This window comes from Poecile atricapillus, chromosome Z (assembly GCF_030490865.1).
Source record: "Poecile atricapillus isolate bPoeAtr1 chromosome Z, bPoeAtr1.hap1, whole genome shotgun sequence".
NCBI lineage: Eukaryota > Metazoa > Chordata > Aves > Passeriformes > Paridae > Poecile > Poecile atricapillus.
The window spans coordinates 92,895,572-92,949,474 of NC_081289.1; the positions used below are offsets into that span (position 1 = coordinate 92,895,572).

The 53,903-nt window shown below is 37.4% G+C and overlaps 1 protein-coding gene across 3 annotated transcripts; it reads left to right on the top strand.

The window, feature by feature from the left end:
* The first annotated feature begins 952 nt into the window (after positions 1 to 952).
* Positions 953 to 46,301, top strand: PTBP3 (polypyrimidine tract binding protein 3). Of its 3 annotated transcripts, none has more exons than XM_058826096.1 (15): positions 953 to 1,215; positions 4,895 to 4,986; positions 15,868 to 15,939; positions 18,480 to 18,643; positions 19,503 to 19,649; positions 22,757 to 22,921; positions 26,381 to 26,491; positions 28,692 to 28,866; positions 31,754 to 31,831; positions 32,469 to 32,599; positions 35,189 to 35,222; positions 35,854 to 35,946; positions 36,478 to 36,694; positions 37,737 to 37,814; positions 38,503 to 46,301. In XM_058826096.1, exons 3-15 carry the CDS (start codon positions 15,915 to 15,917, stop codon positions 38,633 to 38,635), a joined length of 1,551 nt encoding a protein of 516 aa, XP_058682079.1. In that variant the 5' UTR covers positions 953 to 1,215; positions 4,895 to 4,986; positions 15,868 to 15,914; the 3' UTR covers positions 38,636 to 46,301. The 3 variants fall into 3 exon arrangements, with proteins under 3 accessions (XP_058682079.1, XP_058682081.1, XP_058682080.1); XM_058826097.1 differs by lacking the exon at positions 953 to 1,215 and adding an exon at positions 1,289 to 1,370; XM_058826098.1 differs by lacking the exon at positions 38,503 to 46,301 and having other exon boundaries at positions 37,737 to 37,818.
* Positions 46,302 to 53,903: the final 7,602 nt, after the last annotated feature.

The following is a 53,903-nucleotide window of genomic DNA, read 5'->3' on the forward strand; positions in this document are numbered from 1 at the left end:
CAGCATCCAGCTCAGGGCTGGTACCTGAATTCTGTCTGGTGGTGCTGGGTGAGGGGCTGGCATTCTCCCTCTGTCCTGCCTGCCCCAGGTCCTCTGTGGGATCCAAAGGGCAGGAGGACACATCCCTTGTGGGGCCGTCAAGTGATGGCAAAGTCCTCCTTGCCCTGTGGCTGCTGCCCTGAACCTGGGAGCGCTACAGGCTGGGGGAGGAGTGGATGGACAATGGACAATGTCATCTTGGCGTGTACTAGCAATAGTATGGCCAAGAGGACCAGGACAGGGACCATCCCCCTGTACTTGGCACTGGTGAGACTGTGCCTCAGGTCCTGCTTTCAGTTCTGGGCAGGAAAGAAACTGGGGTTCTGGAGAGAACACAGAGAAGGAAAATGTAACTGAGGAAAGGTTTGGAGCACAAGTCTGATAAAGAGCAACTGAGGGAGCTGGGGCTGTTTAGCCTGGAAAAAAGGAGGCTCAGGAGAGACTTTATCGCTCTCTACCACTCCCTGAAAGGAGGCTGTAGCCAGGGGGGAGTCGGCCTCTTCTTCCAGGCAACCAGAGACACAAGAGGAAACGGCCTCAAGCTGTGCCAAGGGGAGGACACGAGGAGGAATTTTTTCACAGAAGTGGGAATTAAAGTTTGGAATGGGCTGCCCAGGGAAGCAGTAGAGTCACCGTCCCTGGAGGTGTTTAATGAAGGACTGGATGAAGTGCCACGGTCTAGTAGACACGGCGTTGAGTCACAGGCTGGACTCTTTTCCAGACTAAGCGATGCTGAGCGATCGATGCCGAGTTCCCGTGCACCGGGACGGGCGGCCGAGCCCACAGCACGGCACGGCACGACCGCGCCCCACAGCGGCGGCACCGCCGCACTGCGCAGGCGCCGCGGACGGAGCGGCGGGGGCGCGGGCCCTCGGTGCGCCTGCGCCGCGCTCCGCTCCGGGGCGGCCCCGCCCGCGGGCGCTCCCGCCCGCCCCGCCGGGCCGTGCACGGGGGTCCCGCTCCGCCGCCGCGCCGGGCCTCGCTGAGGGGCGGGCGGCGGCCACTGGCCGCGGGGAGCCCCTCGAGAGTTCCACCTGGTGCCGCCTGGAGCGGGGCGGTGACCAGCACATCCCGACTCCTTCTTCCTCGGAGCAGCGGGGGTGGAGAGATAGGGGCTGGGGGAGGTCCTCTCCGCCCCCGTCGGAGGGAGCGGAGCGGAGCGGAGCGAGGGGAAAGGTGGGTGTCGGAGAGGGGCCGGGTTTCGGAGGGGCCGGGCTTGGGGTGGGGATATTCCCGAGGGCTGCTCCGCCAGGTACTTGTGGAAGGAGGAAGCCGGCGGCCGTCGCCGACCTGGAGCTGAGGGGCCGGGCGCTGCCGCGGGGAACTTTGTGGTACTCGGGGTGTGCGGGTTCTCGCTTCCGTTCCCTTCCTCTTTCTTTTTCTCTCTTATTCTCCCCGCGCGGCCGGAGTCGCGTTTTCCCCACCGCCGTAGCCGGGGCCGGTTTCCCGCCCCGCGGGGGCCGTGGCCCCGCGCCCGGCTGCGGGCCGGGATGCACCGGGAAGCGCCGCTCCGCGGGGCTGGGCGCGCTCCCTTCCCTCCGCGGGGCGGGGGTGGCGGCCGCCGCTCGGGGCCTGCGCTTGCCCGGTTTTTAAACGTTACCAGTTACCAGTTTACCTGTTACCAGTTTACCGGTTACCAGTATTAAGGTGGTAAAAAAAATCCTTTGGCGTAGAATTTTGGGTCGCGGTAAGTTTTTGGGTATTTGCGGTTTCATGTGGTAGCTGAAGTTTAGTCCCCCAAATCTGAGGTGTGCTTGTCTCTAGCAGAAAAAACGTGGAGCCGCTGCTGTTTGCCTTGTTGCTGGTGCGTGGTGGAAGTGTGTATGTGAAAGCGAACTGATTGACATCTATTCTGCAGGGTTAATCAATAATCAGAATGGTTATTCATGTAATGCATTTTTGTAGACCTTACTGAAAGCCTTAACTGCACAACAGATTGTTACAGGGATGAAATTTCTACATCACTGTCGTCCCCAGGAGATAATATTTTTAACAAGTCTGAAGTATCGTGCTCCCATTGTTGGGGTATTGTGATGGTAGCTGACTGTCATATGTCTTGATAAAGTTTCGCAATTTGAAACTAAGTAATAAACCCAAGTTCATTATGTGTACTGCCAACTTCCCTCACTACTTTTTAAGTAAAAAGGTGATTGCTGATATTTTTCCTTTACCTATTGATGTTTCAAAATCCAAAGTCTGGGAAGCTTGGCCATGGTGGGAAATTCAGCTGTCCCAGGAAACTAACCATGCCTAATGTTTATTTTTTCACTATAACCGTATGCAGAGGTGAAAATATAAATGTTCACTGAAGTCACCACTCCAATTTCATTCAAAGACGTAGATGTTATACTAATTTAAACTTGCATCCTGCCTCTCAGTGATGTGTAAAACCTTTGCTGTTCTTAAAAGCTAGGTATTCTGTTTCAGAAGTTAAGAAGGCTTCTTTTTTGCCTTGCGATTCAAAAAACCTCCTGATGTCTTTTAACACACTGTTGTAATAGAAGCCTTTATAGGGAGATATGTTGATGAGAACAGTCTTGTATAAATGCTGATTAATCAAACGGCAAATAGTCTTAAGAAGTATCTTTCTGAAGAATTTAATTTTAAAAGCGTACAGAGTAATTCTGCTATGATCAACGTTTTTTCACACTTGCTTTAAAACTACATGTTGCAAAATTTCAAGAGAAAGTTATAGTTCTCACTGGAGTGACAATCTTTTTTTTTTCATTTGTCAAATGTGCTTATGGAGGAACTTGTAATTTTGTTTTGCCTTTGTTCTATTTGAGAATACAGTTCTTTTTTTTTTTTTTTTCTTAAGTTGTGGAATTGCTGTCTAATGTGGGTGTAGGATTCTGAAGCTGTGATACAACTAGTATATAAATCTCTTTTCCCAAGTTGTTTTTTTTTTTTTTTTTTTTTTTAATTTTCATAAAGGTTTTATAATTTCAGTTGAGAAAGGATGGAAAAAGAGTTATCTGTCAGTTGGGGTACTGCTCTGAAGTACTAATAAAGATAACTTAATGTTGACATTGTTTCTGGTTTGGGTAGAAATGAGGGAGGTAAAACATATGTAATTCTTAAACTGAACAAATCTAACATTGTAAAATAGAACCTCCCTAATAAGCTATCTTTCAAGCGAGTGAAACAAAGATCATAGACATATTAGAGATGAATCTACTGAGTGTTTTTAAAGAAATTTTCTGAAGCAGAGCCTTTACATGTTTCTGTGAAGATACAGGTGGTTGGTGATAACTGCAAGTTTGAGTATGCTCTGAGATTCTAAGTGCTGTCTGTGGCACTTCAGGAAGACCTGGGGGTTTTGGGTGAATTGGGGGTGTTCTTTTTTTGTTAGAAGATGCTAAACACCTTCTGAGAATTGAATGTCATTATTTGGTCTCCAAACTGTTCGTTGAAAATTCAAGCTGCTAAGATAGGTGTTGGTTAAAACTGCCCTAATAGACCTAAAGTTAAACAACATTTTTCATAAGTCCTCTTGTGACTTTTTATTTTCAAGGGCATTTAATAAAAAAAAAAAAAAAAAAAAAAAAAAAGAAAAGAAAAAAAATTACACTTCCTTGCTGCTTTGATACAGAAGTGGAGGCATCAATTTATTTCTGTGGAATGCTGAGGCTAATTTAGATCCAAACCTTATATTTAATGAGGGTGAGAATATGTAAAAGTAAACACAGAGAAATAATTTTTATTTGGATCAGAAAATTTCTGTAGGAAGCTGTGAGAATTTCATTTTTATGGCAAAGAAATTGGCACTCTATTCAAGCTTATTATGTTAGCAGGAAAATGTGACTAAAGTTAAAGTGATGAAATTCAAAGAAACCAGAATGGTGTGAACTGTAATTTTTTGCTGGTTATCAAAAGCAGACCAGATATGTACCTAAACCTATGGGTGTTTATAGTTGAGGTTAGTGGGTCCTTGTGTTGCTTGGTTAGCAAGAGGAAAACTCAGGAACAACACTAAACACAGCAGCTGTATTTTATTTTCAAATTAAATTCAGTCGTTCTTGTACCAGATTAAATCTTCAGGTAACAAGACTTCGAAATTCAGGAAGATAATGCTCAAGCTTTTAAAGAGTCATTAACCACTTCCTTATTATTATCCACAGATTTCTGGCTCAGAAGCCTTTTTAAATTTTTTTATTATTATTTATATTCTACAGAGAATTACCCAGTTTACCTTTTCCTGTCCTTGCTTCATAAATACCTGTTTTTAACCCACTTTGAGTTATGTGCTTGTGGAAAACATGTAGTCTAGCCTAGTACGAATGAAGTTCACTCCCCAGTCTTCTTTACTACTACTATCTGATATAATCAGAAATAGAAATCATCTATCACAATCAGAAACATGAAAATAGAGAAATAGAAATAAATCTCCTAGTTTCCCTAGCAGCTGTCAAATTGCTCTTCATTTGATTTAATCTTTAGTCAAGAAAATTAATCTGCTTTGTGTACCCTGTCTGGGGAGATAAGCAGTTGATTTGGGTTCTATCAGGGAGTATTTATCAGGTTTTCTGCTGAACTAATCCTGTGTTAAGTGATAAGCAGAAGTATGTGTTTGTCAACTTCTAAAGGATATTGTGATTAAATGAAATCTTGTACCAAAATATGAGGATGAGAGTTAGTTATATTATAAAATTATGCCTGCAGCTGCTGTTTCAAGGTACAGTTCTTAATTCTTTTGCACCCGTTAACTGTTGCATGTAATTGCACTCTTGCTTTTGGTTTTCCTGCTTTTGACCATTGTATATATTTTGTACTTTTAGTTTCATTTGGTGCTGTATATTTTTAACTAAAGAGTATATTTAAGAGACCTTTTTTCCTTTTTCTTTTCTCATTTCAGCATGTGAAAATTGTGCCTATTTCTTCAGGTCTGTGGACGTGAGTTTTACACTGGAGTTAGAGGCAGCATTTTTGACACACTTTGCAGAGTGGGTAGGTGAAAAAAGATTTTGACTGTTCCTGTTGATACCACTCTTCCTTGCTCTTGCTGTTTCCCTCTTGGCTGAAGTTGTTCAAACTCAGGTCTGCTGCCAAAAGAGCAGCACCATCCTCAACAGTGCATTTCTGCACCTCCCTCATAGTGTAGCAACTGTCATATGTGAAATGCATGGTAAAATGAATTATTCTGGTACCGTGCTGCCTTGCAGTTGTTAGTCACTGCAGTGAGAGCTGTGAAAACAGAATGGTGAGGAATGACATGACTACCTTTGCTCACTGCAGCCATAGATCAGCTTAAAATGACCAGGAAACCACACCCGAACTTCTTGTGAAAGCCAGTGGAATGAATGCTCATATGATTCAATAAACCAACCATTATCTCTGCAATTAACTTTCTTAATCACACTGAACTACTAGTAATTAAACTTGGTGCCATTCTTATTCATTAAAAGACATGGTGTATTACAATAGCATTTGAAGTCATGGAGAAGATAAATCATTCTTTCTGCACAGTGAGTAGCAGAAGCAAAGGAATCGGAATTGTGTTTGCATGTGTGTACTGTGAAAGTGTGCATGCTTCACACAAGCGCACAAGTGTGTGGTGGGCTCAGTGCTCTCTCTAGGATCTTAACATTTAAACGAGGCAATACTGTTGTCTTGGAAGGGGGATTGCATTAATCACGGGAATAAGGATGATCCAAAACCAGTTCACATATGGGCAGAAATCAAATCTTAACATGTTGTCTGCTTTGGGTGGGACCAGACTGTATGGCAGAACTGGGGAATGGTAACCTTTTCCTTGTCTGTAGGTTGCATGGTAGCTAAAACTGAAGTACATGAGAAGGATGTAACAAAATTTTTGAGTATTTCTCCAGCTTTTGATCCAGCTTACTAGGTAGTTCCTAGACTGCACTACTTCAGAAAAGACAATGAATATTTTTAAAGCAAGAATTCAAGGCACATTTTTGCACATGTCCAGAGTGATAACATACTTCAAGGGCTGCATTTGAATGTGAAAATTATGCTTCAACACTTTGAGATACAGACTCCTATCTTAAAGGTCTTTTCCAACCTAACTGATTCTATGATTCTCTATGTCTTCAGGCTTTTAACCATAGTGTTTTCTAGGCTAAAAACAAATATTGTTTGGTAGTCAGTATGAAATGCATGATGGTGCAGTGATCCCAAAGACCACTAAAAATGAAAAGAATACATCATCCAAGTATTTTATTGACTTGTAACATTAGGAGGTGACGTAGTTCAGTTAATAAATTACATGTAATCCCTCTTGGTATTTTTAGGCCTTTATCTTCCTGATTGTGCTCAGCTTAATTAGGATTTTGTTTCTCTACTTTTTTTTTCCATTTCTGTAGGTTTTTTGCTGGTTCACTTCCTCATTTTATTACACATGATACTGAATTAATTTTCTTACTCTTTTGATTTGTCAGTTCATCTGTTTCTATTTTCTAGTCTCTAATTTGTCTTTCTTGCTTCACGTATACAGACAAACTGTTTGTTCTGGTCTTATGTTATCAGGAAAACTACTCTACCCATGTCTATTCCTTCCCCTTCATCTCAGTTATCTGTCCTTTCCCAAAACAATCAATGTTGAAGTAATTCGGTGCACAGTTTATGACCTTGGATATGGTGGAAGCTGTAGTGCAAAACTTAGTTTCTGTGGAGAAAACTTCTAAAACTCAAAAGCAGGTGATATGCTCGTTTTTCATTTGATTTCTGTCAGTGCTAGAAACTTTTTCTGTGTAATAAGACCTGGTAGAGAAGCTGAGCTGTCTTAATTGTCATTAGCTTGAAATTCTGTCATAGAAGATTTTCTTTCTATATCATTTTCTTCTACTGTGTACAAATCTGCTCATAAATATGCTATGGTTTTCTAAAATGTATGTAAGTACAATTAGGTGCTTTAAAAGTGTGACAGTAACTTGAAAATAATTCTTCATTGCTGAATCTTTCCTGCAATGTTCCATAACATACTGTCTGTAGGGAAATCAGTTTGCTCATGCTAATTTTTGTCTTGCATCACATAAAATAAGTTTCAACTGTATGAGTATATATTTATATGTATGTACAGTAATGAGACTTCTATGTAGATAAAAAGGTCACCCTGTCTATACTGTTCCTTTGTAGCTTCTGCTCTATGTAACTTGTTTTTGGTATGGTTGCTCTCTGTAGGGCTGAGGGTTGAACGATAAATGCAGTCTTTGGTGCAGAATCCTTAAGTAACAACTTTATAATGCATTAGAAATATTTTTTTGAACTTTATTTTGGACATATAGGATTTATCTATTTTGTGTAGAAAATTGGTATTTTTAGTGCATGTCTGTAACAAGTGTAGCATAGCGTGTTGTGAAGGATGTTATGTTCTCTCAGAGAAGCTATTTATCATGTTACTGATTGCCATTTCAGTGTGTACCTTAAAATACAAGGAGAGAAACTCAGAACACACACCAAAAGCAATGTCTCAGCAGGATCCAGGGTTCTAAAACAAATCCAAAGACTAGATTTGAACTGTCCTGGACTGAAAAGTGTTGGTCATTCAATTTTCAACCAAACAGTCAAGTTTAAAACTGTAGACTTTCCAAAGGTGGTAACTTGTTTAATAACCATATTTTGTAAAGCACAGAGAATTAACAGGGTACATGGATTTAATTATTGATAAAATTCAGGAGTTGTATTCTTCTCAAAGTCATGTTTCTTGCATAGCTGGTTGTATGTTTTACTGTTAAATCACTTCACAATATATTCAATCAGGGAAAAGTAATTTTTTTTTACCAACTAACTGGTGCGTTCCATTGAGAGGTGGAAGAAATGAAGACGATTGGAGAATATATCACTGTGAAGTAAAACTGAAGGGAAAAGTTCATGTTGTGTGACTTATGTCATATTTAGGTGAAGGAATGAGCAAGGAGAAGAACTTGTCCAAGTATACAGAAAAGATGAACCATTCATTTCCACAAAAGATGCATATTTTCTGGATATGGGGGAGAGCGTAAACAAAAATAGGGGTTTATTGATGCTGTGCTATCTCCTGAGTCTGCCAAAAGGCTAAGATTATGACTTTTCCCCTCATTTATGCGACTAGTGTATTAATATGGAAGCTTTCATCTAAATCATGATCTTTACAGGGGCTAGTTTATTACTAATTTTTCCAAAAGATGAAGTGGAGGTGGGCCTGAGAAACACAGACCACTGCATGAGAGAATTTCTTAGCGTGAGAAACTGATAAGAAACTTTGCTAAGGAAGTGGAGAGGAAACCAAATACTCATGAGACGGAAAGGACAAAAACTGGGGTTCATAGGTATGACTGTATTTTCCTTACATACAACACTACTCTCATAGGAAGCATTAAGGAATAAATGAAAATTCAACTTGTAAATAGAAATATTAAATCTGTTGTTGATCTTGGGGCAAATCTTTCACCTGCTAGAACAAGAGTTTATTCAGCTCATAGGTGATACACATCATCAAAAACACTTTTATTACTTTCCAACCTCTCTACTTTAGGTGTGAAATTTTGAGAGCTTTTAGTCCTAGATTTAAACGATTGTATGTGCATGTGAATTTTCCTTTTTTAAAAAAAATTAAAATTCTTCTCTTTTGGATGAGATCTTTAATTGTGAAGCAGAAAATTCAATAGTCAAAAATCATACAGTCAAGAACATGTGTCTTTAGAGTGTCACAGTTAAGTTGAGACTGGAAAGATTTTTTTTTAAACTATTTGTAAGGCTTTGAAAATTGGTAAGTTAGTAAAGCAGTTTCATGCTTTTAAGTTAAATGATTGATCACTTAAGAGTCATAACTTTTTGGTATCTTCCTATGAATCTGTGATGCTTTTTGAACACACAGGAAGTGAGATTCCTCCCCCCCAGTATTATTTTCTCAAACTGATCTGAGTATATTTAGTTCTGCAAAACAGTAGGAATCAAAGTAACAAAAGTAGATGTCTTGTATCTTACAAGGTAGAGCAGCTGATAAACACTGTATCCTGGAATTTTTCTGTTTTCAGAAGGAACTAGAGTAAAAAATGAATGCCAAAAGGGATGCTTCAGATAGCAGCTTGGCAGAAATTTTGATTGGTATTGTAATTCAGCTAGTTGTTTTCTTTCTCTTTCTTCATGCTGTGCAAGTTAAACTATTTCCTTTACAAGAGGAAAGAAAATAATCCACAGTTCATCACATTTTTACTTTTATCACAGTGTTTTTCTTTCTTCCTTTAACCTCTTTTACCTTTCCATAATTTGCTAACATCTTTCAGTCTTTTTTTCTTTTTTCTTTCTTTTTTCAAAATTTTTTATATGTGTCATTATATAGTGTAAGTGTTGATACAGATCTCTTAGCAATTGATTTAAATGGAAGAATCTCTTTTATAGCCTTTCACACACACTAGTTCTTTTGTTAAAACCCCTCCTAGATTTTGTTGTTACAATATTGTTCGGCATTAGTGTCATGGTGTTGTTCTGTTTCTTTCAGCTTTACTTTCTGGATTTTAATCTTAAAAAAAAACCAAAAAAACAGATTGTCCAGTTATGGTACTTTATACGGCAGGCCAAAACACTTTCCTTCTAGCCAAATTCAAGAGAGACAGCTTACTGTTGGTTTATTTGGGATCCTGGATGTTTAGAGCATGACTTGTGCGTGGTAAAGTATAAAACGATGCAAAGCCCTGCACAGTGTGGCATTGTATAGATACATTTGTGATTTTTAAGTATAAATCCCTTAAATTCGAAGCCAAGCATCTTCATCTACACAGTACTTCATTCTGTATAGTGTTTATTTAAAAAAGATATATAAGTAAAAGACTGTGTTAAGTCCTGAGGAAAACCTAATCTTCACATATTTAAGGCTTAAGCTAGCTAGGAAGCATAGATATCAATCTTTGTTTTCAGAAAAGTTTGTATCTATGCTATTGGAAATTATATCACATATGATGATATCACAAAGGAAAGCAGTCGTCTTTGATGACAGTTTCAAAGAAAGCTCTGTCTCTTGTGTTATGATGCCTGCTGGATCTCTGGAATATTCAAAGTGGTATACGCCTTACTGTCCTTTTGGATGAGCTTAAAGCCTTCACACTGAGTAGAGGCATTTCTGTCTTTAAGAATGAAAATTTTATATTCATTACAAAACTAATTGTCACTCTTACAGCTCTTGATAATCACATGCTCAAGGTTGCTTTTGCATATTTTGCATCTTTCAAAAGGAAAATGTTATTTCCCTATGTTCTTGCCCTGTATCTAGCAAAAATGCAAAGTATGTGATGTTTTTCTCTTGAGCATTTTAATTACTGTTACATAACTCTTTGAAAGTGTGCTGTTACCAGTTACTTGTTACCAGTAAGGGAGGGAGCTTCAGTAGTTGACAGCAGATGCAGTGGAGCAAGCTGTGTTGCTGGCAGAGCCAGTGAGCATTCAAGCCTACAGAAGCGCAGCTATCAGTGCAAAGACAGTGCTTCTAGGGTGACTGGTCATCAGCAGCTTGAGCCTGTGTTTGGGGGAGTGTCTTCATAGCAGAGGAAAGGAGGCTAGCTATGTGATTTATTGAGTTACGATCATTGCCTATCATTTCCTTCTTCTTCAACTTACTGAAATGGTAGGCTTTATCTATGTGAGGTCAGTTTATTTTTAATACAAGTACATGGTTTTGAAATTTCCCGTAGTTTGGCTTCACTTTCTTTGAAATCTTTATTTTTGGCGCCAACAGCATTGTACTTCACATTAAATCCCCATTTTGGAAGTAGGGGCTGCAACCCCTTTGCAAACATGAAAGAGGAAGAAGGAGTAAAGGAATATAGCAATTATCTAGAGACGTGCAGCAGATGCAGAAGATAATGGAAATTTTCACTCTTCTCATGACCCTTAGCTTTTGTTTTCACAGTCAGATTCCATAAAAATTAATAAAGTATGCAGTAGAAAAGTTAGTTTAAATATAACAATCATTAGTCACTGGTATAGCTTGAAATTGCCATGTTTTGAAATTTGCCCTTTTGGGGCAAATTTCAAGTAATTAGTTTGTTTTGCTGTGTAGAATCCTGTGGAAAAATGTGTAGTTTTAATTTATGTGCATGGAGAGAGGTCCTTTTTGAAAGAATTATTTCTCCTTAAAATTGCCCATGATCTTTTTTCATAATGAAACCTATGATAATATTCTTCCTTATTCTTCCAGCATAGGAAGATGACTAGCTAAATTCTAGGAAAATCATCAATACAAATATATGTTTCTCTGGAACGATCTCATTTCTAATTAATTAAACTGTACTGAGGAATTTGTGATTTCTAGAAAAAAAAGGAAGAAAACAGTGCAGTTGAAAGCTGAGGGGGGAGTAATAAGGGTCTTACTTACAGGATTTTTTTAAAAATTAAGAGATTGTTTATAGGATTCTGTGATTCCAGAAGTAATGCTTCACCTGCCATAGTTTTTACACATGGACATGTACTAAAGAAGGATTTTGCAGTAGTAGACTTACCCTTCTGTTTCCAACTATAGGTGATTCACAAAGGTTTTAGAAACCTTTGTGACTGAGTTGCTGACTTTCAGTTACTTTCAGATAATGCATTCATGTGCTATGGATGCAGTGGGTTTTATCCTGGAATTGCAGAATCATTAGCATAAATTATATCAGAATTTTAAATACCGTAGAAGAGCTGGAGTAGTTTCAGGACAGGCACCTGTTGCTGTAGTTATGTAATATGCTGCATTTATTCAGGGAAATTGATCTGGTAGGTTCATTAACCTGTCACTGAGTGCCACACTTTGTGGTGGCCTCTTATTGGACTGTTCATTCAGTGCTATAGATGTTAACCTGTTTTTAAAGAAAAGTCCAGGATCAAGCTAAGCTTTCTAAGTAACTGGTTTCTAGTTCTTACTCGTTAATACAAGGAAAGAATAAACTTAATCAAGCGGTAGCTGTTCCATTGCTCTTGCTTTACCCATCACCAAGTAATAATCCCCAAAAAATGCAAAAATGCTGCCTTGAATTAGGAGAGGTGGAAAGTCTTATGGCATAAAAAAAGGAGTCTTAAGATGTTAGGAGATGATTAATGTGTTTGGAATGAATGCAGGAATAGAGGAAGATGTTGCAGCCTTGGTTTGGTGGCTGTCCTTGCTTTGAACAATTCCATGTACCTTCTTTACCACAGTCTGAAAGAAGGAATATTCACTATGTAATTGGTACAATCCTGGCACACAGAAGGCAGGTGCTACTTTCTGTCAGATAGGCTTTGTGCTGGAAGAAGTGTTTTTATCAGGGAAGGGTTAGGCAGCATGATTACTTGGTCTGCCTCCCTGTTCGCTTTCACTGTGTGGCCTCACAGGGAACTGGTGCGAGCAGCTTGCTGAGGTTAAGCAGCTGTCTTAACCCACACAGCTGTGCTGTGAAAACTGAAATGGGTGTGATGGCACAAGGGCAGTGTGAGCTTCTGTCTCAAAGTGCTTGTCAAGCGTCTATGAACTGTGGAGAAGGAAGGATGTCAAGGTATCTTTATAAGCAGGATTTGGCTGCTCTTTTGACTGTTTTTCAGCTGGACTTAAATAGTGGATAACTAAGAAGTAACCAGTGGGAAACTTGAATACAGAGAGAGATTAGGGGCAAGGTGGGACTCTCTAGCCTCCTTAGAAAGATTCATTCAGAATCCTGTAAGACATTATCTAGGGCACATTACCCTCTTGTGTGGACTTTTGCAGTACTAAGGGCCTTGCAAACTCAAAGGCCTTGCAAACCTGTTTACAAGAGCAGCCTGTATCAGATCTTTGTCACCACATTAAATACTTGCAAAGTTGCAAAGTATTTAAAATTATCTCTTTCACCTCTATGTGGGGAAGAAAGTGATTGAACAAAAGGTCTATCGACAGATTTGTGAAAACACTGAAGAAGTAAATGTTGTCTTTTTCATTAATCCAGAATATCTCAAACATACACATTTTGTTCTTCAACTTACACAACTGCCATGGTGTCAATTTATCTTTGCAGTCTTCTAGAATGTTTTTGCATTTGCTTTGTTTCTGCTTTCAGTCAGTGACTGAGAAGGCTTATTATTTATAAGCTGCCTAAATAAGGAGAAGATGAAAAGCACCTTTTTAGTGTTCTTGTATTTGTGAAATACTTTGGTTAGCCACCTGCAAAAACAGTGGCATTCCTAGCAGTTTTCATATACTACATCCTTCCAAGGGGCGTGCTATAGTTAATAAATGTGCTGTAATTGTATCTGTGTGTATATAACCTAGTATTGATACAAAAAGTTAAAAATTGCAGTAATGTTTCATTGGAGCATTCAGATAATAACAAAAAATATGACTGAAATCTTCAGGTAAGATTTTAAATTGTTCTATAAGAAACTAAGTTTTGTAGTCAGGGCTTTAGAGTTAGCAAGCCTAGGCCAGGCCAATTATTCTATAGTGTCTTGAGTTAATGTTTGTTTTGTTCTGTTTTTAATGCAAACATAGTTAAAAGTGTGTTGATTTAAAAATACTCCTTGAATTAGGTTGAAGATATGAAGACAGTTTGAAATTATGATGGTTCCCTGTATTGTAAGAATCCCAAAGCTTTGTTGATCTTTTATTAAACCAAGTTAAGCAGTTGTATGGGTGATGAGCTCGGGGTTTAAAGAGTTGCTTTGTGTTTTGACTGCTGCAGTGGGCTAATAGTTGTCAGTGTAACAGCAAAATCTAGGAAACTGTTTTAGGATACAGTGACTGGATGATGTATCAGTTTTAAGTACAGGTCCATGTCATGGTAATTTTGGTTTAATTTTTCTCCTGTTGAAGCTGGTTTGGTTCACCATCGTGAAGCAGCAGCTCATTTTGTGCTGAAGTGAGCTACAGCTTCTGTTTTAGAGATACAGGCCAGTTGCACAGAGTTGTGACACAGGTCAATGCAGCCATCTGAATTGTGTTTCTCTATGTGTGTACTAAAAATGGAAGAGGTTGGAAAATGTTTTCATCTGAAAATGTCTGAGTTTTTTCTTTTTTATTTTAATACCAGTGTATATTAAATTTAATAGGAAATTGTAAGAATACATGTTGGACATGGTAATATACCACATTTTTTTCACAGCCTTCTGGAAATAAGCAGAGATTTCTTCTGTTGAATAAATGCTAGTTTAAAAACCAAATGAAAGCCTCTACAACAGGAGTTACATCAGTAACAGTTTTTCTACAGTAAATGATAGGAAGGTTTGGTGTAATAAAGGATCATTAATACCTTCTACTACATCTGCACATACAGCTTTTGTTCAATTAACATTTTACAATCAAATTATGCTCTTTAGGTGAAGTACCTGTGTGCTGATTTACTCAATGTACTGCTAATAGGTGAAAATTAATATCAGTATTGCGTGTTAATTACCTTCTAGTATCTGTGCAAGTACAGTGTGGTATGCATGACATCTAGTAACCATTTAAATGACATTTCTTTAAAATTCAGGGTTTATATTTTTTAGTTCTTGTAATGTGAAAATGATTTTGCTGTTTGCCACAATTAGATGTTGTATTTAAATATACTGTTAAGATGCAGTTTCATGGTTAAAAATAAGTCTACTGTTGCCAGAGAGGAATGAACACACTCATGTTTTCTTCCATCCCACACTAACACCTGTGCTCTTTCATGAGCATCTAAATTTGGCTGAAAAGGTTTTTAAGCACCCTAGCCCTAGTCAGAGTCTTCTGTTGTGAATGACTTTCCCACACTAGGGAAGCAGCAGGAACACATGATTAACAAGGATGAAGAGAACCTAATTGCTCCTTTAAGCACAGACCCCACATAAGCCAGTACTCCCAGCAGTGTTTTTGCAGCCAATGCGAGCCAGCATGATGACTTATCCTTACCCCTTCTTTGCAGTGGATCCTGCCACTTCTCAGCCACTCTTTCAGCTGAATAACTAATCTAACTCAGTTTAGAATGCTGGCAGGCTGGAGAATTGATTAATCTCATAGGAAAACTCTTGGGCACTAGGCTTGATGCAAGATAAACAGTTCATGTGCATGTGGGAATATTGGACCAAGGAAAATGGGAAGTTCTCTTTCCACTAAAGTAATGAGAAGCTGTTTGGATCAACTTATTCCATCTTGTAGAATCACTCCCTTAGTCTCTATTTTTCATTAAAATGATTTTATGGCAAGAGTGTGGTGAAAGTTTCAGGAAACTTACCTGCCTTTTGGCGGTGTTGTGGTACCTTGTTTCTTGTCGGTGTTTTGAAGCTGATACTTGGTTGGAGTATTACAGCAGTCTTGATGAGAAAACAGACGTAACTGGAGCTAGATGCTGATTTTTTGAATGAAGGACCTTTAATACACAAACTCTTTTCAGTAGTTAGAGCCTCAGATTGTTAACACTCCTAAAGCAAATACTTTGATCTTTCTCCTAAGAATTTGATAGTAAGTCATATGTATTTTAAAAAAAAGTACTGAAAACCAGTTTGTTTTTTTTTTAAATTTGCCATGGGTACGTTTAAATATGTCTCAAATTAGTTTTGCTTGAGGTCCCTTGTGTCCTGTTGTAAATGCAGACTTTACCTGTGTGGCTGTGCATTGTGAAAGTAATGTTGTATTGCAGACCCAGAGCCTGCAGCCAGCTCATTTAGTTTCTTAAGCATTTGTTATTCTTGTTTTTTTAAAAAGTGAACTATAGTGGGATAGACTTAAATATGAAGTGTAACACAGCTGAATTTGCTAATTTGTTGAGACATGGGGAAAAGTTATGTTGTTGGCATTTTTTTCCCGGAAAAATAAGTTCCTGGAAATTGTGGGTAATGTATATATGAAGGGGATGTTCTTGGGAAGAATAAGTAAAGGGAGTTGTTGCACTTTCATATTACCTTCCTCTGTAACAGCTTTTACTAGTAATCTTGTCTTTTATTTCTTAGTGTCGTCCTGACAAGCTTCTCCTGGTGTCACTAACAGACCTTTTACCATGAGCAATTCTACTCCAACTACAGGTACACATTAAAAAAAAAAAATCAAAGTTCTTCAAGTGTTCTTTTTGTGTTGTTTTTTTCCCCCCTTTGTTATGTGTGTGTGTATTGAGGAAGATGCAGTAAGTGTATGTTTGCCTGTAGTTTTAGATCAGGCAATAAGTTGAAAGTGAGAGAAAGCTGGCTACTGCTTTCATTAGTAATACTTCCAGCATTAGGTGTACATGGAGTGTTAATGACCAGTGGTTGCATGAATTAAATTTATGTCAAATAAATTAACTAAATCATGACATGGACAATTGCCTGTCAGCACTGGTTTCCAAATAGTTTATTTTATATCAGGGCAAAGGACAGAACACATCATCTTTTGGTAAGTGTCTAAGACTTGCTATATTTTCAGTGGCGAAGAAGGAAGAGTGTGAGGAGCTAACTTGAAGATTTTGATCTTTGTCCTACACATGTCAGGTTGCTGATATGTATATACAATATACTGCTGGTGATTAATTCAATGTGATGTCCAAATGTTTCTGCTTGGCTTGAAATAGCATTATCTTATAGATCAGCAGTGTAAGAGCTGAAATATATATTACTAATTAACACTGCAATGACTGATCCTTCGCAGTGGATCCAAGGTGTCTAAATGCTATAGAGGTTTTTGGGATATATTAATAGCATTAATAATCATATAAATCTAAAATTTAATATACTTGCTATTGAAATGCATCATTTTACCTAATACAGCTGCTTCAGCTGCATCAGTTTCTTGTTATGTTTGGGGTTTTGGGATTTTTTTTGGTCTGGTGGGTAACATATCTAAAATGTGTACTTCTCTACCTCAGGCTACTCAGGGAATACATTTGTACCAGTCATGAATTGCGATTGTAATGAACTTCCCTTTGTATATCAGGAACCAATTTTCACTTTGTTCATAAGGCTTCTTTTGGTCTGTCTGAAAACATTTTTACTTCTACGCAATTGAGGGTACAATACAGGAAGGTGATCACCTTTGGCATGCTTTTAAGAATTGTTGAATCAATTTTGAAATTTAGATGCTGGAAGATACAGATGGTTATCACTCTGCATCAAAATTAGTATCAAACCACAGCTGAAGAAAGAAGTATGGTTTAAAAAACTATGAAGTTTTATATTTGAGATGTAGCTAAAGTTTTGCAAGAAAAGAAGCACTTCAATAGTTTGCCACTTAGCTCCATTTTGTCACCTCTGACAATGTGTCAGAACCCAGAAGATACTGCTTCTTCAAGAGTCTTTCATATTAAATGAAAGGCAAAATTCATAGTAGGCTTCATTTCCTGCTTTCTTTATTCAAGCATTCCTTGTCTTAGTATAAGTGAGGGACATCTTGTCCGTTTTGAACCTGAAAAGTAACAAAATAGGTTGTTAGAGCTTACTAGTAATATGTCCTGTTGTGGCTTGGTACCAATATGTATTTAATATGTTCATGTTTGTCTTAAAGTTCACATTTTTCAGAATGCATACGGAGTACATGAAGCCATGAAAAATTTCTTGATGGAAAAATCAATGCATAACAGAACTCTCAGTTTTGCAAGTGGGAGAATTGTTAAGTATGGTATGGTTGGGGCTTTGATCATCCAGCTTGAAATTATGCAGGCTTTTAGTAAAAAGACCCTCTGTAAACATCCTTATGCTGAATAACTTGCTTGAACCAGTTCTCAGACTGTATAAGAAACCTATACCAAAATCTGAAACTTCTTACAAAACTCATACAGAAATTTCTTCCCAATCTTTTGTGTTTCTCCTTGGAAGGCTGGATGCAACACATTAGGTATTAAAGCTATCTCTCTTGCCTCCATTGCAACTGCTTCTAGAACAATATGCTTGTTCCAGATGTGGTGTTCTGCTTAAAAGTACTCAAGGATATTGAGTAATATTCTTTAAATGCAGTCATTGGTCACTTACCAGTCACTTACAGGATCCAAATAGGCATATGTTAAAAAAAAAAACCAAGACATTCTGGCAGTGTATCAGCATGGGAGACTTAAGAGTTTGTATGGATTTCATGCTGTCTTTTTCAAAGACTTTTTAAAACTTAAAATCATTTGGAACACGAGGCTTTTGTTAATAAAGTAAAAACAAACCCCAAACCTTGAGTTAGCAACTCAATCACAGAAAGATAAGTTGGTAATAAAAGGAAAATTAATGTATTACCTCCCAATTATGACTTTCCCCTCTTCTGTGCACCTAGCATTTTGTAAATATCTTATGTAGGCATTTGGGGAGAAGTTACTGGCCTCCAAAACAACAGAAAACCAAAACCAAATCTCCAGAAAATAAACAAACAAGTCCAAAGCAGAGCCAAACATATCCTACCCTTCCCTTGCTATCAAGATTTGGAATAGTTGATGATGCCTTCTTACACTGTGCCTTTGTTAGATGTGAAATATCATTTCTTAAGGTTCAAAGAACTATACTTAAGTCAATGTCGTTGCTGAGGCATCAGTTTCTCTCCTTTATGTTCTGATATTTACACTGTGCAATGGGTTTGTCTTGTTTGCTTGTCTGTCTCCCTCCCTAAAATATTTTAGATAATGAAAAGAAGAAGAGTAAAGGAAACAAATCGCCATGTTCCCCTTCACGTGTCCTTCATATTCGTCAAATTCCAAGTGGTGTTACTGGAGCAGAAGTTGTTTCATTAGGTCTCCCTTTTGGCAAAGTAACCAATCTCTTGATGCTACGAGGAAAAGGACAAGTATGTAGTTTTCAATGTTTCAATAACAAGAGCAAGACTGAAGATGTGGTTCATGTTTTGATCATTTTGATCTTGTGCTTGAGTGAAATGATTGCAACATTGTCTAAATATTTCATTGAAAGCAGAAGATTTTCATATTTTTAAATGCGAGAGGATGTTTTGAAAGTTATTTTAAAATTTTAATTTGCTTTTGGATTAAAAAATGAACTAGAAATTTGTTAATAATATTGATAACTGTAATTTCCACTTTAAATGAGAACATATAGATGATGAATCACTGCATTGTCACTGTTGATGACATATGTCTTCAAAGACCCTGCCTGCTTAAGTTACTAACATGCATGCTAATTTTTTGACATCTGTTTAATCCTATTAGATGTGGAAGAGTAGTTTGTATCATGAAGAAACACAGAAATCCTAAAAATAATAAGCATTCACTCAAAAAGTTGTCTTGAGCGCTGAGCAGGATCAATACAATGCATAAACTGATGGATGTTTAATGTTCTGTTCCAACTTTTTCTATCAGTATGCATATCAGCCATCTAGGTAATAGTGCTTGGTTTCAGGAGTTTAAAAAATTGATTAGCAGTGTGGTTCTTTCAGCAGCATTGCTTTCCCATATGTCATACTTACTCCATCTCTTCTTAAATGACACAGTGTACTTACAATGTCAAACTTTCTAAGAAAACCCACAATTTGAATAAAACATGCAAACACAAATGCATTCTAATGCTTAGCAAATCAGGATTGTACTTTCACATAATCTTTTTCTAGTGAGAGTGGAATTGGGAAAAAATGATGGGTTTTTTCTCTCTTATAAACAAAAACAGCATTGAAATCAGCTGTGTATTGGTTGCAGGCATTTTTGGAAATGGCTTCTGTAGATGCTGCTGTTTCTATGGTGAACTACTACACTCCTGCCCCACCTCATCTCCACAATCAGCCAGTTTATATTCAGTATTCCAATTACAAGGAACTTCGGACTAACAATCAACATCATCAGGCTGTAAGTACAGTATTTCCATTTAACAGGATATTACTGTGCGAATTGTGTACTGTTTTTTCACCTGGACATAGTTAATTTTCCATATAGCAGCTTGAGACAGAAAGTATTAATCTTGTGACACAAAGTATTAATATCTGCTGCTTCTTACGTTGCCCTGCCAGTGAGATGGAAGAAGATGGGAAGGGTTTCAGCTAGGACAGTTGATTGCAACTGACCCAAGGGATGTCCCATGCCGTTTGGTGTTGGGCTCAGCATTGAAAGCTGGGGAAGGACAAGGAATGAGGGATGTTTAGAATTGTGGCCTTTTTCTTTCCAGGTAATTGTTACACTCGATGAAGTTCCTACTTTCTTGGAAATGTTTAAACACCTCTCTGCCAATGGGGGAGGTGTTTAAACACCTTGTTTTGCTGTACTTGCACATGCAGCTATTGCTTTGTCTGTTCAACTCTCTGTGACTGAACACGTGAGTTTTCTCATTTCCACTCTTCAAATTCCCTCTCTCGTGCTAAGGGAAAGTGACTGAGCAGTTGTGTGGCACTTTGCTGCATACCAGGGTTAAACCAGAGTAGTTTATATATACAAATTTATATATAAAATTATATATAAATTTTTATATATAAAAATTTATATATAATATATATATATAAATTTACTAATATATATATATAAATTTACTAATTTATATATAAATTTACTAGTAAATAAACAGGCTACTCTTCTCTATGCCAGTAGACAAATTCTGATATATATATAATTTCAGTAACTTCTTACAGACAGGGACTACTCAATATCTGTAAAATTATTGTGGAGGAGTTCAGTTTCAAAAGTAGTTCATCATGATGATCATGAAACCAAGTGAAGGTGGCAGGAGGACTGCTTGTGTGAACAAGAAGCTCCTGACTGGGCTTAAACATAAAAGAGACAAAAAAGTTGGAATCATGAACAGGTGCCCAGGAGGATTATAGAGCATTATCTGAACATGCAGGGATATGTTAGGAAAGTTAAAGGCCATGTGGAGTTGTCTCTGATGAGAGATGTGAAAAGCAGCAAGTTTGGTTCCTTAAACTGTATGAGCAGTAGAAACAAGATTATTATTATTTTTAACATATGTAGGCCTGCTGCTGAATGGGGCAAGGACAAAAGAGATGGAAAAGGCTGATGAATTACTGAGCACCTTCTTGGCAGCCTGTAGTGGTTAAGACTTGCCCTTGGTATTACCAAGCATTTGAGAGTAGTGGAAAAGTCATGATGAAGGAAGTAGAGAAGAATCATATTAGAGAACATTTAAACTAATTGGATGAACAAAAGGTCTATGGCCCTAGTGAAATACAATTTTGAATGCTGAGAGAGCAGATTGTTGTCATTGTAATGCCAGTGTACAGTCTTGAAAATGTCATGGTAGTTGGAAAAAGTTGCTGAGGCCAAGAAAAAAGAAAATCCTTTCTTCTCCTATCTTAAGGAAGGAGAACAAGGAAGATCAGAAAAAAGATCTGGGGAGCCTATCTTTGATCAACCTTACTTTGGTCCCTGGGTAAGGAGTGGAGCAACTAATTTTGGAAACTATCTGCATTCTAAGGAGAAGAAGGTGGTTAGTCATAGTCAAGCAAAGGTTTTTAAAAGGTCGTAATGTCTAACCAATGTGATGGTCTTCTATGGTGAGATGACTGGATTGGTAGGTGAGACAAGAGGATATTGTTTATCTTGACTTTGGCAAGATTTTCAGTGATGTATCCAGTAATATCCCAATCGACGAACTGATGCAGTCCAGCTAAGTGAACTGTGGGGTGATTTGCAAGGCAAAAATGTGTCATAAAGCTGGGGTCCAGTCACTGCAGAGCAGAGTACCCAAGTACCCAAGGGGTTAATGATGGATTTTGGATTCCTGGATGAATTTCACTTGACCTCCCATTTAGATATATAAGTTACATACTGTGACGTGTGTATCGTGATTTTTTTTTTCCTGTAAGAATATTGACAGTAGTGATTTGGGCATAAATCATTCATTTGTGCTGACACAAAAGTCACTGAAGTCTTGCAAGCTTGTCAGTCTGGTAAATACTATTTGTCTCTTTCCTTGTCTAAGATTGCTGGATCAGTTTGTTGTTTGCAAAACAAAATAAATAACATGATTTTTGTTTTAAGGATGTGGTTTGCATAACAGCCTCAGGAAAAGTATATGTATATTTGCAAATAAGACTGCTTGGCTCTTTTTCTGAGTATTTTCAACTTGATACATGGCACTTGCTTTCTTCTATAATAACATTGTCAACTTTTAAAAATAAGCTGTTTGGCACTTTTATTTGAGTTTTATCTAAATTTTAAAGAGACCCTAGTAGAGCAACTGAATACTATTATTGTCCTAGTCCCTAGGCTGAGATATGAAATACAGATTATTTTGCAGGTATATATTTTTCTGAAACTAGGTAATATGTGCCATGTGCCCTGTTTAATCTACCTTCCAAAGAAATAGTGTAGCTGAGACATGACTTTGTCTCTCCACAGTTCCTGCTACTCAAAGGAGGTATGAAGATTTTTTTGGGAAAAGCCCAAGAAAAACATGTTAAGAGACTTGTGTAATCACAGAAGTCTAGTTTGAGGAGTGAGATTTGAACCTATTTTTGTGGTTGATGGCTTTGCTCTGAAAGAAGAGTAGGATGTGCACCTTTAAGCTTATCCCCATCAAACCTGAAGAAAATTAAATCCTACTAAAGCAGAGCAAATAGTTTTTGGTATGTTGACTGGTTGTTAATCTACCACAAAATTACAATGTTGTCATCAATAATATTGCTGGAAAAATGTCTAGAATTACAATAGCTTAATGAATCAAAGAAAAATTGTGTCTTTAAGGCATTACAAAATAGTAGCAGTTTAACAAAAAAAACCTGTAGTTCTGTGAATTACACCTACTAGCTGGAGGAGCACGGAAAGTAAGAGTTACGATATATTTATTAATGTGGGATTTGAATCAATAATATCAAGGAAGCATGTTTTTTTTAAGGTTTATGGTTTTTTGTGTTTTCTGTCCTTTTCATTTAGGAGGACATTGTTTTAGTATGAATAATTCGTATGTAAAATAATTGTGCTCTCTGCTATGACTTTAATTTCAGAGATCTCGAGCTGCATTGCAAGGTGTGAATGCTGTGCAGCATGGAAACCTCGGTATCACAAGTGCTCTTGCTGCTGAAGGTGGGGTCCTTCCGAGTCATGGTTCTGTTCTTCGAATCGTTGTTGAAAATGTTTTTTACCCTGTCACTTTAGACATCCTGTATCAGGTAATGAGGATTGCTTAAAAAAACTACACAATCAGTTCCAGTGTTGCTACTGTAAATCCATTAATTTGTTTTCCTAAGTATCTGTGGTTCCTGAATCTTCTGAGTGAGGACTACCTCTTTAAAATAATTTCCCTGAATTCAGGGATCTAGATTTGAAATAGTTCTATGTAAATGAAATTTAGACTGAGGGCTTCAGTACACAGATTTTCATATTGTCTCATTTAGTTCCTTGCAGTGGAAGCAGCAATAAACTTGAACTGTTAATTCTGCTTTCATGATGAGCTAATGAAATATTGAATGTTATGAACTAGTGAATCCATATTTTAGTACTTTCTGCTGAGTAATCTTTGTAGTTTGCTTTATATTTAGGGTTTTGTATTCACTTTTATAGCTCTGTGCAAGTGATGTAATATGCATATTGCTAGGACAAATGTTTTTGATTATTCATCTTCAGAATGGCATTTGACTGCCTCTGAAAGCTTGGAATAATGGTAGGCTGTAGTTATGAAAGACATTACTGTAACTTCTGCTAGGTGTTTGGGCTATGCTATGTTGAAAGCTCTAAATTTAAAAATAATAATTTTGAGACCACTTCTTTGCGTCCAAAATATTTGTTGCTATTCTACAAGTATTGCAAAGTTTTTCATACTTGAAGCTTTTGTAATTAGTAGTAATTTCTGCAGTAAAAACTGTGCCCCACATATGAGTTTCTCAAATAATACTATTTAGAATTACTGGGGTGATTTTGTAGGAACCCGCATTCCTGAAAGAGTCTTTTTCTGCTCTGCTAAGATCTCAATAAGAGTTGTTTATAGCAACACTCTGTTTTTCCTCTTACCTCCTAAAATTTTCCATTCCTCTGTATCTCCTCACCATGATACTGATTAACTAGTGTACAGGTTAGTTGTCACTTGGATGTAGCAATTTACCTGATCTAAACCTTTGTGTATGTCTCTGAGTGTTGCTAACTCATTACTGAACCTGTGCCTGTGCAAATACTATGTCAGTTGCTTAAGATTGTTATTATTATTGCTTTCAGAATAACCTCAGAACAAGCTCCTGTGGTTGTGGGAGCTGTACTATTCTAAGAATGCAACAGCAAAGAGGAAATTTATATTAATTTACTTTCAGTGCAGCACAACTATATTTTCAGTGTTTGAATTATTCTCACTCAACTACTTTTCCAATATGTCTTGAAAATTTATCAATATTTGAAAAGGGATCTTATTTGACGTTCTTAATAGGGGACAATCTCCTCTAATTTAAGCATCATGTTGTGCCCAATAGCTAAAATCTAAATTTTACTTTGTGTGGTAAGGTTAATGGAAATGAGTATTTTCATTAACAAGTATAGCATCTTCTGGAACATTAGTAGGCAAGCTGTCATCCCATGCTTGGATTGTATTTTGTAAGTTGTCTTTCTTGTCAAGAAATGAACTTTTTTTACCACAATTCACCTTAAAATATTTATCATAAGAAGCTGAAAATTCAGTGTTATCTTTGCAGTAACAAAATTGATATATACAGTGTGTTTAGGTTTAAAATCAAACAGGAAGGAGTACATTAAATTTCATTATGTTAAAAAAGTACTAAGTTTTCTGGATAAACGTGGAAAAGCATATAATGAGAAACTGTAATTAGGCATTTCTTAAGAGGAATTGCTTTATGAACAGGAACTCAAAGACTAATTTTAAATTGCTGGGAAAAGGTTTCTGTTCTGTTTTCTATGGCTAAATGATGATTTCAGCATTAAAATCTTGATTCTGAGAGATGAAAAAACTGGGTACAAAAAGTTGGGACATGAGTCTTGTACTGTTGATTCTAGGCCTAAGAGGCTGGCAAGAGATGCTTATACTTACACATGGCCATTCTTTCCATTGCAGGTTTAGTATTTCTCAGGGGTTTCTGTTTTCGTGACTTTGCATTGATTCTAACAGTTTGTTTGAAAATGAATACTATTTCTCAAACTCACCTTTCCTCTTTGACTGTCAGTTTGGACTCCTTTTTCCTACATATGTCCTACCTTTAATTTTGTCGTCACTCTTTGTGGCTTTGCTTTTGTATAGATGCCTTCATGTAATGCACACTCCCATTTTGAATGTATGCATATTTAAATTCAGCCTTTAAAAGTATTTCTGCAATGCTTATATTTGCAATTAATTAAGTACCATTTGATTATAAAGTATAGGCATAGGTTCAAATCTAGGTCTTTATCTTGCTTTCCTCTTTGTTTTCTTGTTTAGACAGTGGGTCTTAATAAGCACATCACCTATTTAAGTTGTATTTTTGTTCAAGAGATTTGCAGAATTTGTCTAATGTACAGAACATAAAGGTGGATACCTTGAAATGCAGTTTGCAGTTCCCCTCTCAGCTGACTTCCAGTAACAAGGAGTAATATTGATAGAAATAGACAGATACATCAGGTCAGCAGGTGGCTCCATGGCGTATTTGAATAAATTTCAAGGTTTTTGACCATGGGATAGTCTATTCTGCACCTCTTCCACTGACACCTGATGTGATGCAGAGGAGGAAAAGTGTTCTAGTGTAGGAGCTAGTGGGGCTTATTGTCTGAGCTTTAAACTAGCTTGGAACTGGGAAAGGGAATGTGCATGACCTAGAGAACAGGAGGCTGGAGAGCAGCACTGTGGAAAGGACCTGCACATCCTGGTCAATGGCAAGTTGAATATGAGTCAGCAATGTTCAAGGTCTGCAGGGGAAGCCTTATGGGAAGTGGCTGACATCACTTGGTCTGTTCAGCCTGGAGGGGACTGAGGGAGACCTCATTGCAGTTACAGCTTCCTGAGAGGGGAAGTGGGAGGAGCAGGTCCTGGTCTCTTCAGTGTTGTGACCAGTGACAGGACTTGAGGAAATGGCATGAAGCTGAGTTAGGGACGCTTAAGTCTGACTGGAAAAGGTTTTTCACCCAGAGGGTGTTGGGCTCTGGAGCAGGCTCTGCAGAGAAGTGATCACAGCATCAAGCCTGACAGAGTTCCAGAAACCTTTGGACAATGCTCTAAGGCATATGGTGTGACTCTTGGGATGTCCTGTGCAGAGCTGGAATTTTGATGATTGATTGATGATCCTTGTGGATTCCTTCCAACTCAGAATGTTCTGTGATTCTATGACTTGTGAAGTCCATTTCTGAAACCTCAACTCTTGATTCATTATCCACAATTTATCTGCAGACACTGGAAAAATGAGTGTTTGGACTGCCCTTCCCTGTTCTTATTTGATTAGACATTGCTAATTGTTTAAGGAAATGTTTATCCTTCTTTCTCATTTTTGTATCCTTTCTTTAATTATTTTTTTACGTGAAATGAAATTCTGAGTCGACACAATTTTTGTTCGGGTCTCACAACAGAAATATTTTTCAGAAATTTATTTGGAATATTAAATGTTAGTTTTTAGTGTGCATGAATTATTCACTGCTTCTTAAAGCCCATGTTTTTTCTCTAACAGATTTTCTCTAAATTTGGCTTTGTCTTGAAGATTGTCATGTTCCATAAGAACAATCAATTTCAAGTTCTGCTCCAATTTGCTGATGCAACAAATGCATATCATGCCAAAATGGTGAGTACAGCGTATTCAACTTGATTTTGTTTGTTTGTTTGTTGGTCAGTTTTCCCTGCTTAGTGGCAGGGGAACCATGAGGAGTATTTTGTGTTTGTCTGTTAACCTTGTGATTTCTCATAATTCTAATACTCTGGTTGCACATGAATAACTTTGACATCTCTTTTTGGTAAAGCGGACAGCACTTTATCTACTCAACTACAAACAAATGTATAGCACATCACTCCAGGACCTGCATGACTCTATTAAAATGAAAATCACTGATATATTACCTCTCAGTCTTCTCAAGGCTGAACAGGCCCAGTTCCCTTAGCTTCTACTTGTGAAAGAGGTGCTCCAATTGCTTAATCATCTTTGTAGGTCAACACTGGACCTATTGAGTTCATGAGGGCTCCATGTCTTTTTTGGGCTAACGAGCCCACAGCTGAACACAGCACTCCAGATGTGGCCTCAGCAGTGCTAAGTAGAGGAGCAGATCACTTCCCTTGACCTGCTGGCAATGCTCTTTATAATGCATCCCAGGATGACATGGCCTTCTCAGCCACAAGGACAGATTCCTGGCTTGCAGGCAGCTTGTGGTCTACCAGGACCCCCTGCTCCTTCTCTATAGAGCTGCTTTCCACCACGTTTGGCTCCAGGCTTTGCTCTGCATTTGCCTTTGCTGAATTTCAGAAGGTTCCTCTCTGCCCGTCTCTCCAGGCTGTTGAGGTCCTTCTGAAAGGCTGCAGAGCCCTCTGGGGTATGGGCCCCTCCTCCCAGCTTTGTGTTGTCAGTGAAATTGCTGAGCAGGCCTCTGCCCCTTCACCCAAATCCAAGTTCAGTCCAACTAAACCCAAGTTTTAGTTCTCATACAAAGGGGGCAGTTGGTAATAAATAGTCAGATGTGTAGAAAAGCCTTAGCAATCTTTTCATGACACCTGTGATTCAAGTCAGAGAGAGGCAGACTGGAGACCTTTTCAGACCAATGGTCAGGTCAGCAGATGGGAGGCTCTGTTTGCTGCAGCAGGGCGTCACCCACAACAATTATGCACCACTTCTGGATGTTCTTGGGCACAGGATTTGTCTGCTTTGTTGTTTCACTAGAAGTCATGCCCAGGTCTGGGGACTTACATTGGAGAAGACCCTCTAGGTCATGGAGTCCAGTGATAAAACTAATGCTGCCAAGTTAATTTCTAAACCATGTCCTGAAGCACAACATCTGCACATTTTTTAAATACTTCCATGGATGGTGACTCCACCACTTGCCTGTTCCAATGCTAATAACCCTTCTGATGAACAAGTTTTTCATAATATCCAGTCTAAACTCCCCTTGCAGAACTGGAGCCCATTTCCTCTTGTCATGCTGCTTGTTATATGGGAGAAGAGACCAACCCCCTCTGTTGCTACAGCTTCCTTTCAGGCAATTGTAGAAAGCAGTAAGGTCTCTCCTGAGCCTCCTTTTCTTCAGGGCAGACAACCCCAGCTCCCTCCAGCACTCTTCACAGTTCTTGTGCTTCAGAGCCTTTGTTAGAGTTCCTCATGTAAGGGTCAGTTCATGCAGTCAAAATTTACAAATTAGTATTCCTATTGCCATTTGATATTGTGTGTTGAGTGGGACAAGTAAGATTAGAAACATAGGAAGTCACATAAGGCTTAAAGCTATGTTTTGTCCAAGTGGCACAAGGTGATATAATACTTACTAGTGTACTACACTAGAACTCTACACAGGATGTTTAGGTTAGCAAAATGGCAGCATAATTGTCTATTTGGTGTTTAAAAAGTGGGCTTAATACCAGAAGGTGAGTTACTGTTTGGATACAATTACAAGGTGAAAACTCATATAATGGTGGAATGGTTTGGATTGGAAACAACCCTAAAAGGTCATCCAGTCCAATCCCCTGGAGTGAGCAGGGTCACCTTCAACTAGATCAGGTTGCTCAGAGCCCTGTTCAAAGGGCGTCAGCCTCTTCTCAGGGCAACCTGTGCCAATGTTCCATCACAGTCATTGTAAAAAACTTCTTCTATATAGCTATTCCAAATCAACCCTCCCAGTTTGAAACCATTACCCCTTGTCCTATACCAACCTGCTCTACTAAAAGATCTGTCCTGATCTTTCTTTTAGGCCACCTTCAAGTGGTTAAAGCTGCAATAATAGTATAAACTTATAGTGGTGGCTGCCATGATGTGTTTTATCTCTGAAAATGTAATTATTTTTCTTCAGTCTCTGGATGGCCATAGTATCTACAGTGGGTGCTGCACTCTGCGTATTGATTTCTCCAAGTTAACTAACCTAACAGTGAAGTACAACAATGACAAAAGTAGAGATTTCACTCGTATTGACCTTCCTTTTGGTGATGGCCAACGAACCATAGAGACATCCTTATCTACTCCCTTTGGTAAGAAGCCTTCATTCTAGTACTAAATGCACACTGAAATCATAATTTTTATGTTGCATTTGTGCTCTGGCTTCATATCAGGTTCATAGAAGGGTACATTTAGTGTATATTTTTGTTTGTTATGTCCAGTAAAATTTGTATGGAAAGCATGAAGTCCAAGACATAGTAAATGAATATCTGAAACAATAAGATGAGGAATACTCATGGGCAAATTTAAAGTGTTGTAAAAAAGCTACAAAATACTGCTAAAATGCTGTGAAATGGTGTCATTGGTACAGGTAATGTAGTAAATATTGCATATCAGAATGACACTGGCTGCCTGAAGCTGCTTGAAAAGAAGTGTTTTAAGGGTATTAGCTCTTATTTGTTGATATTTGAGGATAATTGAGTGCTGCAAGAAACAAAAGTGTAAGAAAATGCAAAATTCTATACTTATTTATATATGTCTGTACTCATCTTCTAAAAAGAAGTTTAAGAAATTTTCTTAAATTTTGGAAGACATTTTTTCATAGAGGAGACAGTTTCTGCTTGAAGTGACACTGGAGAAATACACACAATTTGAGTGATTTTAGCTATCTTTGTCTCTCTCTAATAATAGCCATTAACAATAATACATAGATAAGAACTGTCATAACTGTTGTGTAGGTTCAAGTCCATTTGATTGGCAGAGTAAAAAGTGTGGGAGAATAATTCCCTATTTTCCTTTGCCTTTCTGTAAAATTTGCAGCTAGGGCAAATACTGGGTTTGGTTTGATTTTTTTGGATAGTTGAGTTAGTTAGCTTAGATTAGAATAAGAAAGTGAGTTGCACTCACTACTTTCTTGATTTTTGTCTTTACTGTTCCCCTTAACTGCAGGTCTTGGATCTTTATGTAAAGGACAAGTTGCCATTACAGTCTGGGGCAGAGGATGGTGGAATTTGCCATACAGAATTACAGAAATGTGCTGTTACCAGTCTAATATATTCTAATGAATTAGACTTGCACTATTTGAAATGTCAATGGAAGGGAAAAGTACAATTAGAGTAGTTTATTTCTGCACTTGCTTGTAGGGTAGAAATGACTATGCTTTTGGAGCCAAAAAAACCAAAACAAATAGCAAAATCAAAATAATAGCTATGGATGGGGAGAGGTGTGCTTCCTAGCCTTTTTGTCAGTGATGACAAGATGCACATATTGTCATTGGCATGTTCTGAGAGGCTTAGTTACAGAATATGAAGAAAAGATGTTCTAAGTCATGTGAGTACTTCCACTGCCTCTTATTACTAGTGGATGTAGTTTTGATGTAGAATTATAAGACCAAGCTGGTAACTTTCAGAATAATACATCTGTTTTTTATTGTGCACTTGAAGTTATCTTAATAGCAAAACTGCACTACTCTTGGAACTTGTTTTTCTTCTCTTTTTTCTTTAATCTTTCTTTTGCTTTTTGTGGAAGAGATTCTGTGCTATAAACAAACAGATTTTGTGCATATTTTGCATTTAAAGAGTTCTTGCATCCAGTGAGCATTAACAGAAATACATGAATTAGATTGCTTAGAAAGCTAGGCTGATAGTCATAAAGTGAATGAATTTAAAAAAGAAAAAAAAAAGCAACAAAGAATTCCAGATCTTCCTGCATTAGCTCAGTTTGATATTTTTTACATTCCTAGTTTTGGTATCAGGGTGCAACATGCAGGTCTTATTTGGCAGAATAAAAATTCTTGATCTATTTCCTTATTAATGTTTTCACTACCATTCTTGGATTGTGAATAAGTGATTAGTAACTATATTGCCAGAACTTGTCAGTATAATGCACCAGCACATGTAATTCAAGAATGTATTTACTTGCTTTGGTGTGATGTGTTCAGTTTTTTATATAAAAGACACTTTGTTGCCACAGATAGGAGGAGGTGTAATGTGATGTAGTATTCATGAATACTTGATCTGTGGTGTCTGTTCCATTTATTTTTCTAATTCATAACAGATACTTCTTTTGGTAATGTATTATCCCTATCAATAACCATTTGCTAGTAGCTCTATTTTAGTCAGTGATATGGAGGTTTGAGTAGTAAAACAGACATATTGCCAAACTTGTAGAATGTGTTTTCTGATTATACATGCCCCATTTAAAAAAAATTAAAATCTTGTGTGTCCTTACATATGAATGAATCCACAGCTCAATCTTGTATCTAACTGCTTGGAAAACAGCTTTGTGTGCTATCCTGGGTAGCGCTTAACTCCACATACTAGTATGGATATCACTGAGCTATCTTTGATGCTGAGACTCTCCATATGTTGCTATTCCAAATCTCGTTAGTGCTTATGATTTCCAACTATAAAAACACTGGTTAGTTATGAAGTTACACAAACTGGGAAAGTACATCTCCTTAAAAAGTAGAATATATATGCTTTATGCATTTCAGCAGCTAGTAAAATTCAGAACCTCAGATTAGTTGTAGAAGTTTGTATTGTTTAGCTTATACTGATCTTAGTATTCAGGAGCTGTATCTCATCATTGCAAAACATCTTTGACTGTATTTACTTGCAGAAATTTTATAGAATACATTTCCATTGTGTGAATAGAAACCATTGAACACACTGTTCAACACCAATCTCTTCTGTGCTTTCCTATTCAAACGTTTCTAATTTACATTTTACCCTGACTTAATTTAGAGAGGAATGTTGAGGCTGACCAGAATATTTGCCTTCAAAAGTGCCTGAAAATTGCCTTTGTAAAACACAGAATCTTAGATTTCACTGAGAGTTTTAACCCAAAAGTTTTGTAAACATCTGAAATCACAGATAAAGTCAAAATAGCAACACTGGTAGCTGATTCTGATTGCTGGAATCTCTTCTGTTTTCTAAATCTTTTTAAATTTGCTAAAAAAAATCTGTCTGTTCTCTCTAGCCACCCAAAATACCGTCTTTCCATCATATACAGGACCTCCTGGGTTTGCCCCAGCCTTAGGCTTTCCTCAGGGAGCAGGTAAGTTTGTTTTCTAAAAAGGTGGTGTTTGTAGTTATGGCTAGTGGCCCATCTGAATACATCTGTTCAGAGCCATTTGTTTTAAAATACAGCAATCAGAACACAGTATTTGAGTATTTGTAATTCTTTCTCATATATATACTCAATAAAATAAATTTCTGTAATAAAAATCATATACTGATGTAGTTTATTGTTCAATAAGCAAAGGACCTAAATGCCATGAAAAAGATTATGAGCAAGAAAAGAAATTAAGCATTTGTTTTTCTCAGAATCATAAAACTGCTATGATATTCAAAGCAAATAAAGGGAAGGCTCCCTTTCTCTGCCGATTAAGTGAGAAATAGATAGTTTTTTAGACTGTGACTTTTCCTTTCTAGCACAGGATAAACTTGTATGCTGTATTATTTTTCTCTTTTCTTGGGCTGCAATTTATGTCCCCTTTTGTTTGGATCTGCTTGTGTGGCTGACTATTTCTTTTTTCTCTGAAAGGGAGAGCTTCTTGCCTTATTGGTCAGTAATAACTAAATTCCGTAAAAGCATTTTTAAATTGAATATCGATGTTTTGCCAAATACAACCTGCTTGTATTTTTCTTTTTCTACTTTGAGATGTCAAGTGATGCTATTTATACCTTTCCAGGTCCTTCTGTTCTGCCTGTTCCTGGAGCACTTGGTCCTCTCACAGTCACCACATCAGCAGCACCTGGACACATGAATGTTCCTGGTGTTCCAGGAAACTCTGTTTTACTAGTCAGCAACCTCAACCCTGAAGTAAGTTTGATTAGTGGAACTGATGCAAGTGTCACCTTGTACCAACTTCCAGAATCCTTGCAAACTGACATTTGCTGAAGAAATAAGAGAAAATCTCTATGTTGATAATGTAAAAAACAGGGCAGTTCTATACTTTAGGTAGTTGGCAATATTGTTGAGGTTTAAAAACTCCAGTCATCAGTGAAAAGCTTCCTAACACAATTTACTTTAGGAACCCTATGTTAGCAGTGTAGCTAGTAATTAGAGAGAAGTCTGTGGTCAAATGTAAGAAATGTTTGAAGATGTAAACAATAGACATACAATAATTTACTGATATCTCTGTTAGTATGACTCCTCTGTGTGCTGTTTTACCTGTAAAGAAGGCAAAGGATTTCTCCTTACATTGGTTAAAAGACAAGGAATTAAATGGAAATGAGGGAACAGAAAAGGAAATAAAAGCATGCCAAATCAAGTAATTTTCTAAACATGCGTAAGATCTTTCGAGTTTTGCAACTTTTTTGAGATTGAAGGAAAAGAACACATTGTACACACAAAAGGTACATTGTTATTGACATCACTCTATATTTATTTTTAAAAGTTAATAAGTACCCATGTTCACTTTTCAGAGTACCACACAGATGCTTTTTCATACAGTGGCAGTAAATTTACCAGAGACAACTTGAATAGTTATTTTTGTAGTGGAAATGACATAGGCTGTTCTATAAACTTACTCATGTTATTCAAACACTGATCAGTGCTTAATTAAAAGCAATATGCATCTTCCTAAAAAATTAAAATCAATCTTTACCAAGGCCATGACTTAAAAAAGATTTCTTTTTGACTGTTGATAAGGAGTCCTATTGCAGTAATGTAAAATTCTTGTTACATACATTCTGTATATTTTGTTAACTAAAACTGTTAGGAGTTGTGGGCAAAATTGAAGTTACCTTCATATTCTGAGGTTTAAAATTCTGTTCACCAGTTTAAGTTACTGTTCTGTTTCTGTTTTCGTACTAATAGCCAAATTCAGAGTAAGCATCAAAAATCCAGCTGTAGATAGGGCTGTACAAGTCAGGTTTTTTTAGATTTTTCAATTTATCAGTGAGTTTCTGATGATGGCTGTGGATGTGCTTTCTGCAGCTGACTATTTAAGATGATTTTTTGAATCTGCAAGGAGCATGTCTCTTAAGAATAAGCATATGTGAAGCGTAGGTCAGAGCTCTTTTTAAGACACTGATGCTCTACATAGTACTAATCGTAGATAAGAATTCATGTAGAACTTAATGCTGTAATGCGTAATACAATATTGATGTATTAAGTAATGCTCAGCTTCTTAAAAGGATGAAAAATAAGAATGTCTACAGCATTAATTATTGGGAATATATTTCTTGGCAGTTCTGTAACACTTGTCCTTCAGTATTGGTTGTCTACCCTGTCACTCCTTTTTTCTGTATAGAAAATATGGTTGACCTTAGTTCATATTTCTCTCCTGTTACAGGGTTTCAGTGTGCATTTAAACATTGCTTCATGATTTTTAAATTGCCTGGTTTTGTCTTTTGGTCTCCCCATGCACCCCCTTTATTTTTTTTAAGTAGAAATATTGCAGTCTCATTTGAATCATGAATTTATTTTTAAAAACACAAATCTCCATCCTGAATTAAAATATTTGGGCCAGAAGCATAAACTCTTGATGAATTTATATTTTACATTGTGGTTGTTCTCTACCACTAAATGCTCCTGATAAATGGGTATGGCCTTACACTTAGGCTGCAATATCTTCTATTTTTGCATAATTTAGGTATGTTTGCAACACATTTGAGAAGTTGAGAAGGAATGGGGCTAGAGAGTGAGTAGTGCTTCTGATACACAAGTATTTCTAGAACTCATTACTGACAAAACCTTTGGCTCTGTTAAAAAATTTTGACTGCATTAGATTGTAAATTATCTTTTTTGATACTTGGAACACAAGAATTTAATTGAGGATCACTGAAGAAAAATAATTTCTTTCAATATAAAGCTTTCTGTTCACAGCTTCTAATCAAATACAATTTAAATACCACTTTCTATACACTTCATACATAAACAGTTTAATTCTCTGTCTCCCTTTAGAATGTCATGGCCATATAGAGGGATGGGGACAAAATTAAAGATGAAGCAAACACATTTTGAAGCAACTGGGTTTAGTTTTTTTGGTATTGTCTGTTTTTTACAAAATACAAAGGAGTTCTTTTATGCTTTATTTTTAGTTCAACAAATGTCTTTCATTTTTTTTTCAGGGAACGAGCTGCTAGCTTAGAAAGAATAAGGTCAAATATTGAAGCTACTTAAAAAATTAATAGCTTCTGCAGCATGACAGAATGAGTCTTGAGTGATGAAAATGCATGAACTGAACTGTTTGCTTGTTTACATATTTTACATGTGCATAGCAAATGTGTACTAACAAGAGTGCCATACACTGTGATTGTTGCAGGGAATGGCTTTTGGAGAGACAGGTTTTTGTATTAGTATGCAGTATCTTTTCCATTCTTTTTGTTTACCATGCACTTATGGAATAGATGTCTTTATTTGCATGGCTTTAAAAATAATGTACTCATTTTATCATTTAAACAGGCCATCACACCTTATGGACTTTTCATCCTATTTGGTAAGACACGTCAAATATACCTTGACAAACCACAGGACTAGTGGTTCTTTTTATTTATCTGACCCATGCTGGTTAATTCAAACTCCATTGCTCTGTGCATGTCCAGGAAATGCACTGAGAGAATGCATTGGTTTTAAAGTCTCAGTAAGTTGAGTCAGGACTTAAAGCCAGAGATACCAAAATGGCAGAACAGTTAGTGTCAGAAGAATTTCGGTGTGTGGTCCAATTTGTTTACTATAAAAAATGGAAAAGCAAAGTAAAATACAAAACCAGAGATTGCATCAGAGGAAATGCTGTACAGAATTGACTGGTGTGGTAGTTGCAGGGCACAGTGTTTGGCAGAGTAATAATTTAACATGGCTCGGTTAAGAGGACTGACAACTATTACACTATTGAAAAACTGAATGTAAACATGCAATAGTATGACTAGGATCTGGGGGATTTTCTTCCACTTCTGAGCCCCAGAAAATAATACACAAACTTTAAAACTCTCCTTATACTAATATTTTAACCAACCTGTTTAATGAGGTGATTATTCTTTGTAACACTAATGCTAGTAAAAAGAAACAGACTTGGCTTTGTGATTTTAGTAGTAGTGCTCTGAAAAAATTGCCTTTCTGTATTTCTACAGGTGTGTATGGTGATGTGCATCGTGTGAAGATCATGTTTAAGAAAAGAGGAATTGCTTTGGTTCAGATGGCAGATGCAAGCCAGGCTCAATTAGGTATTGATTTTTAAGGCACAGTTACGGTTCAAGCTAACATGAGTTTAATTAATATAAAGGAAGAATTTGTCATCTGTCAGTGACAAGCATAAACAAATTAAATTCATCATTGTGCTGCATTACTACATGCAAACTTTGATAATACTCTTAATGGTTTAAAAAAAAAAGTTCTGTGAATCTCAATCTAGTAAATATTAGAATTAAAACATAAAACTCTCCTGTCATTTATTTTAATAATACATTGTATTATTTTCCTGTAATTTATCTTATATCTACCTATTTAAGAATAGTCAACTGGTCAGTATTGAAATGTTGTTTTGCATTTTTTTGGCATTTGAACTGGAGATTGTTATATCCTTACACCTTTTTAAATGTAATATTGTGACATAGCCCACCTGGTAGATGTGGAAGTTACAGTTTAAATTTAGAATGTGAAATCTGACACTAAGTAGGAAACAGTATTTGTATTCAAATAATTGTCTTTTCTTCCCCTCCATTAATTCATGTTCAAATTACATTTCCACTGTTTAGCTATCACCTACTTAAATGGACAGAGGCTTTATGGAAGGGTCATGCATGCTACTCTTTCAAAATATCAGACAATTCAACTTCCTCGTGAGGGACAAGAGGACAAAGGTCTGACAAAGGACTATAGCAACAGCCCTTTACATCGCTTTAAGAATCCCTGCTCTAAGAACTTCCAAAATATCTTTCCTCCATCTGCCACCCTGCATCTCTCCAACATCCCGTGAGTATTTGCATGTGTCCTCTTCTTGGAAAGATGCTTCTGAGGTTCTGTTGTCAAGTTAAAAAGTCTGACATAAGTTTTGGTTGTCTTTCCTTGGCCTTTTACAGTTCATTCTGCAGTGGGTCACTCTGGTATGTAATTAGCAATAAGTGAATCCTTGAACTGTCCCGTTTTTATCATTAACAAAGAGTATAACTGAAGGAATTATTGTCTTTGAGTTTTGATCAGTTTACATTCTCTTCAGAGCGTGCTTTTGGTTTTTGGTATATTAAATCATGTCACAAATTTTCACAAAGGTTAAAGACATGTCTTTTGAGGTAATGCGCATGACAACAAATTCATCATTAACATTGTTATTTAATACACATACAGTTTTTAATAATTCTAACACCTTTTAAGGAACAGTTTCTACAAAATTCAGATCTCTTAATGTGGAGGGCAAGTTGTGAGAAGGAGGAAAGTATTTAGTGTACTCTTTAAGACTGAAATAATATTTTTTATGTCTAGAATGTTATCAGTAGTGTGTGGCGTAACAGCCAAACGTAAGTTTTTACAGGCTTCTCTTCTTTGGCAGCTGTGCAGCGAGGGACAAAAGGAAACTATGGAATTTTGCCCAAGTAAGAAAGAAAGAAAATTTTAGGACACTTTGAAAACAGCTTTTTGAGTAAAACAAAAATCTTTCAAAATTGAAAATATATGACATGCACTTGCACAAGTTGCAAGATGAAATGTATTCCTTAAGATTTTAGGAGATTTTTATGCAATCTTAATTTTACTGAGAAAGAAACAGAGTTGTATGAAAAACAATAGTGTGTCTTAAAATATTTTTGTAGCACAATGTGATACTAAAATGTAGAGTAAAAGGTAAGTGTTTCGGGCTGAAGTGTTGATGTGGTTTGAGTTGATGGAGATAAATTTAAACAGCAAAACTAGTTTAGAAGCCAAAATTGAGATCTTGATATTATTACAGAACTCTGCTCTTCTTCAAGTTGAGGAAAATTTTTGTTTTGTTTGTTTGTTTTTTGTTTTTTTTTTCAATTAGGACTTCTGTTACTGTTGATGATTTGAAGAACCTTTTTACAAGTAAAGGATCTACTGTGAAAGGCTTCAAATTTTTCCAGTAAGTTTTCTTGTAAAATTGCTATGCAATCTTTCCTGGAAAATAGCTAATTGCTTTTTTGTGACTTTCTATATGTATATAACTACAGGCAAAATTCCATGTATATATAGCTGTAGGCAAAAGTGGTACACCTATAATGATTTTTATGATCCTTTCAGTCTTAAAATTTTAAATCGAATACTGGGTCAGCATAACTAAACTTAAAAATATGCAGCCTTTTGACAAATTCCATGTTTGTTCAAAGTAAAACAAGTTTAAGGGAAGAAAATGCTCATTTCTTGAAAAAATATAATTTTGTGTATGTAAAATGCTATATAAAAAATGAAAGTGATGACAATGTGTCTACGTTAATTAAGGTTAGTTGGCAGCATTATTTTAGTGTGATCATACCTGCTAGAATAATTCTGTCTTTATGGACAATGCAAGTATTTCTTAGAGGTCTTCAAGTCTTATTTTGACCTAGCTTTTTGAAATAATGTGTAATGAAAGAATGACTTTAAGCCATAGATTGGCAAAATTTATGTAGTTTTGTTATCTTTACGTTTTAGCAGATGCCTAAATAGCTCTGATTCTTTTGCTGTACAAATGTATGTGATACAGCTGAGAAAAAAATCTGACTTATGCCACTTTTCTCTGTTGGCTAGTGAAAATTTGGTTAGGCTTAATAATCGTTTTTATTGTTCTTCAGGAACGATTGCAAAATGGCTCTTATCCAGCTGGGCTCTGTGGAAGAAGCAGTTCATGCTCTCATTGAGCTTCACAATCATGACTTTGGAGAAAACCAACATCTCAAAGTTTCCTTCTCAAAATCTTCAATCTGAATTTTCTGTGAATTTTCCCTTTAAGGCTGCATAACGGTTTTAGTAAAATCTTCAAGTAGAAACTGAGGCAGCTGTGACTGCTCTGTCTCTTCAAAGAAAAATTTATTCATACATAAAGAATTAAGTGATGATTTTTTCTGATTTTAGCTGCAAGTATGTCATCCATAGAAAGATTATTCTATGAAATAGTTCTAGCAACAATATTTATCATCAAATTTCCTACTTATAATTATATTTTGAGAACATTCTTTCAGCTTTTGTTGAAATCAGCCCTATAAAACAATTTAGTGCTTTCACAATGTTCCAAATGAGTATGTTTAATGAAAAGGTAAATCTACCCTGTGCAGATTAAACACTAATTTGAATGTGAAATAATGCTTGGGTTTCTTGAAGAAGAACAAACTGTAACTGTGAGTATCCTCTAAATAGTATTTATGTTACCAGGGTGTGTGTTCATACTTTGGTGAATCTTTACAAATAACTTGTTTATAAAAATAAAAAGTCTGTGCTGTTCTTATAGATTAAGTTATTAGAGAAAAGGCAGTGCCTTCTCTCTGGGGAATAAAAGGTATTTGACAAGTTTCTTCAAGGTGTGGTATTGCAGAATTAGTTTGACTTGACTGTTGGTTGGAAGTCTGATGTCCTATTTCTACTATGAAGGGATGTGTAGCAGTACCTTGGAGAAAATAAAACAAGAAAATGGTCTTGATTTAAAATAATTTTTTACATTTCTCTAAATAATTAAATGTTTGCAATCTTATGGAAAATATTCAGGTCTATGATGGTTTCTCAAGTTTTTAAGAAGTTAGTTTGCTAAGGTCATCTTTCAGGGCAGAAAAATTAAACCTCAAGGTTTTTTACCACTCTAAAGTCTAATACTTAAATTACTTGTATTTACCTAATTTCTTATGTGCCTTACTATGTGTGTATGAAACAATAGATTAGAGTGTTATCTGAAGTATCTTGCAAAAATATTGTGGGCTTTGTGAAAATTCTTCTCTTGGTCTTTTGATAATCTTTTCCATGATACTTCAAGATATATTTTTTCATTAATTAATACTTTGAATTCTAGTTTCTTGTGCTTTCTTACTGAGATTGGCTATAGATGGGAATGAGGTTTAATTTGTTGTGAAACCACATAGGGATTCTTTAAACTTACCTAGTTGCACTTCTCTGCTTGTAGTTCTTCATTGATAAAAAATTCATACCCAGAAAAAATATACTAAAAAACCAAACAAACCTATATAGGAAGGCCAAATAGCAAATCCAGTTAATTTTCTGGAGTTCATCTGACTTTGAGAGACACTGGCTGTATCAGAATATTGTCTTGGGTTTCTGCATTTCTTTATTTTTAATACTTGAAAGTATTAAAGTAATAGAATGCTATCATTCTTTCCTTTGAAAGTATGAAAAAATGTTTGATACTGAATCTTCATCTCTCTTTGGAAAATGAGCTGAGATGCAGTTAGGTTTTGCTGTGAGTGTACAGATGAATACTAATGACTTCTGATCATATTTTAAAAAGCTAAATTTAATTTTAAGCTTTTTTCCCCTAGTGTTTTCTTTCACATAAATTGATTGAAAATTAATTTAATTTTACTTTACCACATTTTGAAGATTGATTTCTTTCAAACATGGCATATATTTACTTCTAACTATTGCAGAATTTGTTTCTGCTGTAATGTTTTGCCACTCATAACTGTTTTTGTTTGTCTAAATTGTATGATTTTCTTTCTAGAAGAAAGAGTATGTTTATACCATGATCTAAGTATTCACTAATGAACTTTCTCAAATTTTCCCTCTGAATTATTTTTGCAAAAATCAGTCTAATAGTAGCTTGCCAGATACTATCTTGATGTACATAAATTGGTTACAGGTGTAGTGTCAAGGAAACTTCCCAGTCCGACCATCCAGGAGCCACTCTGGCAGTCACTCTTGCACCACCTGAGTTGGGACTGCGGTGCCTTCCCGGCTACAGCCCCTACATTCCCACTGTCAGAGCAGGTTTCCTCACTGGGTGGACCCCAGTTTCCTATAGCAGAGTCTCGGTCTCCTGATCCTTAAAATAATTTCATCACAGTGCAGTAACAAACCAACAGCTCGAGCTGGTCTCTCTCAGGAGGGACCTGAAACAAAGGAACCCCTGGACTTGTATCCCCTCACCAGTCTAGGCACGGGAGGGTCTGGGACCATCGGCTCCTGCCGTGTCTCAGTATCTGCTCCCCTGGCTGGGCCACGGGTCCCCGGGCCCCTGTTGTGCCGAGGGTCAGCTCTCCACGGCCTCTTTGCCTGAGCTCCACCAGCCAGAGCTCAGCCTGCAGCTCCCACTGCAGCTGCACCCCGAGCTGCCTCCGTGACCATGCTCCTCGACAGTAGCAGCCAGTCTGACTGCACAGATGTAGCTATAATAAGTGCTGTACAACATAACTAAAGAAATATGCAGAATGTACTATGTACTGCAAAGTTCAACTAGCTTAGGAATAATATTCCCTTAAGGGATGTTATCTTTTGGATTTCACAGAATCATGGAATGGTCCACCACTCAGTCTGTCCAGGTCCTTCTGGATGGTATCCTTTCCATCCAGGTGTGTTGACTGCACCACATTGCTTGGTGTTGCCAGTGAACTTGCAGAGGGCACAGTTGATTCCACTGTCCATGTCACCAACAAGGATGTTTAACAGCTCTGCTACCAGTTCTTATCCTGCTCATTATTGGTCTCCACTTGGACATCAAGCTGTTGACCACAAGTCTTTGAATGTGGCCATCCAGCTAGAGGTCCACCCATCAAATCCATGTCTCCAGTTGAGACACGAGGAAGTTTTGTGGTCTGACAAGGAAGTGTTGTGCAAAGTCATGCTTTGCACAAGTCCTGATAGATGACATCAGTTGCTCTTTTCTTACCCCCCCCATTGCTGTAACTCTGTTGTAGAAGGCCATTAAATCTGTGAGGCATGATTTGCCTTCAGTGAAGCCATCTACTTCATAACCTTACTGGGAACCAAGGTGTGACTTCCAGACTTACAGTCCCCTAGGTCTTTCTTATTTGCCTTTTTACAAATGTAGGCTATATTTCCTCTTTTCAAGCGAAGCTTTACCTTTCGCAGTTTCATAAACTTGTGCTGCTCAGAAAACCTCATTTCCTCCCAGGATACTTATTGTTACATCCACCCTCTGTAGCCTTTCTTTTAGTGTTTGAGTCCATCCAGGAGTTCCTTGCTCATCTAAGGCCATTCTGACATTTTTGCCTGACTTCCTCTTTGTTGAGATAATCACCACTGAGCTTGGAGAAGGTGATCCTTGAATTCCAACCAGCTTTGTTGGTCCCTCTTCCCTCCAGGGTTTTATCCCATGGTACCTCTATGAGGCAGATCCCTGAGGAGGCCAAAGTCTGCTGTCCTGAAGTTTATGGTAATGAGCTTTCTGTGCACTTTCCTTGCTGCCCTGAGGATCTCAAACTTCATTTTGTGGTCCTTGCAGTCGAGTCTGCCCTCGAGTTTCACATTCCCCAGCAGCCCCTCCTTGATGGGAGAAAAAGGTCCAGCATAGTACCTCTTCTCCTTGCCTCCTCTTATCACTTGAAGAAGGAAGTTATCTTCAGTGCATTCCAGGAAGCTTCTGGATTGCTTGTGCTGCTGTGTTGACAGATATTAGGGTGGTTGAAATTCCCCATGAGGAGCAAGGTTTGTGTATGTGAGGCTGCTCCTCTCTGTTTGTAAGGGGCCTCATCTTTTCTGTCTTCCTGGTCAGACAATCTGTAGCAGCCCCCACTATAAAGTCACCTCTTCCTTGCCTGCCTTTAATGCTGACCCATTAAGTCTCTGTCAGCTTCATCCACTCACAGGTAAAGCTGTATGATCTCCAGCTGGTCATTGACATAGAGGGCAACACTACCTCCTTGTCTACCCTTCCATTCTTTCCTGAAGAGCCTATATCCTTCCATTCTGACTCTCCACTCTTTGGAGCCATCCCACTATGTGTTCATGACATACCAATGAGGTCATAGGCATGCCTACGTCACTAACTCTTCTTCTTTGCTACTGCATAGATAGATACTTTGGATTTGAGACCCTAGTGAAGCTGACTTACTGGCTGGAGTAGCTGGAAATCCTTTGTGTTGTTCTGGTGCTGTTCTGCTGACCTATGATCTCTCTTAAGGCTCTGGGCATCTCTTGCTGGCACTGGCACCAAATTGATTGGAGTGGGATGGACTGAGGTTTCCTTCCCCCTGGCATCTTTAGTTTAAAGACCTTCTCACCTTGGCAAAGTGAGAAATTTAGTTGAAAGCCCTTCAGCATGGCAAGCCTGTGCCAGAAAATGTTCTTCCCCTTTTCTGACAGATGGACCCCATCAGCCCTCAGTAGACTCAGTTTTTGAAAGCAAGTCCCATGGTCACAGCAGCCAAATCCTTGGCTGGAACACAGCCGCAGAAGCATTTGTTGATTCACTAGATTTGGCTGGCCTTTTCAAACACCCTTCCTTTGATCATTAATGAGAAGACTGCCTGCAGAATCTTAAAGATTTTTAACTTAGGAAAAATCTGAAAGTGGGTATTCATTATGTTTGCTTTTTGGTGTTGTGATACAAGTGTCATGTATGTTTTTTGATTTACCTTTAGTATTCTGTTTTTGTAACCAAATTATTCTTGTCAACATTCTTTCAGATTTGTGCGTATCTGAAAGATGCTGTCTCTTAGGAAGATCTTCTTTCACAAGATATGCAGATAAGCTTTGAAACATGACAGTACCTCTTAACATTTGCTCAGCAGCATAAGACACTAGTTAAGGCTACTTTTTCCTCTTTAGTGTTCAACCTTGAATAATTGAAAATACAAACATAACACCTTAGTTATTACAGTACATTGTTAGTGAAGAATTGTGGCAGAAGGAATATTTTTTATACTTTGTGCTTCACACGTTAGTGCCTGGTGAAAAAGTACAGTTGCATCTCAGTTCTTTATCCCCTAAAGCCTATGATAGCAGATCCCTTGATACCTGTGAAAAGAGCAAAATTTGGGAAAGAATGATACTATTCTACAGAGTCTTACAGTGATGTTAATGGAAAGGAACTTCCAAAGGCCTTAGTCCTACCTTTCAGTCAGATTATAGAAAACTTTAAGCAGTTACTCTAAGAATTGTCCATGTAAATTAAAAAAAAAAAAATCAAATGGAACGAATTCACTGTGGTTTGGCAGTCCTCACTGTGAATTTGCTTCCTTACTATGTAACTAGGCTTTAAACATACTGCATTCTATGTCTCTGCCTTTTTCCCTGTTAAATGTGTAACTGTGAAGAGGATTCTGGCTTCATCTTCTCTCTACTGTGGCCTTAATTTGTTAAAGACAGGTTTATAATTTCTTTGACATACGTTATTAATTTCTGTTTGTGATGTATCTGGTAATGTGCACAGTGTAAATTGGAATTTGGGCATGTGGTGTGGTTCTTTGGGACTGTCTTGTGCAGGGCCAGGGGTTGGACTCTATTATCCTTGTGGGTCCCTTCTGCTTCTTAATATTTTATGATTCTATGACTGTATGGTTATGCCTCTGTATATGTCATGTCCTTGCATCAACTCTGAGTTACCTCCTAGTCCATTTTTTTTGATGGACACTTTGTTCAACATGTAATAAGGCCTTTTTAACAACCCAGGAGCAGCTAAGTGCCTTTTCAAATGATCCTTGATTTGTTGTATAATGGTAGAACTTCTGCTTCTTTGAAATTCTGCAGAACTCTTAAAACATCAGAATCAATTTCTGAAACTTTGACTCATTATTTGACTCAGTTGCCTTGTCTGCTGGTCCTGTAAGTTGCACTGGTTTTGTGTACTGATAAACTGAGGTCCTTTTTATTCAGAAGATATTCCACGTATCTGTGGAGACTTGCCTTTTTGTGACATTTTCTGATTATTTGTATGCCAAGGAAACTTAGTCTTTGTGGATAGTACTGTCAGTGAAGTCTGTCTAATCAATTATCTTGCCCTTCTCTGACTCATGACAGTGGGAAAGTGGTAAGTTGGGGGTTTTTATAAGAGATCTAGAGCTACTACTTGCCATTTTGTGCTGTTAGCTTATACTTTTGTTTTTCAAATAGGAGGTCAGCTGCCTACAACAAGCATTGTTTTGCCTTAAGCTTTGGCACTGATATGTTAGCTGGAGCATAGCTACCAGACTTAGTCTTGTTACTGTTGTGCTGAAATGATACTAGATACAGATTGCACAGAATTTTTTCTTTAAATTAACTTTATCTTCTGCCTTCTGAAGTTTGGTTGTTATATACAAGATTGTTTGCCTGCTTTTTTCAAAGCAAATCCTAACAGAGTATAAAATTTCTGAAGTATTTAACTTCAGAGTTTTATTGATGGGGGATGTGATATAGGAACAAAATAGGACCAAAGTTTTTGTGCCTTCAGTAGTTTTATATGTAGGATTTTTCATATCTATAGGTGTCTTAAGTATAATAAACACATTTTTCCCGTCTGGAAAATGTATATTTATATTGTGAAAAATTAATATTGTGTACTGACTATACAAGAAGTGAACTACAGCTGTTTCAATACAGATTTAGTTATTCTACTGTCTTTCCCATTACAGTTTTTTCTTTTGTACTGCAATATGTAGGAATCCAAGCATAACTCATGTTATTTCCAACTTCACATAATGACATTGTGCTTGGAGCAGTCCCAAAGAAATTAAATGCTTACATAATTGAAGGTCCTTGATAAATGAAGAAAGCTTTTACTTTAGCAGATTAATGTCATCACTGTAAGCAGATTTTCAGTTCTTGGAAACTGCTTTATTTATGAATGGGAAGCTACCACACATCAATGTGATTTGAAGCACTTTTCAATTCTTCTTGAATATGTTACCCAATTTGTGCAGAAGTTTACCACAGAACTGCAGCAGCACAAAAGTTACTAACCAAGCAGATTTTTGCATCAGATTGTCACTTCACTCTCTGACCAAAGACTGTTCTGGTTTTACTGAGATGTATGAAAACCTGTTTTCTCTCACACTCTTTTCTGATGGGAAGACCCAATGCAAAGTGGCCTCTATTTGAGACTATTACTGGTGATAGAAACAGTGGGAAATTATATAGTAATGTGAACCAAATGGTATGAGAGAAGGCAAAAAGTTAATATGTTGCTTTTAGTACTACACTCAACACAGTAAACATCTCTAAAAATTGCTGTCATTCCCTCATTTCATGTGATCTGTTCATAAAAGTTTCCTTTCAGTTTATAAAATGTTCATTTAACACAAGAAAATACTGTAAATATTTGTAACATCATGTTTTGTTTTGTTTTGTTTTTTTTAAATCTGGCAAAAGAGTGCTTGGGGAAACAAATGGAAATGTAAAATGTTTTTATATAAAAAGATTGTCTGTATATTTTAATAAGCAAAAGCTTTCATTTGTAAAGCATCTTGTGGCATTGCATGAAAAGTATTCCATATCTATGGAGATGACTTAAAACTGAAAGAAGATATAAGATGTATTAAAGAAACCTATTTTGTGACTGTGTAGTGCATGGTGAATTTGATTTTGTTTGTGCTGTAATATATTCTGGTTTATTAGGTTAGTGTATTTTCTGATTACATGATATCTATACCTAACTAATTTCCTAACTCTACTTGTTGTAGCATGTCTTTTAATAAATGTAATTTTGGCTGTACTCTGTGAAATTTTCCTGTGTTTTTGTCTATTGCTTTGGGGTTTTTCTGGTCTTAAAACTGTGCAGCTAATTGCATCTAATTTTCTATTTTTTTCTTTCAGCATACATGGGCATCTAAACAAAAGCTTTTCATGTCAAAAATATTTCAAGAGGGTTAATGCACATCTTCAGGAAGAAGAGCAGGGCAGATATTCTTATTTTCAGTAGGATGGAAATCTATTCTTCAACTTTTTAACAATACAGTGGTTGATGACTATTTTGTTATTTGAGACAGGGATAAGAGGCTTCCGTGATGAGATACTTGGGGCCTTGTTGTTGAGAATTCTTTTATCTTTTACCATGCTTTTCTAGTCCTAGGATCAAAATTCATATCCTTTGCACAAAGATTTTAAAATATGTAAACAGCAGCATAAAAAGATGGTCCGCTTTCAGCTTCCTGTTTCTCAACTGTCTTGTTGGTGGCTTTTCCTTCATACTCCTTTGGCTGCGCTTCTCCGTGTTGCACAACGCTAATTTAGACCCTCTTGCATCCAAAATTCAGGATAGATGGTAAACAGATAATAGTCTAGGGCCATAGATACAAATATGAGAGGAGTGACATATCTCCTTCTGAACTAAAATTTTAAGCCAGTCTGGAAAGGATTTAATTGTCTGCTACCCAGTAAATTATGCTATTACCAGTCTCTGAGTGTAGATGCTTTTGTAGGGAGAAAATTCTGATTCAGTTTAGACTGAATTGCAGGTTTCAGCAAAATGCTTATTCTTGAAAGGCTAGATATGAAGTCCCCATGTGTAACTCTTGATTTTCTCCTTGATACTTAAATACTTGATGAGCATTCTGGGGAAAATGCTAGCCTCTGATGGCCATAATTTGGCTTCTTAGTTTTTGACCAAGTCTGCTTAAGAATGTGTGAGAAAGTGAAATTCCTGACTGTTGTCTTTTCCCTTTACTCCTCAACCAAAAAATGAATCCCATCTTGAATTGTTGTTTCCTGTTGTTAACCCTGCAATATAATCACGGTAATTTTTCCCCTTAAGCAGTCCATCTTGGAAAATGAAAAATTAAATACAACTTTTAAATAGCACAGATAAAAATTTTTGATACCAGAATTTGTTCTGTTACTTGCAAGCTGAAAGAGAAAGGGCAGTAACTGGTGAATTTGCCAGCATCTAATTTCTCATATGGTTTAGATCAGTCCAAAAGATTTCTTTATAGCCCCAAGGCTCACTCATTTACAGAAGTGGAAAGAAGATTATTCTATGCTTTGAAAATAAAATAAAAATTCCCACCTGCATTTGCTTAGCTCTGCTGAGATACTTTACTTGGGTTCTTTGGCATGTAGCAGGTGAGTACAAGGATGTCTAAACAAAAGATAACGAAAGCAGAAATTGTGGTAGAATATGTAGGTGAGAGAAGGTGTAGGGGGTAGAGGTAGAGGGAAGACTAGACCTCAGAAAAGTGAGTCATCCCAGAGACCATTTCCAGACCAATGACTTTATTGTTGATCATAAACTCATCTCAGATGCTGCAAAAAAACCCCCAAAAAATGGAGAGAAACAGTCCAGTGACGATGAGAACAAACGTCTTTAAGGTAGTGCTAAGGTAGCAGTATGAGTTGCTTGGCTCTCAAAAATCTCTTACGACAAGAGTAATACTTTAGACGCAAGTTAGTGATCATTCTTATTCCATAGTATTTGCTGCTTAGTCTAAGACAGTGCATCAGGGTTATACTTTTAGGTCCTGTGTTTTATTTCCAATCCACTACAAGAACAGCTACTCTGCCCTTTTGTGAGACTCAGAGCTTTTAATGAAAGCAAAGTATACCTTCTGTAATTCCTCCTAATTAATTAATTAAATTTAATTAGTAATTAAATCTACTATGTGAAGTGTTTTTCTAGCTGTGCGCCATAGGGAGATACAAGAAGGCTGGAGAAGGATTTTTCACAGAAACAGTAAGACAGGGGCAAATGGCCTTAAGCGGAAGAGGAGAGTAGGTTTGGGTTAGGTACTAGGAAGAATTTCTTTACTGCAGGGGTGGTGAGACACTGGAACAGGCTGGCTAGAGAAGTTGTGGACTTCCCATCCCTGGAAGTGTTGAAGACCAGGACAGATGGGGCTTTGAGCAACCTGATCTGGTGGAAGGTGTTGTTGTCCATGGCAGGCAGGTCAAACTGTATGATCTTTAAGGTTACTTCCAAGCGAGAGTATTTTGTGATAACATGAACTGTCTCTCTTTTGTGTATGCATAGTGTTTGTACAATGAAGGGTCTGTAAGGGTTTTTGTTGAGGGTTTCCCGTGGGTTTTTTTCCCTCCAGAGCTCATCTTGGTCTGTAAAGCCACATTGCTCAACACTTGGAAACTTTTTTCAAGGAGGGTGGACTGAAGGATATTGCATAATGCTTTAGGCTTACGGCTTTGTGGTTGGACACAGGTTCCATTTCTGTTCTGCTATGGTGCTGCCTAGCACACACCTAGAGAATATATTCAGTAAGTATCACTGCCTGTAAAAAGAAAATTGAAGCTCTTTTTAAAACAAATTTGATCTTAAAAAAAAAAAAAAGACAAAGGCTAAGGAAATTAGGATAACTCTGCTCTGTCCTATGAATTCTGTTGAACATCTGGGAAAAACTGTCTATAGCTCCATGGTCTGTTTTAGTCAATGCAATGTGGCTGCGTGCTGGAAAGGAGGGTTGTGGGTTCTTTTCTAATTAAAAACTTCTGGCAAAAACTTGAAGTTGTCAGGTTTAGTTCTTACCAAAAAACATGTCAATGTTACTGGCTGACTTTTCAACATTACTGACCCCTCTTTCTTTACTTTTCTTCCCTCTTCCAATTCTCTCCTATTGAACAAATTGAACAAAAATTTGCCAGTTCAATTGGCCAAATTGAACAAAAGCAGTGTGAGATTTAAAAGCAGCAACACAGTACCTTTGGCAAAATGTCATTTCTGTATATGCAGAATTTGACTCATCTGGCCATCAGATTTGAAGTATCTAGTGAATTGTGTGACTAAGGTTCCCCATTTTGAAAATCTCTGAAAGCAGTTTTTCTATGTAAGGTCACAATAAATTTCTAAAATTTATTTGCTACCTGAACAGTCTCTTCTATCACATCTATTAACTGACAGTGGTTTCTAAACTTTTCTTCATATGTGATGTTTGATTGGGTGACATGCTCTTTTCCTTTTTGTGTGTACGTTCTCATTGCAACTGAACAGCTTAAAATTCTGTCTTGCTGAGGTTTTAATCATCTTTCAAAAGCATACAGAGTTTACACTGTTGCTCTTTGTGTTTCAGCAAGTTTATCCTCTTTCTCAGAGCCTTCATTGGTCTATCAGATACTGAACTGGTTGAAGATTTTTGATAGCAGACCTCTCCCAATCAGCTCCATCATTGTTGAGTGTGTTTGTTTCAAAAGTAAATGACCATGCATTATGCTCTTTAAGCATTAGCATGCTCTTAGATCTCTCAATGTTGATTCAACCACAGAGACATGAAGGTTAATAAACAACACCACACTTCTTGATGCTAGACTTGTTACAGTATAAATGTATTTTTCTGCTCTGGTTTGGCACTGCTGGTTACAGCTTGCCTGACACAAGATGGACTGAGCTAATTTCTCCTTCAAGGCATGCTTTAAGATGTGCTTGTAAGATTCCCGAAGGACTTACTGGAATTCTTTGTGGAGCTCTTTTTTCACTAGTTAGTGCAGAACTATGCTACTTGTGTGAACAGTTTTTCTTTGAGGAAGTTGTTCAATCACTGTGTACCTCTAGCTTTTACACAAACTACTTATTCTGCAGGGCTTGGATTTTCCCAATTTTATATTATGGGAAGATTGTATTTTTTCATTTAGGTTTTTTTTAATGCATATGATTTTAATCAAGGCACTTCAAAAATATTTTCAGGTCATTGTTGCCTCTCATCAGCAGGAAAATAGATAAGGAAGAGGTTACTTTTGAAGGGCCTGACCATAAGATGCTAGCAGGAGCATCCTGTCTTGCCTGGGATATCTCGCTCACTTCCTGTCTCACGAAACCTAACAGGAAAATTGCTGATAACTTTAGAGATCAATTGCCTAGAAACACTGGACTCAATTAAAATGCTGAATGTAACTTTGGGAATCCTGCTGATTCTAATCTTGATTCAGTCCCTTTTAAAGACTAGGATCCAGTCTAAACAACTACACTTCTAAACTGACATACACATAACTTCTTACTTTCCAAATTATGGGGCTGTACCTTCAGCCAAAGTTTAAAACACCCTCTGGTGTATATCTCGTTGTGCACCAAATGGGTATATAATAAAGCATCTGTAATTGTAATTAGCCAGTGGATTCAGATAGCACATAGCAAGAAAAAAATTCTCCGCCTTGTGCAGGCCTAAATGGTCAAGTCATCATTTAGTTCTCGTAGGCTTACGTTATTTGAATGCCAAGTTTTTTTGCTATATGGAAAGTTTGTGAGCCAATGGTGCCCTTGTGGCCAAGCAGGCCCATAGTATCCTGGGTTACCTGGGGAGGACCAGTGCCAGCAGGTTGAAGGAGGTGATCCTGCCCCTGTGCTCAGCCCTGGTGAGGCATCATCTGTAGTGATGTGTCCAGTTCTGGGCTCCTCAGTGCAAGATAGACATGGAGCTCTGGAGTGGGTCCAGTGAAGGGCAACAAAGATGATTAATGGCCTGGAGCATCTAACCTATGAGGAAAGGCTGAGAGAGTTGGGGGTGTTCAGCCTTGAGAAGAAACATCTGAGAGGGGACCCCATCGATGTCTGTGAGTATCTGAAGGGAGGGTGTTAAGAGGATGGAGCCAAGCTCTGCTCAGTGATGCCAAGTAGTAGGACAAAAGGCAGAAATTGATGCACGGAAGTTCTACCTGAACATAAAGAACTTCTTTACAGTGTGATTGACAGTGCAATAGAAGAGATTGCCAGAGCCTTTGTGGAATCTACCCTCAACTGAGATGTTCAAGAATCATCTGGATGGAATCCTGTGCCATGTGTTCTCAGATAACCCTTCACGAGCAGAGAGGTTGGACCAGGGTCCTCCAGTGCTTCCTTCTAACCTTTCCCATTCTGTGGTTCTGTGATTGTAAGACAAACTTGATTTCTTGGAGATAGTATTTGAAGATAAATAAGGCTTTCAGCTTTGAAATTTGAATGAGAAAGAAAATAAAAAGACTTGGTGGCCTTTTATTTCCATAAAAATGCCAATCTTAAATCTTAATTACAATTTATAACAACACAGAAATGTCATCACCCATGGTGTATTTCTCCTCAGATTGCCAGTAAATGTAGAAATAATAGAGTTACACCTAATTTAATTTTCCAAGATCAAAAAGTAGAGCTTGTCCTGGTTTTGTAACAAAACAAAAGCACTCTCCTTTTTTATGCCAATGAATGCATAATTTTATGAATCTAAACTACAATTCATTCTGCTGGCTTTGTATTTCCAGGGTCTAAAAATACAGTAATTTAAGGTACTTTCTAATTGAGATAAAAACAGCTACTTTAAACTTGATAAACAGCATGTAAAAGTTTAATGGCTTACAGAACAACTCAGAGAGTGAAGGTTGAGGTATTTACTATGAAAGGTTTGGTTACTAGATTCCCTTTTCTTTCCCATTACACAGTGAGGAGGCAAATCTGTGATTGCCTGGTGATGAAATATTGGTCCGTAGAGAAAGAAGCCATGGCAAAAGAATCCCCAGCTACCTGAACAGCTTCAGAATGAAGTTTGGTTTATTGCCTCTGGTCACAGAACCACAGAATGGCTGGGATTGGAAGGGACCTCTGGAAATCATCTGGTTCAACTTCCCCACTAAAGCAGGTTCACAGGAACATGCTCAGGATGCAGGATGGCCAGGAACTTGTAAGACACAAATATGGAATTTATCTTCATAGATAGTATAATTTGACAAGTTACCATATTTCCAATCTAATGTTTTAAGACTCACTTTAAGACTCATCTTGCCCATAAATACAGCAAAGTTGATGGTGAGAGAAGGATAATACAAGGTTAATTGTGTAGTCCGTGGGATTTGGGTTTTTTCCTGTACCTCTCCAAGATATTGTCATTAATTTTTGCCTTATTGACAAGCAGTTCTTAAGGTTGATGCTGCTGCAATGGAAAGGCCAACAGCCCTGTGAGCCTGGGGAGCCTAGCAGAGAAGAAAGTATGAATCTTGTTGCCAAGTTCTTTCTCTTCAGATTTTAGCAGATATTTTAGGATCTGAAAGGAAAATATATCTGTTCATCTGCTCAGAGCTGAAAAAATCACATTACTTTTCATTTATTTAGTTATTATTTTTAAAACGTATGAGGGGGGTGCTGTTACTGTCTGAACTTTGTGCCTCTCTGCCTCTTTCCTCCTAACTATGGTCTTCAGTCAGAACAACCCTCAAAATAATAACACAGCATAAAGCTCAGAAGCAATGGCTATCAGCAGTATTCTTGAATGACATTCCAAGATCTGACGACACTAGGACACCCCCTAAAAACCAATAGACACTGAGTCCTTGTGTTTAAAAAACTTACGAGAACTGGGGCAGACTGCTGTGGCATGGAAGCTTCTACCAGAGGCTGTGTTGCAGCATACACAATTACACAGCAATACTATCCCTGTTACACATCCAAGTGAGAGGGAAAAGTGAAGAGAGGCAGAGGGGGGTATCTTATCAAAGCTCCTAGTGGGTTTACGGCAAAGCCCAGTTTGGTGTCCTAGGCTAAACCCCACAGATAGCAACCCTTTTGCTCTGGAGAGCTGCTTTTCTGATTAGCAGTAACTGTCAGGAGGCTTTATCTCCTACTGTGCCCTTGTTATGAGATGTACAGGGCATGTTACATCCATGGCCTATCCTCTAGGCGAATTGTATAGAAGTATTCTATATTTAAGGTTCAAATTCAGGTATCCAATGCTTTTGCAGAAATCTCATTTGCATTTTCATCTTGACTTAGCCTGCTAGGAGTTGAGACAGTGGCATAGGCACCCTGAGAGTACAGACAGAAATACTGCAAACAACTTGAGTGATAATATTTCCTTAAAAAAAAATTCATACAAGATACTGCTTTACTTCTGCACTGTATTTACTGAAGCATTTTCAGTAGAAACTGAAGAAGGTCAGCCAATCTTTTCAGTTATTTCTGAATGTTTTGAGTTATTTTCAACAATTTTTATTTCTTATTCTGGGAACCAAGTGGGTAACCAGAAACCAGATATTTATTTGATTAATTCTAAATAGGCAAGAGAGGTAGAATTCAGATAGAATGAATCTTCCATCAAGCTGTAGTTACTGTTCTCATTGCCATTTGGAAAGAAGCACTTGATAGGAAGCTGCTTGAGAATGCAACTGCACTATGAATAGCTGTGATCTGTTAACAAGGATGAAATATGTTTACTCACTCTGGCTGAAGATGTTTGCTGTGTTTTTAAAAATGTGTTGGCTGAAAGAGCTATTAGTATCAAATATTTCGTCTTCACGTGTCAAAATAAGCAGTGTACTCTATGCCAAAAATCCTTAAGAGAAAAACAAAGTTTTAGATGACATGATGATATTCGTTGTCTGCAAAGGAGACAGAAGAAATACAGATGGCTGAGGAGATGTT

Excerpts from the sequence above, each read along its gene's own strand:
- PTBP3 (XM_058826096.1), top strand. The coding sequence starts at position 15,915 with ATGAGCAATTCTACTCCAACTACAG. Across the intron at positions 18,644-19,502 it reads TGCTACGAGGAAAAGGACAA|GCATTTTTGGAAATGGCTTC; the intron begins GTATGTAGTTTT and ends TATTGGTTGCAG. Across the intron at positions 28,867-31,753 it reads ATCCTTATCTACTCCCTTTG|CCACCCAAAATACCGTCTTT; the intron begins GTAAGAAGCCTT and ends TGTTCTCTCTAG.